The sequence below is a fragment of the Hippopotamus amphibius genome, chromosome 12 (assembly GCF_030028045.1).
Source record: "Hippopotamus amphibius kiboko isolate mHipAmp2 chromosome 12, mHipAmp2.hap2, whole genome shotgun sequence".
Classification (NCBI taxonomy): domain Eukaryota; kingdom Metazoa; phylum Chordata; class Mammalia; order Artiodactyla; family Hippopotamidae; genus Hippopotamus; species Hippopotamus amphibius.
Window position 1 is genome coordinate 81,178,715 of NC_080197.1, and position 54,822 is coordinate 81,233,536.

The 54,822-nt window shown below is 50.2% G+C and overlaps 1 protein-coding gene across 1 annotated transcript; it reads right to left on the reverse strand.

Moving 5' to 3' along the window:
• Positions 1-253: 253 nt before the first annotated feature.
• ADA2 (adenosine deaminase 2) lies at positions 254-28,467 on the reverse strand. The gene is made up of 10 exons (XM_057702851.1): positions 28,411-28,467; positions 23,306-23,626; positions 21,799-22,024; positions 20,465-20,675; positions 7,770-7,897; positions 6,351-6,441; positions 4,887-4,995; positions 2,428-2,585; positions 1,702-1,904; positions 254-1,497 (listed from the first exon to the last, which is right to left on the reverse strand). Exons 2-10 carry the CDS (start codon positions 23,616-23,618, stop codon positions 1,398-1,400), a joined length of 1,539 nt encoding a protein of 512 aa, XP_057558834.1. The 5' UTR covers positions 23,619-23,626; positions 28,411-28,467; the 3' UTR covers positions 254-1,397.
• Positions 28,468-54,822: the final 26,355 nt, after the last annotated feature.

Consider the following 54,822-nt stretch of genomic DNA (forward strand, 5'->3'; position numbering starts at 1 on the left):
GTATCAGCCTGTGGTTGAGGACCCTAGTCAGCAAGGCTGTCCCCGCACCAGGACCCAGGACCAGGGAGAGGGTTGGCTTCATTGCATCCCCTTGGGACTTGTAAGGACTTCTTTGGTTCTCCTTCACACCCTGTGGCCAAGTGAGGCCAGAGCCGGCCCTTCGCCTTCCTTCTCCCAGAGACCAGGCTGGGAGTCGGGATGCGACCCCAGCTCAACACAAACAAGGCATGTCTGTTCTTGCAACACAACGTTTATTGAGGGCTGACTGGGCGAGGGGTGTGGGCTGGGCCCTGGGCTTGCAGTGGACGTGAACCGGTCATTCATGCCTGTCTAGTGGGAGTTGACGGTCTGGGGGTAAGGAGGCCCCACAGATATAAATACGTGGTAATTACATGTCATGGTGGAGTCGGAGGAAAGAGCAAGGTGCCCCACGGGAGAAACCCCTCTGAGACGAGGACATGAAACAAAGCCTGAGGGTGAGAGGAGTCAGTCAGACACAAGTGGGGAGAACAGAGAGAGCTGGGGGGGCCCTGAGGCCGGGCAGAGCTTGGAGCAATGAGACCAGAGTCCAGTGCGGGATGGGACAGAGTGGGAAGGACCCTGATTCACAGGATGCTACACGCCCCGTAGGGACGGAGCTTTCCTAAATGTGCTGAGTTGTCACAGTGAAGAACCCTGGTTTAACTTGACTTTAAACAGTCATTACTCTGGGGGAAATGAGCTGGAAAGGGCAAAGAGAAGAGAGAGATCAGTTAGGGGCTCTTGTGAGTCAGGCCAGAGCGACAGAGGCTGGATGCCAGCCGCGTGGAGGGGAGGATGGGTGAGCCAGGGCACCTCCAGATGGAGGAACGGGGCAGCACAGACTCCTCTGACCGCCTCTGCGCCACGTGGACAGAGGTGCCAGTTACTGAGACAGCTGGGAGGGAGGCAGTGCTCAGAGCAGGTCTCCGAGGCTCCTGTGGGCCATCCGAGGGCATCCCAAGTTCGGGAACCATTAACAAGTACGTGGTTTCTGAAGGGAAGGTGTGGAAGAGACCGTGCAGGAGAAGAGTGTGGAATGGGGAGAGAAAAGAGAGAAGCCAAGACAGAAGCGCAGGGCTGAGCTGAGGGAAGCTCGTGGACCAGGGGCCCCAGGAGCCGTGGCCGGAGGGAGAGGAGGAACCGCGAGGGGTCCTGTCACTGAGGCCGAGAGAGAAGGACATTCCACGCGGTGCGCGGGGTCCACCGATGAGGGTTCTGAGAGATCAGGCCACGTGGAGGCTGCGGGTAACTTTCGCAGGGTCAGTGTGGTTCTGATGAAGAGACAGAGGTGACTTCCCTGGATTCTGGACCCGCTATGAGGAGGTGAGGTCGGCACGGAGGGAAGCAGAGGCGGAGGGTGACAGACAGCTGTCTCCTCACTGGGAGCCCCTGGCCAGCTCAACCACAAAGCTCTGCCACTTCCTATCCCAGGTTTCCATGGCTAACGTCTTCTCTGACTCCGACAGGGTGCTGTACCTGCAGGGGAGGGGCGCCTCTGTCAGTCTGGGGAGGGGCGGGAGGGGACCTCCGACGCTGGCAGGACACCATGTCCCCAGCCCAAGAGCAGTGACAGGATAAGAGACGATGTGGAGAAGCCCACAGATACCCTCCAGGACTCCGCCCAAACCTCGGAGCGGTCAACACGGGCGGTGACCAAAGAGGAGCACACGGCACACTCACCTGATGGAGTTCATGGCCAGCTGTTTGAGTGTCCTTAGGTCGGCCACCATCCCCCCAATGCCCATGAAGGCCTCGTAGAAATCATAGGATAAGCCCGTGGCCCCAAAAGTAGCAGGGTCATCAGAGCTGATCACTATGGGGTACCCAATGGCCATCAGGACGGCTGCAGGGTGGTTTCTCAGGTCAGACACCAGCATCAGAACCTGCCCAGCCGGAGACAGACATGCATCCATGAAGAGCCGTCACGAGGGAGGTGAGGCCGCGTGTGTAATCGGCGCCTCTCTCTCTATCCCCGTCATCACCGTTCTGAGCATCAGGACGACTCTGGGCAAAGTCCTGACGCGGGAAGTCAGTCCCCCCGCACTTCTTCGTTTTCTCCACAAGCACGTAGTCTCCCTTGGTCCTGCTCGGAGCAGCTGTCCTGAGCGCGAAGCCACAGGCAGCTGTGCAGCAGTGGGATCCCACACTCCGCTCTGTGTGCCCACCCCCCGCCCACCAGGGCCCCTTTAGCTTTCTCCACGGCTTTGCCCACAATCCCGCCCTGCTGGGAACTCTCATTACTATGAATGGTTTAGGCAAAGTCCACTCCCAAATAACTTCACAAACGGGAGTGCGAGAGTGGAGGGACACACAAAACAAGGGAGTTACAGAGAGATCACGCCGGAGAGAGGTGGTCGAGGCTGGCGGCTGAGAGTGCCCTGCACCGGCTCCATGGAGCCAGCGTACCTGGTTGGAGATGGGACAGACTTCGATGGGGATGTCCTTCTTCCAGGCCTCAGTCAAGACGGCCGGGTGTTTGCTCAAAGCAAACCCGTGGCCAATCCTGGTCGAGTTCAGTATCAGGGCGTCCAGAAGGTTTCTGTCTACAGAAGTACCCTGCAAGTCTGGGGATAAAGGGTGGGGTCTTCAATAGGATGGATGGGACCCACAGACCATCCGCTGGTGAAGGCCCCAGACTCCCGACTCCCAGAGCAGGAAAAGGCAGAGAACTGAACGTTAGCACAAACACGCACATGCACACGTGTTTTCCGTGTGACAGTGCTAAAGAGGGGTACGGCCTGCCTGTAGGTATGTATGTATGTATGTACGTATGTAACAGGTGAGGAATTTGAAACTCACACAGGCTTTATAAACTCAAGGACGATCCTCACGTAGGAAGCAGAAAACTGGGTTTCAAGCCTTGGTCTACCAGACCCACGGTCCATATTCTTTCTTTCCATTTTATGTTTGTTTCCAGAGCTGTTTTCTGGGAATTTTATGTTCAGGATCTTTACAACAATGTGCTACAGACTCTGTCACTATGACGATTTGTACGTACTTACTTTAATTTCTATCTTTGGGACTTCCCTGGCGGTCCAGTGATTAAGACTCCGTGCGTCCACTGCAGGGGCACGGGTTCGATCCCTGGTCGGGGAACCAAGATCCCGCGTGCCGCATGGTGCGGCCAAAAAATAATAATAAGATGAAATGAAATGAAATGAAATAAAAATTTCTATCTTTAACAGAACTCTTGGGGTAACCCAGGGCAGGAGAGAGGAGCCGGCAGGAACAAGCTGCCCTGCGGCATCTCCCCGCTGGCAGGGCCTCGTTAGAGGCGGAGGGCAGCTCTGACTCCACCAGCCTCCCCGCCAGCCTCCTGACGCTGCCCTGCGGTCGGGGTGGGGTGGGAGTGGGGGGGTGATTGGGGGTTGCTGGGAACTTCTGCAACGTCCCCCTCACCAGTACCGGAAGGTGCCCTGGAAGAAACAGCTCCTCTCTGGTGTCCCTGGATGTGGTCAAGCCTGGATGTAACTTCCCTGTCTGTGACCAAATGGGGCGAAATCCCAGACCCAGGAGGACATCAGAGGTTGCTTATTGCGGGAGATCACAGAAGACCTAATTGTGAGACCTACTAACTGCGGAGTGGGCCTCGTGCCTGGACGCCAAAAGCGTCCTAACTGATCCACAATGAAGTATGAAAATTCCACTTTTCTGTTGGGAATGAAACCCAAGAATTCCCATTGCTGGTGACAGGTGCTTCAGGTGGATTTTTCACTAGTTTCCTAACTACCACGTTCTTTTCAAAGATTTTTTTCTTTCTTTTAATTTAAGTAAGGGTATTAAATACCCAAGACCTGGCAAAATCCTCTCCTAGGACCATGAGTCTTGGAACTGAGATGATTTCACAGATTTTCTCAATGAAACCACACGGCCTTGAAGGCTAAACCCCCACCCCCGCCCTGACCATCCCCACTTCCCCATTCTGCACAAACAGTTCTTTAAATCTCATAGGACAGCTTTGATCTAAATTGGATCTAAATGCACTTGAAATGTCAGGAAAAAGAGATTAATGCACAGGAACCGTTCCTCTGAGAGATGGTAAGAGACACCAACGTTTCAGCCTGCCTGAAATCCCAGCTGCCACAGCTTTGCCCTTGGCTCCTTGGTCTTCTCTGAGGGCAGAAGCCTAAGGTGCTCTGAGGGGTGCCAGGTGGGATGCAGCAGGTCTGAGCCCCCCAAATCTTCCCTGGGATCTGACATCGCAGCTGTGACCTGCTGCTGCTTCTGCTGAGGGTTTACACGTGTTAAGGCCTGGAATATCTGGAGGCTGAGTGATGACCAGTGAGCTGCTGGACTGAACTTTGAGGAGCAGGGACGTGGCTGGGCGGATGGCATTTCAGAAACAAGGGCAGCCAGGCTCCTTGAGCTGGGTGGGGGTCAGGGTCCCCCCTTCAGCCTGGTGGGTGTGGACAGTGCTTCCCAGATGCGGAGCTGGCCTGATGGTCCCTCTTCCCCCCACATCCCAGTGTGTGACTTTACAGGTAAGTCAACCTCGAAAGCACAGTTCATGCCTTATAAAATGGAGATCATCAGAAAGTGTTCCCAGCTCCTTTACCGTGGACCAATTACCCTGTTTGGTTGGAGCCTTGGGCTCCTCATCTGTAAATGGAGGCAAAGTGCCGTCCTGGCAGGACCAGGTGAGAACTATGGATAATGTATGTGAGGGGCAGCTGCCCCAGCATCACTGTCCTTCATTCTCCAGGTGCTGCTGTCAGGGCAGACGCGATAATGTATATGAAATGGACAAGCGCCGTGAGACGACTCAGGACTGTCAGTCCACTGCCCAGTGTCCCGTCCGTGCCCTCGGAGGTGGCGAGGGCCCCCTGCCCGTCACCTTCTCTGTCACCAGTGGGGTCCAGGCTCACCCGTCTCTCCAGCGTGGAAGAAGTAAGGCAGCTTAACTCCCTGTGAGGCTGGAATCGTCAAAGCCTCCTTGTAGTAGTACAGGGGGTGGCCTGTGTCCTCGCGCCCCACCTGCAGGACAGAGGGGGGACGTGGAGGCGCCTGCTGGGTCCCTGCCTCAGCTTGCTGGTGTGCCCTGCAACCCTGTACCTGCCAGCACTGCTGAGGCCTTGGTCACATGGCCTTTTGAGAAAGACCAGTAGCAGGACTGGGAAAGAAAAAGAGGGCATTGTTGTCCCGAAATAACTCCCCCCTTATTCGGAGACTGTACCTCAACCCTCTCAGCATTTGCGTCGTGTCCTGCACGCGGCCTTCCCAGACCCAAGCTCCTCACAGGAGAGAGACTCAGAGAGACACAGAGACAGAGACAGAGAGGGCAGGAGAGCCTGAGCCTTGGACCAGGGTGGGGAGGACTCTGGCCATTGCCCTCTAGGGTCCCCAGGCCTGGCAGCTCCCAGCAGAGTCCCACAGCTGCAATTAAGCTGAGAGCAATTGCACCAAAGTCCTGCTCTTCAAAGGAAGCCCCGCCCCTGGGCCTGGGCAGCTGGGGGTCCAGGAGTGCGGGAGCCTTGGGAGAGAAAGCGGGGAGGGGGCGGTGACACTCTCGTGACAATGCGAGCTGAGTGTTCAGTGCGGCAGGAAGGAGCGCAGACCCCAGGAGATGTGGGGCTCCAAGTGGACCCCTTGAACAACTCCAGCCTGGCTCGCCAGGAGGACTGGTGCCCCCGAGACCCATAGGGACCGGTTGGGAAGTGCCACTGGATGCTGCCCTTTGGCCCCGCACAGAGGGAAAAGAGGTGGGAGAAGCTGGATCCTTGGAGCAGCCCCCAGGGACCCCAGGAGGACATCCTGTCCAAGGAAAACAATCCCTTGACATCCGCTCCCGGGGGCCTGGTGGGTCTGAAAGCAGGAGCTTCAGCAGGTCTCAGGTAAAATATGCAGATTCTGGAAGGCGGTCAGGGATGCATTTCGCCGGTTAGATTAATTTGGCTTCTTAATGAGATTAAGGACTTGTCACCTGGAAGTATGGCCCAGCTGTTGTTTGGTGGGGGTTGGGGGGGTGGGTAAGAGGTGGCAGCACCACGCAGGGATGTGCAGCTTCAGAAACAGCTGGGAGCAAAGGCGGGGAGGGGCCGCTTCTGAATCCTGGACGGTGCGCCCAGGCCCAGCCCGCCTCGTTTCCAGACACCTCCACCCCTGGGCTGCGGTTTGAAGAGCCAGGGGTCATGGGCACTGCGGCCAGAGCAGGGCAGAGGCCGGGGAGTGGGGGAAGGCCCCTAATCCTGGGGGGCCTTCCTTGTTCCGGAGCTTCCCCTTCTAGCCTTTTTCTGAACTTTCCTGCTCTCCCTTCACCCCCAGGCCCCAAGGGAGGGTTCTCAGTGCTGTCACCCAGCTCTTCCCAGAGGGCTTCGGGCCGGGCCCATTACCAGGTCAAACCCTGCCACCATCCCAGGGAACTTGGCTCGAAGGTCCATGGCTCTCTGGACAGATTTCTTGATGAAGCGTACATCTTTGAATCTGCGAGACAGAGAGAAGCATGGACATTGGCACTTCGGGGCCGATGGGGTGAGCACCCAGAGCGCCAGTCTGGCCTCGTCCAGCGCACCCAGCCGCCCTTCCCGAACCCTCAGCATGGCTGCCAGGTGACCCCACCCCATCCAGGCTGTGGAGCCCCCTCACGTGCTACATCACAGAGAAGTTCTGCCCAAATCCATCCCTGTCGAGGACTCCAGCTGGCTCCAGAGGGAAAGCCAGTGGGGTCCGGCACCCACAGGGTAAGTTTTATTTGTCTGCATTTGGATGACGCAAAGTGGCCGTGACCAAAACTTGCCCCGCACCCCTGAGAGGATGGTCCTGGAAGTGTCCAGCTCTCCTCTCTCTGGGCACCTGTGAAATGCCATAGGCCACCCAGTCCCTGCCGGGGCAGCTGGACCTAGGCCCCGGTTCCATCAGCAAGACCTGGGCACTGCAGAAACCACACAACCAAGCCGCCTTTTCTCCCCCGCAAGTCTCTCCCTTCCAGCTAGGCCAGGGATGAGGCAAGAGTGTCAACACGGAAGCACCAAGAGAAAAGGTGCACGTTCATGACGGGACAGAGGCATGGGCCCACATGTTCCGATCCCTGGCTCCGTGGGCCCCACACCCGCCCGTCCCTCCCCTGTACCCGGAGCACGTGCACTGCAGCCCCACCCTTGCACTCCTGTCACCGCACCCCCAGGGCGCCTCCACCTTCCACCACTGCCAGCTCCACCCTGGCCCACCAGCTCCAGCGGCCCTGGGCCTCCCCAGGAAGGGAGGAGGCTCCTGGGGGATCTGACTGCCCTCCCGCCTCCCACAGCGAGGGTGCTGAGCAGGTGGGGGGCTGCCCCTCCCACGCCCTCCAGCTGAACATGGCACAGACGGTCCACACTGCCTGCTCCCTGACACCAGGGAGACCCTTCCTCGGTAGAATCAGGAGACTTCAGCTGTAGGCTTTCTGCACTTGCTTGGGGGGAGGATGGGTCTTTCTTCACAGCTCCCGGAGTCTCCACACAGAGGTGGCTGCCACAAGGCAGAACCCGGCCGAAGAGTGAAACAAAAAACATTCAGGCAAAAACACTAAACCTATAACGGATCACCCAGGCCAGTGTGGGTCACAGCCTGGAATTATCTGCAACGTTGCCACAGTTGTTCGTTCCAGCCAGGTCATGATTTCAGAGTGGATTCTGCACTCACACTGTACCACACAGAACCCACGGCGCTTGGGCCCCTGGGGCTCTCTGGCCCCAGACCCTCAGCCCCTCCTCACCCCTTTCTCCTTCCCATACCCTCCCACCTCCTGCAGCCTCAGCCATGCCCATTCTCACCTGTGATCCGTATAAATGAGTTTGATTCCAATAAACCCAGGATGCTCTTTTGCAAAATTACGAGCCACTTCTTCATAGGTCCTCACCGACCACTCTGGGCCATAGACTGTCCCGTTCATTTCATACACCTGCAAAGGAAGCATGATCCCAACCAGACGTCAGAGGTGAGCAGAGCAGAACTCCAGTCCTGATGGCCAACAATCCCCAAAACCAGGTTGGACTCTGATTTCCTTTTTCAGTGCCTTTGACGGCCTCTGAGGTTGACCAGAGGTCCCAGCCCTGAATGGGATAATGCTCTTTGGTGCCACAAGGCTGGGATGTCTGCCTCTCATTCAGGGCTGGGTCCTGCCACCTAGAACAGCGCCCGGCACATGGTTTGTGCTCCGTAAGTATTTGTGCAACGCATGAAGAACAGGCCAGCTGAGGACAGGACGCAAGCCAGAAAGGGTGGTCCGAGGACCCACTCCATCTCCCCTCTCTCCCACCTCCAGGCAGGGGACCCCTAGAGGTGGCCAAGCCACTACGGACACCAAGCGTGACATGGTCGGGGGCAGAGTGGGAAGAGCCAGGGATGCGCAGTAGGTGAGACAAAGGGAAAAACGTGGTGGGGAAGAGCTTGTCCATCTCTGGGGATCCTGAAGGGTATCAGGATGTGCTACCCCCACATATGCCACTTTTGCATAAGGATTCCTTTGAGCTGAAGGCAGTTAAGAAGCACAGAGGCAGACAGAGATCTGTGCCCTCCTGTCTGCCTCAGAGGAGGACACATATTTCTGTCTGGGAAGGCGCCCCCTTCCAGCTGCCACTCCAGAAGGAGAACCACCGTGAACACCAGAGACAGGAACTGGGCTCCAAGCTGGATCTGAACAGACGAACCCGATTACCATAACCCGTCTCCTACCAGCTCCCCCATATACTGACCTCCCCACGATTTACTGCCCCTGGAAGTCCAAACCCTTTTCCTTGGTCTTATTGCTTCTCCACAATCTACTGCTGTTTGCTAAAATACTGTAGTGTATAAGAACCTGGTCCTCCCGCTTCTTTGGGTCTTCACTTTTCTCTGAAGGTCTCCACGCACATAAACATTAAACATTAACATCAAGTAAAATTTCTATGCCTTTTCTTCTGTTAATGTGGCTTTGGTCAGTTTGATTTGCACACCCCCAAAAAGAGAACATAAGAAGGTAAAGGAAAACTTACTTTCTTCCTTTCCTACTGACCAAGGATTTCTAAAAGGAACCCTTCTCCTGGTACTGATCAAGGCAGTCTGTTAAAATCTTCAAATCTTTGATGCTGTACTCCAGCATTTCTCAAAGGACAGTCAGGGAGCCCCAAGGGTCCCCTAGACTTTTGCAAAGTCTACAAATTCTAAACTCTCTTTGTAAAGATTTTGAGATGTTGTCCTTTCCACTCTCATTCTCTCAGAGTGAACAGAATTTTCCAGAAGTGCATCATATGTGACAATGTTGCGCTGACAAATAATAGATGGCATAATTGTGTAGGCTTGTGTTTTGAAAACTTCTCAGTTTTAGTTTCTTTTCTTTTTTTTTTATAAATTTATCTATCTATTTATTTATTTATTGGCTGTGTTGGGTCTTCATTGCTGCGCGAGGGCTTTCTCTAGCTGTGGAGAGTGGGGGCTACTCTTCGTTGTGGTGAGTGGGCTTTTCATTGCAGTGGTTTCTCTTGTTGCGGTGTACGAGCTCTAGGCACGTGGGCTTCAGTAGCTGTGCTCGCAGATTCTAGAGCGCAGGCTCAGTAGTTGTGGCAGGCAGATTCTTAACCACTGTGCCACCAGGCAAGGCCCTCACTTTTAGTTTCTAATACCGGTTATATTATACAGGATATAGTAGATATATTCCACATAAACAAAAGGGTTTTAGGATCCTCAAAAATTTTTGAGGGTAAAAGCTTGAGAACCATTGTATTAACAACCCAAAATTATTACTTGAGGTCATCGTGGCATTACCTAGCTGGTTTGAGAGGGAAGGACAGATTTCTGCCCCATGACTTGACTGCTCTGTCATTATTGAGTCATGGGCCCAGATACCCCAACCGGATTGCAAACCCATGAGGGTGGGGTCCATGTACCTTGACCTTCCCACCTCCCCTCCTACAGGACCAGAGGAGCAGCTCCGCAAACAAGCTTTAATGAAGAAGAGTGCTGTCTACTTGCAGCTTTTTTTTGTTTTGGTTCCCCAACTAGAAATCAAAACTGCACCCCCTGTAGTGGACGCGTGGAGTCTTAACCACTAGGCCTCCAGGGAAGTCCCTACTTGCAGCTTTAAAAGTACTAAGACAGGGAATTCCCTGGTGGTGCACTGGTTAAGAATCCGCCTGCCAATGCAGAGGACACAGATTTGAGCCCTGGTCCGGGAAGATCCCACGTGCCACGGAGCAACTAAGCCCATGCACCGCAACTACTGAGCCTGTGTGCCACAACTACTGAAACCCACACACCTAGAGCCAGAGCTGTGCAACAAGAGAAGCCACTGCACTAAGAAGCCCACGCAGAGCAATGAAGAGTAGCCCCCACTCTCCACAACTAAAGTCCGCAAGCAGCAATGAAGACCCAATGCAACCTAAATAAATAAATTAATTAATTAATTAAATTTTTTTTAAAAAGTACTAAGACAGGACCTACTGTATAGCACAGGGAACTATACTCAATATCTTGTAATAACCTATAATGGAAAAGAATCTGATTAAGAATAGCTACATATATGTATAACTGAATCACTTTGCTGTGCATCTGACACTAATACAACATTGTAAATCAACTATACTTCAATTAAAAAAAAAAGTACTGGGACTTCCCTGGCGGTCCAATGTTTAGGACTCTGAGCTTCCACTGCAGGATTCCATCCCTGGTTGGGGAACTAAGGTCCTGCATGCTGCACGGCACGGCCAAAAAACAAAACAAAACAAAACAAAAAACAAAACAAAACAAAACTAACTAAGCTCCAGGCGGCATGTTTTAGGGGATGGATGAATAGATGGATGTTGGAGGGGCGGGGGGGCAGTGCTCACAGAACAGAAGGAGACGAAAGAAACTTAAATACATAGGTCCAGCACACGACATTCTGCCTAAAGAAAGATCCCTGGCTGGTTAATCAAGTCTGCATGGATACACAAAAGGTGCCACGGAGGCCTGAGAGGGCTACACAGCGGTGGTTCCCACTCATGGATTCTGTCCGAGGGGAAGCTGGGGTCCCTGCCCCTGGGGTTCCACTCCCACTGCTAGTTACCACGGCACAGAGAGCCTCGAGCGCAGACATTGAAGCCTCATCCAGGACGTTTCCTGGCTCCTAGTGCCCCAGTAAGTCACCCCTGGGGCTGCCCAGGCCCTGAGCTCCTGCCCCTCTGGCCTCCGGCCTCTGCCTAATAAACTGCAGCCTTGATGGGAGCACCAAGGTCAGAATCTGACTGCTCAAGGGCCCCCCCTCACCTTTCCAGGGTGAGACCTGCAGCCTCTCACAGCCACACAGCTGGTACGATTAGAACAGGCTCTGAAGCCAGGCCTCGAAGGAAAGTTCTCAGCTGGTTTGGGGTCCTGGTTGGCCTTCTGGGTTCAGGCTCCAGTGAGATACAATTTATTCCAAATCAATCATACCTCAGAGGGTTGTTGCAAGGATCAAATGAGTTAATATTTGTAAAGCACTTAGAAATGATAACTAGGTCATCTGGTAGTTCTATTTTTAGTTTTGTAAGGAATCTCTATACTGTTCTCCATATGACCCAGCAATCCCACTACTGGGCATATACCCAGAGAAAACCACAATTCAAAGAGACACATGCACCCCAATGTTCATTGCAGCAGTTTACAATGGCTAGGACATGGAAGCAACCTAAATGTCTGTCGACAGATGAATGGATACAGAAGGTGTGGTACATATATACAATGGAATATTACTCAGCCATAAAAAGGAATGAAATTGGGTCATTTATAGAGACATGGAGCGACCTAGCGTGTCATACAGAGTAAAGTAAGTGAGAAAGAGAAAAACAAATATCATATATTAACGCGTATATGTGGAATCTAGAAAAATGGTACAGATGAATCTATTTGCAGGGCAGGAATAGAGATTCAGACATAGAGAAAGGACATGTGGACACAGTGGGGGCGACAGGGAGAGTGGGACTGACATACATACACTACCATGTGTAAAATAGATAGCTAGAGGGAATCTACTATAAAGCACAGGAAGCTCAGCTTGGTGCTCTGTGATGACCTAGACGGGTGGGATTGGGGGGTGGGGTGGGGAAGGAGGTCCAAGAGGGAGGAGATATATGTATACATATACTAATTCACTTCATTGTGCAGCAGAATCTAATACAACATTGTAAAGCAACTATACCCCAATAAAATAAAATTTAAAAATGATACCGAGTAATACAATGTTAGTAGCAACCTGTCACCAGATGCAGAAAAACAACTCAAATCTGCAGTAGTCCTAGGAATAGGAGTTACCATCTAAGAATGTAACAACCTGTAAGTACAAGAAGGGGTCTGTCATTCATCTAAGACTCAGTGGTACAAAAAGCGGCTATGTCCCTATAATAAGCCCTCCTGAATTAAAAGCACATTGGACTCAGGACTTCCCTGGTGGTGCAGTGGTTAAGAACCCACCTGCCAATGCAGGGGACATGGGTTCGATCCCTGGTCTGGGAAGATCCTACAGGCCGCAGAGCAACTAAGCCCGTGCGCCACTACTACTGAGCCTGTGCTCTAGAGCCCTCGAGCCACAACTACTGAAGTCCATAAGCCTAGAGCCCATGCTCCACAACAACAGAAGCCATTATTAAAAGGAGCCTGCGCACTGCAGTGAAGAGTAGCCCAGCTCACTGCAACTAGAGAAAGGCTGCACAGCAACGAAGACACAATGCAGCCAATGAATAAATAAATTAATAAATTAACAAAAACACACATTGGACTCAATTTAGGTTATCTAAAGTCTTACAGTTGACTTGAGGCAGTGTAAACTTGTGGGGAAGCTATTCAAACGACATGCTACTTTCATACACTAATATAAGATTACAAATTCCCATTGTCTATGATATTATGGAATTAAAGAATTTAAAGCTGAAGGAACCGAGAGGACATTTGGGACCAGAGTTGCTTAAGATCACTCAGTTAGTCTGTATCAGCCCAGAAAGCAGCACTGAGAAGCTCTAATTCCCAATACAACCAGCTTTCACTTCTAAAGCTGAGTCACTCAACAAGCATGAACTGAGCTTCTACTATGTGCAAGGCATGTGCCGAGAGCTTTCCATCAATCTCATTTAATCCTCAAAACTGCACTGTTAGGTAGGTCTCATTTTACACATGAGGATTTTGAGGCTTTAAAAGGGTAAGAAACTCAGTCCTGCTTCCTCGCTGGAGCAGGGGGTGGGGGTCGGCAGGAGAGTTTACTTTGAGGCACCGTGTGGGGGGGTGGGGAGGGCAATGTCTCAAAGTCTCCAGTCACCCTGGGAGGAGAAAATGCCGGGGTCCCACCCCGGATTAATTAAATCAGATTCTCTGGGGGTAGAATCTAGTTTTTTAAACTCGCCCAGGTGATTCTCATGTATAATATACCTCTAGGCTGAAGATCTACCGTTTTTGTCGGTTTCACAGCCTTGTTAAGAGCACACACACAGTGTCATGTAATAGGAAAGTGGTGCCGCCAACTACGTGAAACACGGGTCACCAGAGCAAAAAGCCAGGTGGGCTTTCCAATGAAGGATTCTGCTAAGAATCCAGGACAAAACCCTGGGGGTGGGTAGGGGGAGCACTAGGACCGCTGGTTACACAAGTGACAGCATCCAAGAAGCCGTCTGGGAACAACCATCCCGGGCTCCCTTGGCCCCTGACGGGATCCCCCGCCACCACCCCCCCAAGACCGCCCACGGGTAAGTGCCAGCTGGGCGAGCTCCTGCGCTTAATCCCCTGGGAGCTCCTCTCGGAAGGCTGGCCCGACCCAGTCTGAGCCCCCCATTCCGGCCGTGGGGGCGGGGATGGGGCCCAGGAGCTCAGACCCGCCTAGCAACTGTTGCTAAGGGCGAGTGGCCTTTGTGATGGAGCATTAGTGACATAATAGGAGGCTGGGCCGAGGGATAGTCCATCGACACCATCCCTGGCCCTGAATTAGCCCCCAGACAAGGAGGGGGAGGCAGAGGGCTCAGCGAGAATTCCAGGGCAGACGCTCAGGCAAGGACCCTGGACTGCGAGGGCCCTTTGTTCCAGGGTCAGACCAGAACAAACGGGCAAATCCCAGCCCCCTCGGCCTCCACCCCAGCCCAAATCCCAGCCGCTTCCACCTTCTAGGAATCCTGGCTGGGCGCCGGAGTGGGTGAGGAGAAAGGCGAGCTGGGCAGGTCCCCAGGGCAGACCCCGGAGCCAAGTGTCCCCAAGGGGCGTGGCAAGAGGAGGAGGGGGAGAGGAAGCCACGGTCCAGCCTTTCTCCTCCCTCCATCTAATCCCTTACAACTTCCCCAAATACCTCCCCAGGGACTCAAACCCTCTCTCCACACCTCTCTCCCACCTCTCGCCTCCCGCTAAGGATCCCAAGGCCCCTCCCCAAGTGGAGGCCTCCCTTCCACTCCCCACTCTGCCAAAGCTGCCAGGATGTGCCCACAGGAAGCGACTCCCCCATGCCGGAAGCCCCTTGGGGAGCTCCTTTTGAGATGCGTGTGGCCCCACAAGGCTCAAAGCCCAGCACCCCAGCCTCTGTCCCGTCCCTACTTAACTGCCTACATGGCCTGGGTCAGGCTCTTCGACCTTTCCCAGCCTCAGTTTACACATCGATAAAGTGCAGGTTGTAAGGGTCAAATGAGATGGTGCAGATAAAGTGCTTTGAAAATCAGGCCCTCGGCAGCAGAACCACGGGGTGGAGGGTGTGTGGGGGTGGGGCTAGTTAACTTGGCAGCTTCCTGGGCCCCCCAGAATTTGGGATCCTGGGAGGTCAGGGTCCAAACAGCACCTCCAAATTAGTCCCATGTACACCCACCACCCCTAAGGTCATTATCACCCCTGGAGCCTCTTGCAGGACTCCGGCGGGTCTGAATTGACTCACAGTCTAGCGGCGACACCAGGGCTGATATACACCCGGGTGCTGGGAATAGATGGGGATTCAAGGGGAGGAAGCCAGTCCCAGGAAGGTGGCAGGGGGAGGGGGGGTGGAGGTGGGGCTTAAGCCACGCTCCAGAGGAGGATGGGCTTAGGGGGCGGGGCCCAGGCTGAGAGAAGGAAGGCATTTCAGGCCCAAGGAGGGGAAGGATTGTTCTGGGAGATGCACTGTTCTCCACCCTACACGGGCCAGCCCAGGGCCAGCTCGCCTCTTTCCGAAATTCTTCCGTAAGTAGACGGTGCACTGGACCCTCTCTTTTCTTTTGAAAGGATCGTTTGTACCCAGGACTTACTGACTCTGCTCTCAAGGCTGACGAAGGCTCCCCTGGGGGCCGAGGTCAGGCCCACTCCCACATCCCAAGAATCAGAAACAGGAAGGCAAGTCTGTGCTCCGTGTTAAACGAGCGAACAAACACCAGACTGGAGGTGTCCACCCTCACCTGGGCCGGCCTCGGGGAGGCACTAACATATGCAAGGAGAAGGAGGTCCGTCCAGGGTGCACCGGGGAGTAGGGACCTGCCAGGTGGGGGCAGGGGCTCCTGACTCAAGACGGGAGTGACGGACAGGGGCCCCCAACCCTTCACGTCAAGCTAGGGCAGTATATTCAGTTTAGGGATCCGACCCGGGATTGAAACAGTTATCCGACTCTGAATGCAAAAATATCAGATAGTTTGGCTTCAGGAGATTTGCCTTCAACCAAAGGCAATAGTAATAAAAATAAACAAATGGGACCTAATCAAATTTACAAGCTTTTGCACAGCAAAAGGAAACCATTAAAAAAAAACAAAAAAACCCTACAGAATTGGAGAAAATATTTGCAAATGATGCGACCAACGAGGGCTTAATCTCCAAAGTATACACACAGCTCATACAACTCAACAGCAAACAAAACAAAACAAAACAACCCAATCAAAAAATGGGCAGAAGATCTTAATAGGCATTTCTCCAAAGAAGACATCACAGATGGAACTTACCTGGTGGTGCAGTGGTTAAGAATCTACCTGCCAAGGCAGGGGACACGGGTTCAATCCCTGGTCCGGGAAGATCCCACATGCCTCGGAGCGACGAAGCCCGTGCACCACAGCTGCTGAGCCTGCACTCTAGAGCCTGTGAACCACAACTACTGAGCCCCTGTGCTGCAACTACTGAAGCCTGCACACCTAGAGCCCGTGCTCTGCAACAGAAGTCACTGCAATGAGAAGCCCTTGCACGGCAACCAAGAGTAGGCCCCACTCACAACAACTTAGAGAAAGCCTGTGCGCAGCAACAAAGACCCAACACAGCCAACTAATTAATTAATTAATTAATTAAAAAAAAAGACATACAGATGGCAAGTAGGCATATGAAAAGATGCTCATCATCACTAATTATTAGAGAAATGCAAATCAAAACTACAATGATGTACTATCTCACACCAGTCAGAATGGCCATCATGAAAAAGTCTACAAATAAATGCTGGAGAGGGTGTGGAGTAAGGGAACCCTCCTACATTGTTGGTGGGAATTTAAATTGGTGCAGCCACTATGGAAAACAGCATGGAGGTTCCTCAGAAAACTAAAAATAGAGTTACCATGTGATCCAGCAGTCCCACTCCTGGGCATATACCCAGACAAAACTACAATTCAAAAAGATACATGCACCCCTATGTTCATAGCAGCACTATTCACAATAGCCAAAACATGGAAACAATCTAAATGTCCATTGACAGATGAATGGATAAAGAAGTTGTGGTACATACATACTATGGAATATTACTCAGCCATAAAGAGAACAAAATACTGCCATTTGTAGCAACATGGTACAACTAGAGATTATCATACTAAGTGAAGTAAGTCAGAAAGAGAAAGACATACCATTTGAAGTCACTTACGTGTGGAATCTAAAATATGACACAAATGAACCTATCTACGAAACAGAAACAGACTCACAGATATAGAAATCAGACTTGTGTTTGCCATCAGGGAAGGAAGGAGGGAGAGGAATGGATCAGGAATTTGGGGTTGGTAGATGCAAACTATTACATTTAGAATGGATAAACAATAAGGGCCTACTGTAGAGCACAGGGAACTATATCCAATCTCCTGGGATAAACCATAATGAAAAAGAATATAAAAATAAGAATGTATATATGTGTAAAGTGGAGTCACTGTGTTGTACAGCAGATATTGGCACAACATTGTAAATCTATATTTCAATTAAAAAAAAAATTTGCCTTCAAGAGAGAATTTACCTATCAGTAAGCATACGTGTCTGGTCTAATGGAATTTGATAGTTGATAATTTTCTCTGAAAACTGCATTCTGACTTTCTTGTGTATACACCTGTCTCTTATGACTTTGGTCAATGTGTGTCAGTTCCCTGGAGCCCTTTTACTCCTGGGTGTACAAACAGTAAAATATCTGAGCCTATAAAGACCATGGAATATGGTAACAAAACCAAAATACTGCTATCCTTGAAGTCAGTCACCAAGGCCTTGGCACACTCAATAATTTGGATGAATGGACAGACCAGTTTGGATACTGTCAGAGAAGTGCTCCCGGCTGGACATCACATCCGTTCTCATCAAACACTCCTCAAACATTCCAGCCTTTATAACCTTGTCTACCCTCACACCCGAAGTCAGCTCCACTAGTGGTTTAGGTGCCACAGCTCCTGGGATCCCTGCATCCAGGAGTCGGGGGAACTTCCCTCCACCCTCCTTTGCAAAAGGCCTTGGGTACCCAGTGCAGGGTCCAGCCCAGGGACTCAGCCCTAGGTCAGTCTTCAACTCGGTTAATCAGCCTGACTGCTGCCCCTGGCGACTGTGGGTTGGCTTACTAGGTGTCATCTCTGCGTCCTGGCCTTTAAGTTTCTCCAAACTGGGGTAAAGAGAGAAGACTTGTTTGGGCCCTTTCATGTCGTGGGGTCCCTTTGGCCCACCCAACCTTAGATAGTGCTGTACCAAAACCTTTGTTTCAATTCCACCAAAGCCCATTGTATTTGTCCCATTTCTTAATAATCGTCTGAAGATTCCCACCTTGCTGGAACCAGCCCTGTGACTCCTCTTAACAGCCCTTTACAAATGTCCACCTTGTTTGAAAGAGTCCCGTGACTTCTCCCTTCTTCCCACTCCCTTGTTAATTAATGGACCATTTTTATCAGCATCTGTAAGACCCATGAGGTGAAGAAGCTGGGACACAAAATTCCGTATGGCTTCCCAAACCACTTTGTTTCTTTGAGTTGAGGTTACATTTTTTTGTACCCACCTTTTGGTCTTAACATTGGTACCAATAAGACAGGTGCTTACAACGAGGGGTCTCTAAAACATTTACCAGTTTATAAGTTTTTCCAGTTCAAAGTATCTATGCTCTGGGCTTTGACAGTAGGATCTTAACACCAGCTCACACCAATGAGGCTTTTCGTGGCTTAACCATGAACAAAAGAGGTGTTGCAGGAGAGTGTGAAGGACACAGCCTCACAAGATCCAGAAGGTTTGCTCCCAAGGAACGTCTAAGGAAGCAAAGGTGGCGGTGAAGGCTGAGATGACAGAGGCCCCTTGTGGATCGGGACCCCTTGTGACAATAACCCCTGCCCGGCACGGCTGGACAAAGATGCCGGTTGCAAGTCCAGTTGTGGCCTGTGCTTCCAACCAGCAGCGACAACTCGGAACCCCAGTCTATCCCATTGGCCGCCAAATGCCCTCATGCCGGCACCTTCTGGATGGCAGGACCAGAGCAAGTTTTCTCACTGGTCCTGAGGCCAAACTCTCTTGACATAGAACAAGAAAAAAGGAAAACCAATCAGACCAATGGTTTTCCTCCTTATGACACAAAAGACAGAGACAAAGAAAAACATCAACCATCTCTAGGAAGAAAAGGATTAAGAAGCCTAGAGCTCTCTACCAAATTCACAGACCCAAGAGGCCCGAAGGCCCAGGGACTAGCTCCACAAATATTTTCCCCTGCTTATCTAATTTTAAAAAGAAAAAGGACGCTCACCACTCCTATTTCCAAAAGCACCTGCAGGCAGAGATCTCTGCAGGCAGAGAGACTGACGGGATAAGGGTTCTCACCTGCTGCCCAGATTTCTGAGCTGCAGGAGCCTGGGGCCAGTGGTGTCCAGCTAGTAAAGTTGAATCCAGCTGCCTAGGCCAACTGGCCAACTGTTGGGGTTGAGAGGAGATATTTCCCTCTACCCTTCTAGGTTTTTCTGGCTGGTCTAAGAATTAAACTGACATGAGACCGATTAGCAAGAGAAAATCAAGCAAAAGTTTAATAACAGCTCTACGTGGGAGAAAGACGGAGCCACTCCCTCAAAGGGCTGAAGCCCTCACCTCAAATATCATCTTCAGCTCAAGACAAAAGAGGATGTCGGGGGTAGGGGTTTGGGACTTCAAAGGGGAGGAAGGCAATTCACAGGGTGATAAAAAGCAAGTGTTTGGTAAACGTGTTTGCTGGGCAGGCAGGGACAATGGGACAGAGAGGACTCTGGTCTCCAGGCCCTGAAGAGTCTCTGCCACCACACCCGGCTGTATCCTCTGCAGCGTCTCTGGTTGTGGCTCTAGTCTGAGAACAGGCCCTTTATCTAGGTTCTCTTAGGCACTTAGAGGGGAGGTCAAAGGCTCTTCCTGAGTCTTTTGGGCCTTGACTGCTTCCGCTCGAAATAATCCACGTGCCAAAGTGACATTTTGAGGGGCGAGCAAGCTCCCCTACAGTGCGATGCACAGTCACACTCTTGTGAGCCCCCCAAGGAGAGCAGTCAGTGCTTCGGTCACTCCCTCAACCTCCCCAGTCCCTGCCTCCCCGCAAAAGTCCTTGGGAAAGTCTTCCTCCAAGTCCCACCAGCAGGATCCTCTCTTGGCAGAACTTGACCCACCCAGGCTCCTCATGGGACGCCTCCCCCAGCCTGGAGCCCAACCCTGCCCCAGCTCAGGTCTGCAGAGCTGAGGTCAGCCTGTCTCATGTACCTGAGACCCCGTCACCCTTTGCTTCTGGCCAACATGCAAGGTCCTAGGGAGCGATCTTTGAATATTTTGACGCTTTGGGATACTTTTGGACTCTTCCTAATCTTTTCCATTTCTTTCTCTTTGACTTTCCTCCTCAGAGTCAAATCAAATATCTCTCTTGCACATAGAAGAACTCGTGCTCCACAGAGAAAGCCCCCAAGGACTCCCCAGCCCCTACTCTACATGCAATAAGACCCATTTATCAGATGAAAGGCTCAGCAGGCCTCGCACCAGGGGCATTGTCCCATGGGACTCACGGCAGCACATGTTGATAGGAAAGGAGACAGTCAAGGATGGTCTGGGTGCAAAGCACTGCCCAGAGTCCAGGGTAGGTGCCCAGGCACAGCTGGCACCATGTGTCTGGGGGGAGCTGGATTGTGGGATTGCGAGGGAAGGGAGGTGATGGGCAGTGAGGGGCATGTGCACGGTTTTGCAGGGCCAGCCCAGGGCTCCTTGCCCAGGTGGCCCCCGGAAAGGCACCAGGTCCCTTGGGGTTGAAGCCAGCCCTTGGTCCTGTGCTGCACTAGGATGGGGAGCCCATGAAGCCCTACAGGGTGAGAGCTGAGAGTCCAGCCCAAGCAGAAGAGAGTAGAGACAGACTCACTGGGCACAGCATGACTCTGAGCTCCAGGTAGAGCACGTTGTCCTGGTAGAACTCCTCCAGGCCCTTGGAGATGTAGTCTCGGAACACTGGGGCGTAGCACACAAGGCCCGAAATTGCGTAGAAGGTGCTCTCGAACTTGGCCCAGACCACGTCTTGGTTTGTGTAAGTCACCTGGGGGTTCTCGGTCATCAGAGTGAAATTTCTCAGCAGGCTGTCAGGGCACAAAGGGTTGGGGGAGACGTGCTGCAGGCCATCACCTCTGGGCCCTGCAGGACTCCTGCCCGGGCTCCCTGACGGATGCCCCCACCCTGGGACCTGCATGTGCTCCCCAGGAGACACCTGGAAGGATGCTCCCTCCAGCCAGGCTCTCCTGTTCCCCTCAGCCTCTTAGCCAGGCTGACCCCACTGAATGACATCCCAGACCAAGCTCTCCTTAGAGGGTGCTAGGCACTGAATTGTGTCCCCAAAATTCATACATTGAAACCTTAATTGCCAGTGTGACTGTGTTTGGAGATGGGGCCTTTCAGGAGGTAATTAGAGGTCGTAAGGGTGGAGCCCTGACCCAATAGGGCTGGTGTCCGAGACCCCAGGGGTACGTGCACAGCAAGAAGGCGGCCATCTGCCAGCCCAGGAGAGAGGCCTTGGAGAAGCCTGCCCACACCTTGATCTTGGACTTCCAGCTTCCGGAACTGTGAGAAGATACATTTCTATTCTTTAAGCCACCCCATCTGTGGTGTTCCCTTGTGGTGGCCCCAGCAAACTCTTGCCCAGGGTCTGATGGAAGTAACTGTGGGCTGGGCAGTACAGGACACAGGCTACTTCCCTGATTAGCCATTTACCAGCTGTGTGCCCTTGGGCAACCTCCTTAACCAGGCTGAGCTGCATTTTCTTACTCATAAAGGAAATACCTCAAGAAAGCCCTCTGTAGATGGTTCTATGATTAGAATAGTTATTATAATGTTTCTATACAGTTTGTTAGGAAGCTGCCCTATCATGTTTCCAGGCTGTTTCATCCACCCTGGACACTCTTGGCTCCAAAAGCTGGGAATCCCCTGGTCTCTGGCCTTACTGAGGGTCCAGACACATCCTGTTTGGTGTGGCAGCAGTGGTGCTGATCAAATCGGGTTTTAAACTTACCAGGAACTTGCTGTGGATGGCAAAGGTATTGAATGCAGTGGTGAAGCAAAGGATCCCTTAAAGTTAAGAGAAAAAGCCTCCCTCCTAACTTTTTAAGGCCAGGTGTTTCTAGAAGGATCTGTCCCACGGGGACACAGCATGCCACCGCCCCCCACCTGTGCAGCTATGAGACAAGTTCTTCCCAAACCAACACCCACCTGTTGTCAAACTCAGTGATGTTCTGAAGCCCCTTTCGAAACTTCTCCAACAAAACCCACTCCGAACATTCTGTTGTGTTCCGGGCTGGGGGAGTCAGGTATGCAAATTTGAACAGCGTGATCCCCTTTGGGGTGAGGCAGAAATAACAGTGGGGCCTGTAGGTGACATTTTTCACCAGCCACTCCATGCTGACGATGCTGAAGTCGTGGACGTGTAAGGCAGCGCCTGGCGGGGGAGGGGTTGGAGGGGTGAGGCGAGGGCTGGGGGCTGAGAGCACAGGGTCCTCGAATCCCCCATCCTGCTCCCATCACCCCACCCACTGCCTGCCTGCTCCCTGCTTCCCACCAGCGTCCTGCAGCTTCTGGCTTTCTTCAGGCCTCACATCAACTCGAGGCTAAGTGTCCACCTTCTCTGCTCTCCTGCTGCGTCTGAGCACCTGGCCTGGACACTGGCCCTTGGCAGGTGTCCTGCTGTGTGAACTCTGGTGTGTCCCCTCCCTAAAGAGGGAGGCTACCTTACCAACCTCACGGTTTTTACATTTTTTAACCTTTGTAATCTAAAAAAAAAAGAAAGAAAGAAAAGGAAAAACGAAAAACAAAAAACTCTGCAAGTTACGTGGGCAGGATCATGATTATTTTACTGTTCACTGTGACGTGTTTATACAGTAGTGTCACCTGCAAATTGGCCCCTGCCGTCTACCTCTACAAAGATTAAATCATGAGCTGCTGCAGCTGCGGACCTTCAACACCCCCTGAAAGGAGTTCAGGGTGGAGAGCAGGAATGAGACCCTCTGTGCTCTGGGAAAAACTAGCAGAACTGGTCTTCAAATAGATATTTTCAGAAGATTTTATGAGCGGAATTCTTGCATCTCCTCATATCTAGAAAAGCACTAAAATCCTTCATGGTGACGTCTGCTTCTGGTGACCGGCAGAATCTTCTGCAAAAATATAGGCTTGGCTGCACGTACTCCCCCTTCACCAAAATCACATAAATACTAACCTCCCCTCTACCTCTTTGGAGCAGTTTCTCAGCTATCTGGAATGCCATCTCCCGGGCTATAGTCCTCATTTTGCCCCAAATAAAACTTAACTCACAGCTCTCATGTTGTGCATTTTTTTTCCCAATGAACAGTAGCAATGAACTACTAGAAATGTGTTTATCCAGGACTCATCCTATTTGGTAACATAGGCCCTGGAGAGGCTAGAAGAACATATGATGGGAGGGACAGGGTTCTTACAGGGGACAACTTCCAGACCCACCAGGGATGCCCAGTGACACCCAGGCCCCCTCCCTGCAGTCTGTCTGAGGCCGAGTCCCCCCCGGAGCCAGGATTTTGGTTTCCAGGGTGGAGGCAGCCACGTGGAGCCCCCGTCCCGAGTCAACCAGCGAGGACGGGGGCGCAGGCCCCCAGTGGAGTCTGTACTCCACTCAGAACAGAAACTACCAGCTCCAGTTTAGTTCCTCCAAGTCCCCAGGACCCTGGAACCGTCCCCTCCAGACGCCTACCTTTTGGCATCTTCTTCAGGATGTTAAACACTGCGCTTTTCTCAATGAGGCTCTTGGCCTGGAAGAAGTGCATGCTGGGTGGGCTGCTCCCTGTCCTCAGGGCCTCCCGCATCTCCGCCTCCTTGAGGGCCCCCAGCTTCTGGTTGGCCAGCTCCTCCTCCTGCGCCAGCACCAGCTGCCCCCCAACCCGCATCATCTTTTCTGTCGTCAAGAGCCGGTTTCGTGCTTCATCTCCGGACGCGGCCAAGCGGAAGGAAGACATGGTCACGGCCAGCAGCAGGGCGGGCAGGGCTGACCACCCTGACGTTGACATTGGGATGCCTGGAAGAGGAAATCATTCAGCTGGAGACTCAGGAGGGAGGCGGGAAGCTGTAGATTTAAGGGCTGATCTCGGACGTGCCTCCTCCCATCCTATTCTCAGATTACCAGGAGGCAGCATGCAGAAGATGCTTCTCCGAGACCCCCAGAGAAGAGACCTCTGGCTACAGACAAAGGGGGTTTCCCCACATAAAATTTCATCATGAGGCCTCCCAGACGGCTTGTCCTCCACAAGCCCTGCTCGCACGCAGAGGAAGACACCGTAATCGGATTTTTAGTGTTTCCCTTTTAAATGTAACCAGAGAGGAGAGTATCACGAGGCTTATGAAGAAAGCCTCCAACATGACAAAGGAACTTAAAAAATAACAGAGAAGGAACTAACACAGGAAACGAAAGAAAGTCCAGAAGAACCATAATTAATATCCTTGCACAGATGAGAAAAGATGTGTCCATAAAACAGAAACAGGTGTGGTGTAAAAAATAAAGCAAGAACGAGCTTTTAGAAATAAAAAACAAAAATGTTGAACTTTAAAACATTGACTAGCAACATTAAAAGATGGAACTGAAGAGAAGCTTTTAGAAAGCAAGAGAAAAATAGGAGAGAAGAAAATGAGAAGAATATTGGTTCAGGAAACATAACACCCAAATAACAGACATTTCAGAAGGAAAAAGAAAAAAATAGATGAGAGAAGAAAGAGAAATAAATAAGAAATTGTCCCAGAGCTGAAGACCTGCCCCATGTTGGCAAGACTTTCCGAGCACCCAGCACAGTCACTCAACAGTGACACGTGATCTTGACTTTTCAGAATATTAGCATTAAAAATTCTGGAAGCTTCCAGAGAGCAGCTGGCTCAGGAGGGCAGTGAGCAGGGATTTGAGGGAAGAAGGAAGGAACTGCCCTGGTTGGGTCTGCAGGTGGTCGCTGACCTGGGCTGACTGTTGGAAGCACATTTAGGAATTGTTTCTACATACATAAGAGTATGATACTTTCTACCAGAAAGAATTGAAACTGTAAATGGGGAGACCCCAGGCCCAGCCCCAAATGAGCACATCTTGGCAAGACTTAGGGCAAATCACTTCATGACTGGGGATCTTTTTCCTCACCTGCAGAAAGGGTGAATTGGACAAGATCAGTGGTTCTCGAAGTGTGATATATGTGTCATCCTTGTTCAGGTGGCATAAAAAAAACTTAAAGCATTTAATTTAAAGAAAAATGTTAAGTAAATTGAGGTGCAGGGATATGACAAAAATGGAAAGTCTCTTTTTCATCCTCAGGACACATGGTCCAAAATCCCTTCCAGGGCTGGTTCTCAATTTTTCTAGGTATTTATTCAATGATTATATCAGACTCCAGGAGGGGATTTTCAGAAGGAACCCGATGACCATTCACTAGGATGGCATCGTGGCAGGGCTGGACCCCGAGTCCGAGAGCTGGGCTTTCAGGCAATCCCTGCCGCTTCATCAGGTTCTCAGCTCTCTCCTTGGATGACAGTGTTCGTCGAAGCAAAAATCTCCAGGACAGTGATGCACGTCCCCACCCCCCGCAGGTCACAGAGCCATCTACTGCCACCACATCCTCCACCAAGGGGCCCGCCCCTTGTCCCCTCTCCCCGTGACATTTAACAGGGGCCACTACCCCCAAACCTCCCACTCTGTCCTCTCCAAGGACCCTGTGGTGCCAGCACCTGGGGGCTCCTCCCTGCCGGCCGGACATAAGTGTGTCCAGCACTGGTCAGGAGCAGCCAGGCTGTGCGGGAGGAGAGGCATCCTATCCACACGCTCACTTCCTCTCCCTCCTCTGGGGCCTGGCTCTTTTGCTTTTAAAAGAAGGAGCATAAAAACTCTACAAAAATAGCTCGTTTACAGACGAAGAAGAAAGGAACTTGTGATCTGTGAGCCTGAGTCACGTCCCTGGGCTTCAGCAGGTGGTGCAGCCAGGTTGGCCTGCCCCAACCTCACCCCGGGAGCCACCCCACGGGCGATCCCCCTGCCCAGGTGAGTCACGAGCGCCCCCAGCCACCTACACGCCCCCAGCCACCTTACACGCCCCCAGCCACCTACACGCCTCGGCCTTGGGCCCCACCCGGGGGACCCCAGTTACCTCGGGGCAGCTCCAGAAACTGTGACTGTGGGCTCCGTTCCCCAAGCGGCCCGATGGAAGCCCAGGCTCATGGCTGTTTCACTTCCCCGCGGGTTTCACTTCCCTGCAGCCCAGGGAGGAGGGGTGGCCTGCAAGCGCATGTTTCTATGTGTGTGTGAGCATCCGTGTGTGTGCTTGTGCATTTGTGGGGGTTACACACACGTGTGTGTCTGTGTCTGTGTGAGTCTATGTGCAGGTGTGTTGTGCTCATTTGTTGGGGGTGTGAGTTGCTGTGCACTGTCTTGTGTGGCCAACATAGTTCTGGACCACACAGACCACCAGGAGGCACTCGAACCTGCTCATGAACTTTGGGAAATGTCCTCCTCCTCAAAATGCAGGGTGAAGTGTGGGCCAACCCACTGGACAGCAGGTAAACTAGATATAAAAAAGGATAGATGTTTGAGACTTCCCTACCTTCCATTGGTTAGGTCTTAATGGTTTCACTGCCAAGGGCCCAGGTTCAATCTCTGGTCAGGGAACTAAGATCCCAAAAGCCTCACAGCGTGGCCAAAAAGAAAAAGAAAAAAAGTAGCTATGGGACATCCCTGGTGGCGCAGTGGTTAAGAATCCATCTGCCAACCAGGGGACAAGGGTTGGAGCCCTATTCCGGGAAGATCACACATGCCTTGGAGTAACTAAGCCCATGCGCCACAACTACTGACCTTGCGTGCTGCAACTACTGAAGCCCATGAGCCTAGAGCCAGTGCTCTGCAACAAGAGAAGCCACTGCAATGAGAAGCTGCACACTGAAACAAAGAGTAGCCCCCGCTTGCCACAACTAGAGAAAGCCCGCATGCATCAATGAAGACCCAATGCAGCCATAAATAAATAAATAAATAAAAAGTTGATAAATCACGAAATGGAAGCATAACTTTAAAAAAATAAAGGTAGCTGTTTTAAGGAGAATCAGGGATGTGGGGAAGGACAGTGGAGGATAGGGTGGCTGGCAGGCGGAGGGGCCTGGGGAGGCCAAGGGAGGTGGGAAGGGTAACCCCTCCAGGAGGGAGGGTGGAGTGGACACAGCACTGATGCCCAGAGGCTGCGCTCAGGCCGAGCTGCTTTGCACTGGGCTGGCCACTCACAGCGGTGTGACCTCAGCCGTGTCAGTTAAAAGCACTGTACTTCAGTTTCCTGGGCTGAAAGTAGATATTATAGAAGCAGAACTGCACAGGGTGCTGTAGGGGTCAGTGGGGAAGGCCTGCAAAAGGCCCAGTGCCCAGCAAGTTCCCAGCAATATAAGCACCACTGTTATTGGAGTAACTCTTGTGACACAGCCCCAGGCCAACCTAATGGCGACACCACATCGGCTGCCTCAGTGACCTGCGTCACACACATGGTCCACATGCTTGCCCTGCTCCCTCCCATCTGAGCCCTCCCCCCACTTCCCACAATGCCCCCTGCCTCAAATCACCCACAAAGCCACTTTGCGGCTCCTAATCGGCTGAAAATTCCAGGCCCCTTGTCAACACTCCAAAAAGTAAAAAGGCCATCACTTACTAAGCAAGAAGAAATTCTAAAGGGACAATATACAGGAATTAGAAACTCCCTCATTATAAGTTCAAGATTAATTTTTAAAAGTCAGAGGAATCAGGAACTTCCCTGATGGCCCAGTGGTTAGGACTCCACACTTCCACTGCAGGGGACACAGGTTTGATCCCTGGTCAGGGAACTAAGAACCTACATGCAGCACAGCATGACAAAAAAAAAAACTAAGAGGAATTAAAAGGAACAGGGAGGTAGTAAAGAAAAACAACATTGGGGACTTCCTAGATGGCGCAGCAGTTAAGAATCCACCTGCCAACGCAGGGGACATGGATTCGGTCTCTGCTGCACGAAGATCCCATATGCCGAAGAGCAACTATGCCTGTGCGCCACAACTATTGAGCCTGTGTTCCGCAACTACTGAAGCCCACGTGCCTAGAGCAACTATTGAAAGCCTGCAACACAGCCAATAAATAAATAAGTAAATTTATTTAAAAAAAAAAGCATTGATTAAGGCAGAAAGTAAGGACTTTCCTGGTGGCGAAGTGGTTAAGAATCCACCTGCCAATGCAGGGGACACAGGTTGGAGCCCTAGTCCAGGAAGATCCCACATGCCTAGAAGCAATCCCACATGCCTCGAAGCAACTAAGCCCGTGTGCCCCAACTACTGAGCCTGCGCTTAGAGCCCAGGAGCAGCAACTACTGAAGCCTGGGAGCCTAGAGCCCGTGCTCCGAAACCAGAGAAGCCACCGCACTGAGAAGCCCACGCACCTCCATGAAGAGTAGCTGCTCACCACAACTAGAGAAATCCTGAGTGCAGTAACAAAGACCCAACGCAGCCAAAAAAAAAAGAAAAAAAAAAAAAAGCAGAAGGTAAGAGGGCAGACCACCAACTTCGAACAGAAATCATCTGAAGAATTTAAAAATACCAGATCAGAGCTGAAGATAAACCTTGTCTTTCCAAAAGCTTTGGTTAAAAGTAGGAGCTAATTTTCATATCTCAAAAGCTTGGCTCTGGGGCCCACACTGGCCAGGGTGGGGGGTGTGGTTTCAAGCAGCTGGGCTGCAGAGAATCTACCTGGGCCCTGGGCCCGGCGGGAGGGGGAAGGGGCGGAGGACCCAGGTGGGCGAGGCGGAAACAGAGGGGCTGGCAAGGTTCATGTACCTGACACAGAGTCAGAAACGAGGAAGCCCAGCAGGGTCAGGGCCTGGAGGCTGAGCAGAGGCTCTGCAAAGCAGCAGGTCCAGGATGGCTGTGTAGGCCAACCACTCGGCCTTTTATAGCTACAGTCACTTCTGAGGTAGCTCGGCCGCGGGGCGTGGCACAGTCCAGCAGACGAGGTGTGGCCTGTGACCACAGCTCCAGCACGGTGACGTGGTGAGACTGTGCCAACCACAGCTGTGCCAAGTGCAGGGACTATAAAATGTAGAAGAGGACCCTGGTTCCATTCTTTCCTGAAGACGACCATCAGAAGCTGAATTCAGCTCCTGTTCAAATCAGAGTCTCCACAAAAGGGAACCAAAGCACCCATCAGGGACTACAAAACCATACCTGCAAGGAATGAAACCCAAAGGGACACATGGGTCATGACCCCTGCTGATTTAAAAAAAAAAAAAAAAAAAAGCACAACGTGAGAGTTGTGAGTTAAGTTTTATTTGGGGCAAAATGAGGACAATAGCTGGGGAGACAGCATTTCAGATAGCTCTGAGAAACTGCTCCAAAGAGGTAAGGGGGGAGGTCAGTGTATATGGGACTTGGTGAAGGGGGAGTACATGCAGTCCAGCACATATTTTTTGCAGAAGGTTTCTGCTAGTCTAGCGAAAGTTACTGCTAGTCACGGGGAGCAGACGTCACCATGAAGAATTTCAGTGCATTTCTGGATGTGAGCAGATACAAGAATTGGGCTCATAAAATCAGCTCCTGAAAATATCTATCTGAAGACCTGTTCTGCCAGTTTTTCCCAGAGCACAGAGCCTCCTTTCTGCTCTCCACCCTGAACTCCTTTCAGGGGGTTTCAAAGGCCAGCAGCTGCAGGAGCTCATGATTTAATCGTTGCAAAGGTAGATGGCTTGTGCCAATGGCAAGTGCCATTTAGTAGTTGGCAGGGCCCCGTTATGGTCATACATTCGACAGTGGTTTGGGAGGCATTTCATGATCACTTTGACCCATGGTGCTAGGAAGGCTCATTCCCAGATCTGGCGAAGATGTTGCTAATAGGCCGCTCACTGTGCTATTACTGGACTAGGCCTTATGAACAGTAACCAAAGGTCCCTAGACCATCTGTCTTACTAGTCTGTTATGGTCCAGGATAAAAAAAATTCCCTCTTATTTCATCTTCCCATATTAGAGTTACACTATTACAATCACTGATTGCATACAGAGCTATATATTTGATCAACTGCTTCAGGTCACCCAGTCATTATTTTTGTTGGAGGCTCAGTCACACATTTGGTAATACAAGAAACAATAATCTTGTGAAACAGGGAAAATACAAATAACATAGCCAATAAGAATAATGGAGTTATAAGTAAATATTTAAGCCAAGCGCTTCCCACACCAAACCAGTTTTCTAAGAGATCGTCAAGACCAGAGAGTGGGTCACTTAAGGCAGAAATCTGATTTTTCATTCAATGTGTTACATTAGAGGATTCATCAGGTATGAAAACACAGCATTCAGTTTGAATTATGGCACAGGTACCTCCCTAAGGTGCTATAAGGATGTCAAAGGCCATGTGGTTTTGTAGCACTGTTTTTCTCAACATAGAGACCTCAGAATTCAGTACACTAATAGCCTGGTTATTATCATTCAAAGCCTGTTGAGTGGATTTTGTTAAGGCTTCAATATGGCCAGTTACATTCTCCAATCCTACTGAAGGTGCAAAAATAGCTGCTAAATGGTTATATCAGTGGAATATAGATCTCTTGACCCATCGGGCTCATACCAATGGTTGATTGGCTGGGGTCATCTCTAAATTTTCATGTATGTGACCTTGACTCCAAGGGAATCCCAAGGTGCATCTTCCTATCCATCCTGGTGGAAGCCAGGGCCATAAATTAGTACCACAAATCCACTTGAGTCAGGAAAACGTTGTAAATGATCATACGAATCAGGTCCAGGACCTTGGGCTACCTGTCTACTTCTGATGTCATCTTCTTCTCGTCCTAGTGTGACTGTAGTTTCTCTTCTGTTTGAGCATTGTTTTAAGGTGATTTTGAGGTCAGCCATCCTCTTTATAGGTCAGGCCTGTGTAGGGGCCCTTTGTAAGTGGGAATTAATCCAAGAGTCAATTCCCTTCAGTTTCAGTACACATGAGCTAGTTAAGAGTACCTGATAAGGGTCTTTCCGTCTAGGTTGGAGATAGCCCTTTAAATGATGTATTTTCCCATATACATAATCCTCTGGTTGCAGGTCGTAGAGCATCCATCCTTTGCAGATCTTCAACCAAAGATGGATTACTGAGATAAGCTTCAGAAACAAAATTAGAGTGTCCTTTTAATAATTCAATTAAAATTTACATTAATATAATGTAATAACAAGGAACTATCCAGGAAATGAGTCTTAGTAAATACAGACCTCCATTAACAAAAGTGGGATTTAATATTCATTAAAACATAATCTTTTTTTCCCTAAAATTACTCTCATTTCTACCAAATATAACCAAATTAAGACTAATTTGTTGCAAAACAAATGATTTATATAACTAAAATTGATATACTTTTTTGCTTTGCTGAAACTTTTATAGGGAGTCTCAGACTGAACTTTTAAAAGACCTCTCATAGCTAAGAAAGTCACATTAAGGGCTTATCACAGGTTTTGCCTAACAGATCTAGGTGAATTCCTCCCTTTTCAAGATCCCCAAAATACCTTGAGATTTCAGTACCTGTTAGTGCAGTAGCGTTCCTAATTTATCTGATACAGCTGTTGGCAACCTAAGAGATTCCAGTCTCCGGCGGGATCAGATACAGAGAAAATGTAGATATTTCAACTATGCTTCCAAAGGTATAATTTACCAAACTACTGTAAGGCATAATGAATTTGAGGGGAAGATTTTCCTTATACCTGGAAAACAGAGATTTAAACCAGTAATTTTTCAGGTAGAAACCATAAAAATGATGACCATATTCACCACTTCATTCAATCCTATACAACTAATCCTTTTTGTTAACAGTTTATGAAGCCATCAGATTTCTCATTAGAATTCTTTACTTTCTTACCCAGTTCAACATTATGGCCTGAAAGTCAGAAACTTATATTTATGCAAAAGTCCTTTCTATAAATCTTCTTGAAGAGGAAGCATTTTTTGCAAAGTCATCAGAATAAAGCCATAACTGTATATAATGACATGTCTTAACAAGGTGCATTTAAGATCTGATTGTAATGTAATCGACAAAGAAACCTGGTTACTGATGTGACATGCAACACTTTAAGATAATAACTAGAATTATGACCGATAACCTTTTACCAGGACATATCAGAATTTGAGGAATTCCATATAGTTTCTAGAATATCTATATTAATAAAATTTACATAAAATATAACCTAAGAAGATTTATTACTCATTTGACAATACTTCCCATGTAATTTAACATACTGAATGAACCTAATTAGCTTAATATCTCTCTTTGGGTTCTTTCAGGGGCCCTTTGAATCATCCCAAAGTTAGCTAGAGGTCAAAAGGATTTCATTAGAATTTGATTTAGGAAGTTTTGTTAAAAAAATATCAAAAGGGTCTAGAACACTCAGTCAAATAAGATCATAGTAGGTCATTGTGAAACAATAGTTATTCACTTAGCCAAAGTGACAATAAAAGAATTCAAAGACAAACACAGAACAGATCACTTAAAAGGTAAAGAACTTAAAACCTGTTATCAAAGGCAGTTCAACATTTTATGAAAACTTGCCCTTTCAACAGAGAGAAAAGCCAAACTAAGGTTTTGCACCAGCTTAGTTTTTAAATTCATTTGCTCAGTTAAATCTATTCTAAACTTAGTCTGCCTTGACCTTGCACAAAACTCTACTTTTAGGGGTCCACTTTCCACAAACCTTTCATCACTTTCTGTATCCATCACTTTATTTTTTTCAATGCTGAAGCAACCAGCTCTTAAAGCAGACTTATTTTCTTTTCCCTAATAAAAATGCAATATCATTCCTCATACCTTCTTTACTGAAAACACACATCTTATTTTCCTACTGTATACTAAAATGTTTCCTTTATTATTTCTATTAACTTTAATTGCATGTTTAAATGAGAATCCTCAGCTCTTAAAACCTTAATTTCTTGTGAAAACTAAGAAGTTATTATGAACTTTCCTTTACATTAACATTCTGTAGATTGGTGAGCATAAATACCAGTGATAATTTCTAAAAACATCTGCTTTCTTATAGAGACTATCTCAGAATGGCACTGAACATATTCATTAATAGTCCTAAATATTTTTAGTTTCTCTATATGAGAAGGCCAATGTTCAGTAATTAATGTTTCAGTATCTTATTTTATTTGGGAATGACCTAGCTACTCAATAAACTTCTACCTCTTAATTTAGCACAACTCTAGAATTTCAAGTTACCAGAATCTGGAGAGACTATTTTAGATAGATAGTCCTAAAGCATAATTATACTTAATAGAGTTTATTTAAAAGCTCTTATCTTATTAACATTTTCTTTCCTCAAAGATTCCTTCACATCAAGTTACTTTCCTTGCTGATAAATTTGCAACAGATACAAAAAGATTTTAACTTATATTAAACCTAGGCACAATAAAAGTATTATACTTGATGAGTCTAAAGACATGTCTATATTAATTAGATCAACAAACAAACATTAATACTAGGTACTAATTTATTTATTTATTTTTAAAATATTTATTTCTTTATTTTATTTATTGGCTGCGTTGGGTCTTCGTCACTGCACACGGGCTTTCTCTAGTTGCTGCGAGTGGGGGCTACTCTTCATTGTGGTATGCAGGCTCCTCATTGTAGTGGCTTCTCTTGTTGTGGAGCACAGCCCCTAGGCATGTGGGCTTCAATAGTTGTGGCACATGGGCTCAATAGTTGTGGCTCACGGGCTCTAGAGCACAGGCTCAATAGTTGTGGCACATGGGCTTAGTTGCTCCGTGGCATGTGGAATCTTCCCAGAGCAGAGCTCGAACCCATGTCCCCTGCATTGGCAGGCGGATTCTTTACCACTGCACCACCTAGGAAGTCCCCAGGTACTAATTTAATACTGAATATTTCCCAGTTCACGTGAACATGAAATTAATTCTGACCAGTTACCTTTTGTATTTTTTGAGAATTTATATAAGCACTTAATTTGCTCTAATCCAGTTAAGTAGAGCCACCTACAAATTAATTCTGATAATACCATTCAAAGATAAAAACAAAGATAATGCACACATAAACGTATAGACAGACACAACAAGAGATCTCACAGCTTCATTTTCTAAACTTAGGCATGAGTCAGATATCACAATATAAAACTCACTAGTTGTGTATAACAGTTAGAATAAGTTAAACTTTAAAAGAATTTTTTTCCTGTCCTTTTTTTCCCCTCAGTCTCAGGAATTAGAGATGACCTAGATAAGTGATTCTGAGAGCTCTGGTCTCAAAGGAAAGAAAATCAGGTTCACCTAGTAGGTCTTGTCCCCTCAGGGGTCAGAATTCTGAAGAGATTTCTTTTTTGTCCTTCAGGATAGCTTTCCCTACCAGTAGGGAATTAAACAGGGGTCAATTAACCTTCGACTATCATTGAGTACTTAATTGGAGCAATTGAAGGTTCATAATTTTTGTAGATACCCCCTTTTCTTTCTTTTTTATGGTCTTGAAAAGTTGATCAGTCAATGTAACAAGGGTGTTTGTATGTAAATGGACCAACCTAGATTGTGACCAGAGTAGTTAAATCCTCATCTAAGCCTTCTGAAAAGGCAGAGTTAAGCAAAGGATCATTTTGGTGGTTAGAGAATGATTCAGGTGTCAAGCCAGAATGTTGCATAAAAGTTTTTTAACCCTTTCATAATAGTCAAGAATTGATTCATCCAGTGTTTCCTTGCACTGTTGAATCTCTGTCCAGTCTACAGTTTTTGAGAAAAGTTCTGGGATAGGTTCAAGTAATTTCTGGGCTAATTCCTTGCATTCAATGCGAGCCTGTGGACTGTGTGATTTAAAATCAATTAAGGGGTGTTTCCATCCTGCTTTCTTTATCCAGTCCCTTGCTTTGCTTTCAGAAACTAACAGCTGTATTTACTGATATAGATCTGAAAACCCAGGCTTGTAGGTCTGGATGGTTACCTCAAATTCCTTAGTAAAACCCAATGGATCCTGACTTGAATCAGGAAATTCCATAGCCAAGGCTCTAAGTTCTGCTGGGATCCAGGGTGTGCACATAAGCACTGAGGACGGTTCACGTCTCCCTCTAATAGGTTTCTCCTTAAAGAGAGCTATAATCACTTCTGATTTCTTTTTCTTCTTCTTCTTCTTCTTCTTTTTTTTTTTTTTTCTTTACTGGGGTAGAGGGAGCAGCAGAAGACAGAAGAGTTGGAAGACAAAAAGAGATAGCGTCTGGGCCAGGCAATTCAGAAAGAAAAGGATACGTGGGAGGAGCAGAGGGAGAGACAGAGTCAGAGACAGAGTGCTGGCAGCCTTTTTTAGTTCTGCTATAGTTTCAAGCAATTTCTCATTGGTTTCCTACAAAGAAGTTACTCTATCATTTCCTCTTTTAGATGCTTCTAGGTACCAATCAAAGTAAGCATTCTATTCAGTCTGCTTGATCTTATGGCCAGCTTTTTCTAACTATGCACACAACATTAGTGATTTTGGAATATCGGAAGAACCCCAATTTGGCCATTTTAGGTTGAGATCGCCTTTAGTATCATTTCCCCAGTTGATTAGATACTTGCAAATATAAACCTGGCTGAGGTGTTAGTCAGAGCTGGGGTCCTGACGCCCCTTGTTTCTGTGTCTGAGAGATTCTACTTCCCATTTTAAAGTTGAACTTGTCAGGGATAAAGTTTGCTAGTGAAATTGTGTGGTGGGCCAGCATGCTACTTGTGAGCTTGACTCCTGGGCGTCACCCCAGAGTCAGCTCAGCCCTTGGTTTCTTCCTTCGGAGGTCTAAGACCACCGCAGGTTCTGGGATCACCGAATGGCCAATTCTTATCTGCAACCCCTGGACGAGCAAGTGTTGTAATTAATGGGTGGGTTTTCCTATGGGACCACTGCACAGTATGAGGACTCTGTCTCCACCACTCCCGTAAATTTCTCAGCTGCCTGAGAAAGCCATAACAGGCCAGGAGGAGTATTGTCCCTTTTCTTCAGGACAAACGCTCTCAAGTATTATCTTCACTTTTATTTTGACAAATTCTATTAAGGCAGTTGAATTGAGGAAAAGTGTCAGATCAGCCTCTTACCTAACTACTCAGAGGAGACCACACAGTCTCCTACAAGTGAGCAAACCCTGGTGTATTTCAACCAGGCCCCCTAGTATCTTTCAACTAGGTGAGTAGTTCTCTCATATCTTTCAACTGGGCACTGGGGGGTGGGCAGGTACCTGTTATACACCACCAAATAAAACTTAGGATCCTCAACCAATACAGGAGGTCCAAGAACCAGGAGAGACTTACCCAAATTTGTCTGGAATCTCCAAGGTAGCAGATGGGTGCAAGCGGCCTTTGCTAGTACCAAGGCTCCAGTTCCTCATGGAGTTCAGGCAAAGGAGAGAAGTCCACTCTGGGTCCCTCATCCATGGTCGCTGTAACAGCCAACTTAAGAAAAAAAAAAAGCACAACGTGAGATTTGTGAGTTAAGTTTTATTTGGGGCTAAATGAGGACTATAGCCTGGGAGACAGCATTTCAGATAGCGCTGAGAAACTGCTCCAAAGAGGTAAGGGAAGCGGTCAGTATTCATGTCATTTGGTGAAGGGGCCATGCGTGCAGTCAAGTGCATATTTTTTGCAGAAGGTTCTGCTAGTCTAGTGAAAGTTACTGCTAGTCATGGGGAGCAGACATCACCATGGAGGATTTTACTGCTGTTCTGGATACGAGGAGATTCAAGCATTGGGCTCATAATTCATCTCCTGAAAATATCAAACTATCCGAAGACCTGTGCTGCCAATTTTTCCCAGAGCACAGAGGGCCTCATTTCTTCTCTCCACCCTGAACTCCTTTCAGGGGGTGTTGAAAATCAGCAGCTGCAGTGGCTCATAATTTAATCCTTGTAGAGATAGATGGCAAGTACCATTTAGTAGTTGACACTCCAAAACTAGAGACAGGAGAGCTTTTCAGGATTCAGGGTGGTCTCCAGCTGCACAAATAGGTGAGAGGTCTTTTCATTAAAACATTTCTGGGGGCTTCCTAGGTGGCGCAGTGGATGGGAATCCACCTGTCAGTGCAGGGAATGTGGGTTCGGTCCCTGCTCCAGGAAGATCCCACATGCCATGGAGCACGGAGCAACTAAGCCCGTGCGCCACAACTGTTGAGCCTGCACTTTAGAGCCCATGAGCCACGGCTATTGAGCCCATGTGCTGCAACTGCTGAAGCCCACGCCCCTGGGGCCCGTGCTCCGCAACGGGAGGGGCCAGAGCAGTGAGGAGCCCGCGCACCACGGTTAAGAGTAGCCCCTGCTCACTGCAACTAGAGAGGGCCCATGTGCATCAACGAAGACCCCACACAGACAATAAATTAATTAATTAATTTTAAAAAAATTTCTTTTCCCCCCAATACCATGAATTATATGCTGTTGCTATAGTCATCCCACAGCAGCATATAGGTTGAGGTTTTAACATGATGGATATACCACTTTTATACATGATAATAAGGTCTGTGACCCCCAGAGTTAAGAAAATGGAAATAATAATAGGTAAAGCTTATTGAGAATTATATATATGCACTCATTGACTCCTTGCAGCCTCCTGGACAGGTGAGTAAACGGAGCACCTGGAGGCTGGGTGACCTGCCCACAGTCGTGCGGACGTGCCCCTGGAAGGCTCCCCTGTTTCTTCTCTGGCAGCGAGGTCTTCAGGCATCAGGGCAACTTCCCCTAGCACAGGTGAGACACCAAGCAGAAAAGATCAGGCACAAGACGAGTTTTCCAGATATGGGAGCTTGTGTTTTTAACGACGACAGTATTTTTAGGAAGCAGAAAAGTTAGTATTTCCACAGAACTATTGTGTGGTTTTGAAAAAAATCTGAACATTCCTGAGACTTAATGGCTATCTGCAAAGAGGGGAGAGTCACAGGTGCCTCCTACTAAGCGTTTTACCAAATCAGTTTGTGTGTTTGCAACATGACACAGGTGGAAGTATTTTTAAAACCGTAAAGTAACTATGCGATTATGCAGGGTAAGTAATGTTTCTTGCACAAGTTTTTCTAAAGTGTGTTTTGTTTTGTTCTGTTTTATTTTGGTTTGGTTTTGGCTTCGTAGATTGTGCCGAACATAATTAGACCTTTTATGCCATGTCAGGGTCACGCTCAAGGAGCCTTTATTTTATCCTAATGTAGTAGCTGCTGAGGTGTGTACACGCTCAGCCACGTTCTCAGTGGCTCTGCCCGTACACACACTTTATATCAATATGACTTTCTGTCCCTCCCCACGCAGTTAACCTGCTCTTTCTTTTTCTTTTTTCTTTTTTTCCTCTGTGCCACACAGCTTGCAGAGTCTCAAGGACTGAACCCTGGCCAGGACAGTGAAAGCGCTGCCTCCTAACCACTAGGCAACTAGGGAACTCCCCAACCTGCTCCTTCTGGACAGTCTTTTTCCAAAACCCTCCCCTCTGAAGTGTCTCTTCTTGTTGACTGTGGACTGAGGGACCAGACGACAAAATCTGCAAGGCACGTGGGTCCCCAGCGAGAGTCCTCCAAGCCGGGCATCTTCCTAAGCACACAGACTGATTTCCAGTTAACAGTGGCAGACTGAGCCCAAGAATTAATATCGGCTCCCCTCCAAAATCCCACAAAATGACAGCGGAAGAGGTGTGTGTGTGTTTTTTAATGCATGTATCCACAAGGATGGATAAGACAGGAATGGAGAAAAGAGCAAAATATTTTTCGAACAAGTGCTAATAATTTGAAAGTCTCAAAAAAGCAGAATCTTCAACCAGCAGTGAGGGAGGCTAGTGACCTTGCTGCCCTGACAGCAGGGGTGGAGGTGGGTCCCCAACAGGAGGAACTCAGGAAGGATTGAAAGCTTTTCAAAGACAAACAGCCAAGCAAGCTTGACCGTTTAAAAACAAAAACACACACACACACACAAAATCGAGAGCCGCAGACATCCTTCCTGCTCTCAGCAGAGCACTACAAGTTTGTTTGCAGAGAAGGTAGCAACTTATGGCCTAGTTAGGGTACCCCACTAAAAATGAGGACATTGTTGAAATTTTGTATTTTGAGAACTGAGTCTTCTGAGCTTTTCTGCTGCTTGTCTCCCAGCCGTCAGCAAGCAGCTCATGCCCTCAGCCTAGAAAAGAAAAGCCCAGAGAAAAGCCCCAAGATCCCGCACTGGTTTGCCAGACGGCTTCACAGCAGCAGGTGTGAACAGCAGCCTCCTTCCATGAGCACCGGCCTCAGGGCCAGGCTGGATTCCGTTCCCATCCACCTTCCGTGGACACTGAGTGTCCCTTCGGCCCATCCTCCTGCCTCCACTCTCCAGCTCACTCTTGGCAAGCCCCGTGTTTGGCCTTTATACACTTTGTAATGTTTTTGTTCCATTCTTATTTTTCTATTCCTGTTTTTTTTGGGGGGGTGGGGGAGCAGTATTTCCTTATTATACCTGTGCTACCTGCAAGGCTGCGCTGTGGTCCCTCCCTCTGGCTGATACGGGGCTCATCACCAATCATGCCACCTTCAGTTCTGAATCCAAAGACAAGAAGCGGCCTCGGGTGAGATCATGCACGTTTTGGGTGGTGTGGTCTCTGCAGACGTGGGGACCTGAGCCTCCTGGGGGTGGGGGACACATCTCTGTCTGCCAACAGGGCTTCAGGGGTGCGCCGCTCTCCTGGGCTGTCCTCCAGCAGTGGGGAGGGAAAGGGCTGCTCCCAGGACACCAAGGCCTCCTTGGCTGAACACCTGTCAATGAGGAGTCCTCTTTGGCCCATGAAGCTCTTCCAGCATTTTCTTTCCTTTGGGGGAGAGACTTTCGTAAAGCAGAGCAGATCCTGACACTTCTCTTCTAAAAACCCTCTGGAAGTCCCTGTGGGTCTTCACTGGCCTTACCACTCACTCATAGTCTCCCTAGAGTCCTCCTGAATTCCAGGCCATGCCCCAGACGAGCCAGGCTAGACCAGACCTCAGGCCTTGGCGCAAGTTCCCAGGGCCTGAGAGTTTCCCCCTGCTCCTTTAGACCAACTCCTGCTTTCCAATCTCAGCTCAGGCTTTTACTCTCAGAGGTGGTGACCCCTCCCCCAGGACAAAGACCAGGGATCGGGGGGCCCCTCAGGTGCTCAGCCCCTGGGTTTAGGGCTCACTCACCACAGTGAAACATCCCGGGGACCTTGTGTGCAAGAAGGATGCACCTCCTTTGAGTCCAGAGACCATCCACAGAGCCCTGTTCCCCTCGCACTGAACGCCCGTCAACACCTGTTCAGTGGACAGTGAGTGGGTGAGAGAAGCACAGGGTTTCCTCACCAATTCCAGGAGACTTGGGAATAGGGGGTCAGGACCCTGCACTGACAGGGCTTTGTTACTCTGACTTCAGCAGGTCTTTTATCCCTGAAGTGCATCTCCTCTCCCCATCCTGTCTCTACCTCCTCTTTAACCCCCAAGCTCCATCCTCAGCCTCCCTCCTCTGCCCTCATCGCTCCATCCTCCTCTCCCATCTCCAGACCCGGCGCTTTCTCCCCCAGCCTTGGGGATACTGTGCCCCCCACAGGGACCTGCTCTTAGAGGACAGTGCCAGCTCCTCTGCTCCCAGGGCCCCAAGTGGAAGGACGGCCTCCAGGGGCCGCAGCTCCCCCTAAGCGGAGGCATTGGCCAGGACTGGCAGACCCACACTGTGTCCTGGGGGCTCCTATCCTGATGCCCACACCCTCTCCTAACTCCGTTCCAAAGTTTCAAAGACAGAACCTGAGGTCTGTTGCAGGAAAACCACCTGTGGACAGTGACACAGGGGAAGTTCCCAAATGAGACTGCATTTCTTGAGGCCAGTTCAAGTGCAGGAGGGCAGAGATGGGGAATAGGGCTGTCTCTGCCTCAAAGCAAAACCCAGACAGGGCTTAGAACAGATCTACAATGATGACCTACTTCCCAAAGCCTACCAAAGAGCCCGCAGTGTTTGCCCAGCCTCTCAGTCAGGGGACTAGGTGGGCTCTGGATCAGGGCGTGGGGGTTGTGCAGCCAGCGTGCACCGCCCTGGCCACCCCCAACTGGCCAAGCACCTGCATTAGCATCTGGAATTGTCGCATAGGTATGCCAGAGCAGGAGCCTGGGCAACGCTTCTTTTCCCTCAACACAAATGGGGAGATTTGGGGTGACTCCACCCCTCAAACACGGAGCCTAGCGAGGTCTGTGTTAAAATGCAAATGAAGGGGTCTTAAATATTTTTAAAGTTGTAATGCCAGAAACAGGTTGTCCTGGGGCCACAAGGATTACCTTTTAAATGCAAATGACAGTAATGAATCTCTAAGTGCAGTTATTGTCAGGGTGATGAGCTGATGCAAGCTGAGGGAAAGGACCAGCTGGGTGGGCCAGCACTTTATTAAAAGAAAAAAAAGAAAGAAAGAAAAAGAAAAAGAAACCACCAGGGCAGAGAAGAAAAAGACCGAAAGGGGACGCAAGAGCCCTGGAGAGGTGATAAAAAGTTCCCGGGGCAAGCCAGGGCGTCAGCCGAGGACCGGATTCCTGGGGTCAGTAACTCAGGGTGACAAGGAGGATATTTATTCCACCAGAAAACCCGGGGTCGTCTGGGACAGAAATGAGCCTAGAGCTGCTAGCTCGACCGAGTGCAGGAATTCAAATCAAACAGGGGCACCGCGGGCGCCCTCCCCGCCAGAGCCTCCCGCCCACGTCCCCCTCCTCGGTCCAAGAATGTGCTTGATGTGGGCTCCTGACTGCAGGGATTCTGAGTGGAATTTATTTTGACGTTCCCAGCATCCGGGCAGCTGAGTGCTCACTGATGAAGCGATGACCGCCCTTTGCCTCTGCTTTCCTTCTGTCCAACAATTCGTTCACCAAACCCATGCCGAGATCTGCTCCGCGCCGGCTCTGTGCTGGAGCAGTCCTGCCCTCGGGAAGTTTGCTGTCTGTAGGGAGACACAGGCGTGGATAAGTCATTCATGAGTTACACGTGTGGAAAGAATTGCATTTAGGGTCTGGAGGGGTGAGAACAGCGTGGGAGGGAGACTCACCCAGGGCAGGGGAGCAGGGCAGTGTCCACAGCGGGTAACATGGGTGACATTTTAAATGAGACGGCGGGGGCAGGGGGTGGCGTGGAGGTGGCAGAGGGAGGAGAAGCATCGGTGCCTGGGGGGGGAGGGGGTGCAGGTCGTGTGTGGAGGGCCTGGGGGAGAATAAGGAAAGGTGGGAAGGATGGAGGCTGAAAAGAGGGAGCCTGGCCCCAGACTGTACGCGGCCCTTTCTGGGCGCTGGGACCACAGGCGCTCAGGCTGAGGAGCTGTGATGGGATTGCAGGTCCTGGGTGCCTGACCCCGTCGCTGTCCCCGCCCCACGCCACGCTGGCTGGGAAGCAGCCCTCGGCCTCCCTGAGGACACCATCTGCATGAAGCACAGTGTCCCCTGCTCCCCTGGGGTCCCCAGTGGTGACAGTAGAGTTGTGTCACCAGAGGGTCTGGAGAAAGGGGTGGAGCGGCTCCCCCACCAGGAGGCTGCAGGGGACTTTGGTCTTTTCTATGTGATGAGGCCAAGGGCCAAGAGCCTGGTGGGGTGGGGTGGACAGGAAGGACCTCTGACCAGAGGCTGATGTGGGCGCCCCACTGGGGGCTGAGCTGATCCCTTTAGATGAAGAGGGATCAGCCCGTGAACCTTCTCCAGGCAACTGAAGAAAACTTGGAAACACAGAGAAGGGACCGGGCAGAAGCTGTCAGAGGAGGTAAGCCTTTGGGTCAGAGCAGGGACAGCACCGGGTCAGGGGGGAGTTGGGACTAGCTGAGCTGAGGCTTCCTCCTGGGGCTGGAGACCGGGCGGCCTGGCGGGCCAGGGCTGCGCAGGAGGTCGAGGTCTTGCAGAAAAGCCAAGAACATTTTCTGAGGCGTTGAGTCCGTCTCCCAGTCCAGCCATGACTCAGCTTCACAAATACTCAGCTGAAGCCTCCATTCCTGGAAGAGACTGTCACCGAGCCAATTGGTCACTAGCGTTAGGGACATTAGAACTGGAAAGGTATCCGGGGCCACAGGCAAGAAGTGACACCATGTGAAGCTGGTCACTGGTGGCCTTTGATCACACGGCCGAATGCTGGAAAGGAGAAACAAGCCATTGATAGAGACAGGGGAATGATAGACCATGGAGGGGGTGCTGTGCTTTATCGCGACAGGAAGACCTTCTTTCTCTGTGCAAACTTCATTTAAATTAAAAGAAAGAGCAGGGTGCAGAAGTGTGTATTGGACCACCCCAGTATAAAAAAGGAAGAAGAGATGGACCTAGAGATTGTCATACCGAGTGAAGAAAATCAGAAAGAGAAAGACAAATATTATATGATGTCACTTATAGGTGGAATCTAAAAAAAGGTACAAATGAACGTATCTACAAAACAGAAATAGAGTCACAGATATAGAAAACAAACTTATAGTTACCAAGGGGGATAGGTGGGGGAGGGATAAATTGGGAGACTGGGACTGACATATACACACCATTACATATGAAATAGATAACTAATAAGGACCTACTGTATAGCACAGAGAACTCTACTCAATACTCTGTAATGACCTGTATGGGAAAAGAATCTAAAAAAGAGTGGATATATGCATATGTGGAACTGATTCATTTTGCTTTATACCTGAAACTAACAGAACACTGTAAATCAACTATACTCCAATAAAAATTGGAAAAAAAAAAAAAGGAAGAAGAAAGAATAGTACATACCCATGACTGTGTTTACAAAAAGCACCTCTGGGAGAATGCACACGAAGCTGGCGGCTGTGGTTAGTAGCAGAGTGGCACGGGATCACAGGTGGGAAAGACAGGGTGTGGGGGCAGACTTTTTTCTGGAAACATTTTCACGTTATTCTGACTCTTTTCAACCACATGACTTATTTGTGGGGTGCAGACCGGCTCCCTATAGATGTCCATGTCCTAATCCTTGGAACTGTGACTATTCCTGTGTCCTACAGCAAAGAGGACTCTGTAGATGTCATTAAGGTCACGGCAGGCCACATGTCCTTGGAAGTGTGATTCTGCAGTTACAGGCCTGCCTAGAAAACAATTCCGGATTGTGAACATGGCCACCTCGTGAGCCAAGGATGTCTGTGATGATTACTGCAGAATATTTTTAAAAACCTGAAAGGAGTTTGTGTGTTCAGTTCAGATCCTACGCAGTTGGGAAAGTTGGACAAGTATGACACACAGCTGACCCTGGGAAACAGGAACTCAGGTGAGCAAACAGCCTTCCCAGGTGCCTGGAGGAGGAAAAGGAAGAACAGTCCAACAGACACAGGACAGCGCTCTGGGGGTTAAATCACAGGGAGTCTGTCCACCACTGGCCGGGGGCCCAGGCCTCTGCTGGCTCTAGTCAACAACAGGCGCTTGTCCAAACAGGCTGACCAGCCTCTGCTGTTGCCATTTGGTCTCTGCCTGGTTGTGTCTCCCTGTCTTTCCCCAGGAATTGTTTGGACTCATGCCTCCATGGGGTACCCCCATCTCCGTGACTCACCCCCATCTCCGAGGCACAGCTTCGTGGCTGGTACCCAGGAGCTGGCCCAGCTGAGGATGGGGACAGCTAGACGGCGTGGGTCAGCTGCCTGGCACCGTCCACCTGTGCAGAGACCCGCGCCCTGGGAGGACGTTCCTAGGAGCCCCATCAGCCACAGTGCACAGTGGGCCTTGCACTTCCTTACAATGTGAGGTGACACTTGGTGGCACTTGGGTGTGATGCGGGGGCAGAGCCTGAGCGAGTGGGAAGGGCGTGGGTGGCCCAGATCAGGTGTGGGAGGACTCCTGATGGAGACACACACCCTTTTTTTGTCTGCAGGGAGCATCAGAAGGAGTCAACCCAAGACACAGCTGGACTGCAGCCCCTTGGGGAACTCCACCCGTGGGCACGTGACACCCACGGGGGATTTCCAGAAGCTGGGGCACTGAATCTGTGATAGGAGACACTTCCTTCTGGGGTCTCAACTTCTCTCTCTGTATGAGCTTGCTGGCACTGCCGTAAGGGATAGCACAGACTAGGAGTTAAACAATAGAAATGTGTTCTCTCCCAGTTCTGGAGGCTCAAAGGCCAAGATCAAGGTATCTGCAGTTCGGTTCCTTTTGAGGCCTCCCTCCTTAGCTTGGAGATGGCCGTCTTCTCGCTGTGCCCTCATGTGGCCCCCTGGTCTCTCTGTGTCCAAATTTCCTATTCTTGTAAGGACAGCAGCCAGATTGGATCAGGACCCACCCTGACAGCCTCATTTACCCCTGATCCCCTCTGCACAGGCCTGTCTCCAAGTACAGTCTCATTCTGAGGTCCTGGGGTTAGAGCTTCAGCATATGAATTTGGGGACATGATTCAGCCTGTAACACTACCTGGAATTCTAACACCAAACAGTTTCACTAGTTGAAGGACATGCCTGCGACCAGAAGGCAGCAGTGTGTAGACCAAATGTGGAGTGAACCACCCAAAAGACCTTCAAGAAGAGCTGTCTTGTCCTCTGTTAACAGTAAAGGGTCCCCCGCCACATGGTGAAGCCTGGCCCCTGCGGCAGGGCGGACGTGTCCGGTCTGAGCAGGAGGGGGTTCCTGATGGTGGAGGGTCAGTCACCCTGGACCCCAGGCCTGAGGGAGCTCGTAATTCTTGCTGGGGGCCTGGACAAACTCCTATGAAACAACAGGAAACTCCAGGCCCTGTGTAACCTGGTTCTACGACTGCTGGAATTCAGAAGAAGGAGGGTCCATGAGGCTGCGGCTGAAGCATCCAGGGGTCTTGAGCCAGTGCTCCTGCTACAGATCTTTCTGTTCACAACCGTGAAAGCCAGTCAGAAAGCCTCAGTTACACAGATGCTCAAGATCTCAGAGTTTCATTTCAACTTTCTAAAATCTCAAGACTACTGTGGGTCTTGCTCTGCTCACGAACACCTCCCCCCCCACCCCCAGTCTGTGAACTGACACTTTCCACCCCTAAAGGTGGATAAGAAAACCTACCCCCCACCACCACGCCCAGTCTGCAGGCATCCCTGAGCTCACCCGACTGCTGGTCCTAGAGCCCAGCTTGTTTAGTGGCCTGGGGCTCCTTCCTGGCTGCACTGGCCTCGGCCCATGGGATGTGGGCAGAGGGGAAGGAGGAGCCTATAGAATTAAGGAAGCACAAACGGAATCAGAGAGACAGGAGGAGAACATGGGGAACTGAGGACAGAACAGATGGTCTGACACACACTTCTCTCTGCCCTGTGTTTTCACGGCCAGGGGTCCAGCCTGGACTGACACCCCCCACTCCCATCCCCTCAACCCCGTGCGCGCCCCACTCCACACTGTCCTCTGAAAGCCCCTGTGTTCACCCCCAGTCACACGGCCCCTTCTGGACTCCCAGGTGTCCTGCGGGGCCCCTCGCCAGAGGTGAGAGCCCCCTCTCTGTGCCCATGAGTCCAGGGCAGCTGCCTGGCCTTGGTGGTGGCCAAGGTGCCTCCATTTCAGGTGACTGCCTGACGCAAGGAAATTAGAATTTACCTTCATTGAGAAAGTAAGTGGGGGGTCCCAGGGCCCTTTCAGGGGCCCTGTTGGTGGAGGGAGCAGAGATCAGCAGGGCAAAATCAGACCAGGGTGGGGAGTGCAGGCTTCCCGGCCTGGGAATACCCAGGGCCATGCTTGCTGCTGGCGTGGGGGGTGGGGGGTAGGGGTGGGTGAGAGGCGGTGAGGTCACAGCCTTGGCATGTAGCATGTGACATCCCCTGTGTCTCTGTGACTCCAGGCGCACCCGCAGCTCTGCAGAAGTGCTGTTTCAGCAGGAATCTGGCTTTAACAGAAACAGAGGATGTCCATCAACCCCCTTTGAATTTCTAAGGAAAAGGAGAGTCAATCTGAGCTTTCTAGGAACTCTGACTTCAGCTGATGCCCTCCCTCAGCCCTGCCTGCTGCGTCCACGGCCTCTCGAAGCTCCACATCTAAGCCTCTTTGTGCTAAAGTGTGGGCTGAAAATTTTGGGGCCCTGTGGACCCCTAGGGTGTGGGGGAGCCCCCTCCTGAGGCACCCTGGAGCTTAGCGATGGAGTTCCGCACCCAATGGTGGGCAGAGGAAGGGGGTACCCTCCACCCCAGCCCCTGCGTAGTGAGAATGCCCAGTGATAACTGTGTAGTTAATCCCCGAGGGCCTCCCTGTGCCAGATGCCCTATGTGTATCATCTCATTTAATCCTCCAGGAGCTGCTACTGCTGTTCCCATAGCAGAGATGAGGGAACTGACGTGACTGGCCCAAGGTCACTGGGTGAACACGCCCAAGGTCACAGCGCTGGTCAAAGGAGGGGGAAGTGAACCCAGGTGACCCCATGGCCCTCTGGTCACCCCCAGCCTGTCCTGTCTCCCCCATTGACGGATGTCAGCTCTGAGGAGCTGGTGGACAACCTGCAACGTCCCCCTTAGCAACCAGGGAAGGTCGTCCTGATCCACTGTCAAGAGCGCCCAAGACAGGTGGGTGCAAACCCGAAACCAGTGCAGCAAAGGCCTTGGGAAGAATATTCCAGTCCACAGGCAGCAGACCTACAGCCCGCAGGCCAAAGTTTTTTCATACTTTATGGAGGCATATTGACATATAGAATTCATCCATTTCAAGTCCAGAATTCAACGATTTTTAGTAAATTTACAAAGTCAGGTTGTGCGATAATTACCGTTCATGCATCCGAGAACGTCTCCATCACCCCAGCAACGTATCCCAAGCCCGTTCACCTGCCGGTCAAAATCTGACCCACAGATGTTGTATTTGGTCTAACATATTTTAAATATTTTTTAAAGAATTTTTTAGATTTTGTAAAAGAGACAATTTCATGTAACATTTTAAAATTTTAACTTCTCTTGAAAGATTAGAAGATTGGGCAAAATTGGACCCTCCTGCATACACTGCAAAACCAGCTTCCCCTCTCAGACAAGCACGTCCCCCCCCAGTTCCTCACAGAAACAGTGAGGAGGCCCTCCTGGGGCCACAGCCCAACACCTGGCTCCAGGCTCGCGGCAGCCGGCACAGCCGTTGCGACTGCTCTGCTGTCACAGAGTCAGTTCTTGGTTTTCACCAGAAAGGAGCCAATTTTTTCACTTGGGCGACCTTCCCTGAAAGCAAAGCCGCTTCACAGTTCGGGTTTGTCCCTTCTCTTGCTCTCTTTGGGGTTTGCTCTCTGCACACAGGGGGCCTCTCTCAAGGCTCCAGAGACCTCGTGACAGTGGTCAGGGGAAGACTCTCCTTAGTTACTACCGTAGACCTTGCTGGCCCTCCACCAACACCTGCTTTGCTCCTTTTGTTTTGTCCAGAATGTAATACTTTCAGGGGAGGTGGGCCCAGCCCCGAGGGGTGAAATGTGATTGATCGGAGCTATGCTGGGGGACCCGTGTTCTTGAACAGTGATTGGCTTGGAGCAGGCGTGTGACCTGCTCTGGGAAGAGCACAGGGGGACACGGACTTTGGCTGGGGCTCTCGGAGCAGACCTCCCCCCACCCCCACCTTTGTTATCTTTGCTTCTTGTCACAATGGTGTGTAACACTGGGCACTGCAGCAGCCATCTTGGGGTCATGGGGGCAGAGCCCAGAGGACCACAGGGAAGCTGGGACAGAGCCCTGAGGGTGTGGAGCTGCCTGCCTGTCCAGAGGCCTCCTTCTGGACTTCCTGTCTTGAGATTAGATGCCTCATTGTTCAGGCCACTCCTAGGAACTTGTTCTGTTATTCAAAACCAAAATCATCCCAGCTGGAGTGTAACATTCTCATCCCAACTGTGTGGCCGACACCAGGATGCCTCCTGGTTCCCACCCTTTGCTCAATTTGTTACCCATATTTTAGGGTGGGTTTTTCATGTATAAAGCTACACTCAACCATTTCATGTTTGAATATTTATTTGTTTTTTGTTTTTTTGATAAATTTATTTATTTATTTATTTATTTATTTATTGGCTGCATTGGGTCTTTGTTGCTGCACAAGGGCTTTCTCTAGCTGCTGCGAGCTGGGGCTACTTTTCGTTGTAGAGCACAGGCTCCTCATTGTAGTGACTTTTCTCTTGTTGTGGCGCACAGTCCCTAGGTGCGTGGGCTTCGATAGTTGTGGCTCACGGGCTCTAGAGCACAGGCTCAATAGTTGCGGCACACAGGCTTAGTTGCTCCGTGACATGTGGAATCTTCCCAGAGCAGGGCTCAAACCCCTGTCCCCTGCATTGGCAGGCGGATTCTTAACCACTCCACCACCTAGGAAGTCCTGTTTATTTGTTTTTAAATCTCAAGAGATGAGTCTTCCCTCATCTTAACTCCAGAGTTTCTGCATAAACAATATGCCCTAAAACCTGGATTACATAAGGCTGTGGGATTAACCAAGGACTCAAACAGCAAAAGGCACGGAAACTGCCATAGCAGGTATAGCCCCAGCAGCAACAAATGAGAGGAGAGATGGTTGCCCCTGAAGACACGTGACATGGTTTTGTGTGCAGCCAGTCTCCACCCACTGGCTTCTCCTAGTTAGAGAATTAAGAGTCCCTTATGTTGGGGAGGCTCCAGCTGCTCCAAGCCTCACTTGCCCCAACACCTGGGGGAGAAGGGGACAGCCGCTCGCACTGGCCCTGGCCCGTCGCTGTGCCTGCAGCTCTCTCCACACACGAGCTCCCATCTGCTGGGCACCCCCATGTGCCGGTGTCTCTTGTCCATCGGGGCTAATCCCTGAAACTCCTCTGTTAAGTAAAATGATTATGGCACCCATTTCACAGACAGGGAAACCAAAGCTCAAGGAGCTCGAGTTACTTGCCTGAGACCAAAGAGCTGAAAACCTGCAGTGCTGGGTCTGACTGTCTCCATGTTGGTCCTTTTTCCTTGCATCCCTGCACTCAGATCCAGATAAGCGCCCTGGACGGGCCTTGGGTGGGAGCTCAGGGCTCTCTGGACGGCTGCTTTCTGGCAATGGGCCCTTTGCACCAGAGCCCTAAGCCTGAGAGCAATTCTTAGGCCCCCAGTTGGTAAAGGAAAACCCTTCTGCCCTGGCACAGGTGCTGAGATTTGTCATAGGAACCTGCCGAGGGGAGGCCAGGCTGCTCCCAGCCCACATCTGCCTCCTTCTTGCCTGTCCCCCCACCCGAGACAGCCCCCGGATGACGCCCCCCCCCCCCCCCCCCAGTGACGCCCGTCCCCGCCATGACTCCCTGTTAGTAACGGAACCAGAGGCAACACCTAGGACGTGTTCTTGCCAAGAAGCATTCATCAGAATCTAATCAGGCCTTTGAGCTCTAACTTTCAGTTTAAAAATATACAGATAAAGGAACAAGTAAAATAGCACAACAGGGACATAATTAGACAAATTCACAACATGGAATTTTTAAAATCAATTTTTATTGGAGTATAGTTGCTTTACAGTGTTGTTCGTTTCTGATGTACAGCAAAGTGAATCAGCTATATGTATACATATATCCCCTCTTTTTTAGATTTCCTTCCCATTTAGGCCACCACAGAGCATCGAATAGAGTTCCCTGTGCTATACAGTAGGTTTTTAGTAGTTATGTATTTTATACAGTAGCGTGTATACGTCAATCCCAATCCCAGTTCATCCCAGCCCCACCCTCCACAACGTGGAATGTTATGTAAGTTAATCTATCTGTCTCTTTAAGAGTCAAAGACACAATAAAAGGAGACACGATTGTTCTGGATTTAAATAGATTTGAGGGAAATGATAACAAAATGCAATGCCTGATTCTTGATGTCAAGAAACCAGCTTCAAAAAATATTTGGGGCAAGTGGGGAAACTTGAATAGGGCCTTGTTATTAGATTAAATTCATTATTTTGTTAGAGATGAGGATGGTATTGTGATTATACAGGTGACTATCCTTACTTTTTGGGGATGTATTTGAAGGAGAAAAGTCACTGTGTTTGCAGTTTACTTTAAAGGGATTCAGAGGCATACAGATGATAGGCAGGTAGGTAAACAGGTAGATAATAGCTCGGTAGAGAGAGCAAGCAAACATGGCAACACGTCAACCACTGTGGATCTGGGTGGTGGATATATGAATACTCATTGCTCTATTATTTGTACTCTTCTGTGTTTCAAATATAATAAAAATAGGGGAAAAAACCTTTTCATGGGACTTCCCTGGTGGCGCAGTGGTTGGGAATCTGCCTGCCAATATAGGGGACACGGGTTTGATCCCTGCTCCAGGAAGATCCCACGTGCCTCAAAACAGCTAAGCCCGTGTGCCACAACTACTGAGCCCATGTGCCACAACTACTGAAGCCGTGTGCCCTAGAGCCCGTGCTCCACAACAAGAGAAGCCACTGCAATGAGAAGCCTGCGCTCCACAGCAAAGAGTAGCCCCCACTCGCTGCAACTAGAGAAAGCCCCCGTGCAGCAACAAGAGCCAACACAGCCTAAATAAATAAATAAAATTTAAAAAACAAAAACAAAAAACAGAGGTAACTAATATTCTGTAAAAAAACAAACAAAAAAACAAACCTTTTCATAATGAAAAGTTTACAAACTGAATGAAGATGACTGTAGGATGTAACTGGAGGCTGGGGCCCCTGTTGGTCCTGTTTTGCCCACCTGGTCCCCTCTCTTGCCGTTTCAGCCTGGACCCTTTGTGGCTTGAATGAGCTTGCAGACTGGGAGCCCCACACCCAGACCAGGGAGCACTGGCTCTGGGGCTGGACGACAAAGGCATCTTGAAGATGAAGGGAAAGGCAGCCCCTGTGGCAGCAATGGGGTTTGGGGAGGCAGACGAGCCAGGCGAGGTTCTCCTCCTCAAGAAGCTTACAGTCTCCAAGCGTATCCTTCAAGTCTGTGTTTTGGGCCCACATCTTCTCCCATATGAGTCATGCTTTAATTTTGTCAAGTTCCATAGTGTTGTTCTCTGGTGTTTATGGAGCTGGTGCTAAATCTATTAATTGACCTGGGGAATGTCAACCTCATTTTCCATCTTTACAGCCAGGAATGACTTTCTGCTCTGGTAAATGGTTTTAACTTGGGCCCAGCCTTGCTGCTGATCATCTCACTGTGCTGTTCCTTCTTTCCAGCTTTGTTGAGACACAGCTCATGCAAACCAGTGTGTAAGTTTAAGGTGTACCACGTGTTGATTGATGCGTTTCCAGCTGACTGTGCCCTTACCTCTGTTCCTCTTCATGCTGGGGGAGATGCCCTGGCGCCACCAAAAACTGGGTATTTGAGCATAAGTTTCCTCATCTCCTCGTTAAAATGGAGATTCCAACAGTACCTCTCTCATAAAAGAAGCCAATAAGATAATCTAGGTAAAATATCTGCCAAAATGCATGGTACGTATAGGAGGTACTTAGCAGACAGTAGTCGGTGTGATTACTGTTATGATTGCAAATGCACTTCTACTTGAATAAAATTCTCATTGCCAGGTTTCCTTCTTTTTTTTTTTTTTAATTTATTTTATTGGGAATTCCCTGGCAGCCAGTGGTTCAGACTCCATGATCTCACTGCTAAGGGCCCAGGTTCAATCCCTGGTTGGGGAACGAAGATCCCACAAGCCATATGGCACAGCACAAAATAATAAAATAAAATTAACAGGGACTTCCCTGGTAGTCCAGTGGTAAAGGATCCGCCTTCCAATGCAGGGGACACAGGATTGATCCCTGGTCAGCGAACTAAGATCCCACACGCTGTGGGGCAACTAAGCCTGCACACCACAACAAGAGAGCCCACATGCCGCAACAAAAGATCCCACATGCCTCAGCGAAGATCCCTCGTGCCACAACTAAGACCCGACACAGCCAAAATAAAGAAAGAAAATAATAAATAAATACTAAAAAAACTTTATTTTATTGAAGTATAGTTGATCCAGTTTTCTTAAATATGAGGAAGAAATTCCACCACCACCTTTGAAATACATTCATCAGTCCATGTAATGATTTCTTTTCCCATGTTCTCCGAGGTTGTGGGGAGAGATGGGGGACACAGGACAGAAGTGTCCTCCGAGGGTTTCCAGCTCACCCAGGACTAGGTTGTGTCTGTAATCCTTTGGGTCCAGCAACGTCAGTCTCAGAGTAAGTGCTCAGGAAACAAGGGAAAGCCATCTGATGCCCAAGAGCCCTGGCCTTACTTCTATCAATCAGAGCTCAGAGGAGATGCCTGGAGGGGGGAGGGTTGTGGTGGAGGGGCCCTTGTTCCATAGAAATCACAGGAAATGCTCGAGAAGATGGTACCCTGGCACTTCTGCCCTTTGGAGCCCCTGATCCATAAGAGGGAAACTTGCAGAGCTCCCTCATGATCAAGTTTTAACTGGGGCTTCAGCCGGAGCGTCTGGGTTCAGGGAAACAGGCAGTCATCTGAGCTGGCTGTGTTACCAGCATCATTAAGCAGTGATTTTATGGGGCTACCTGGTCTCTGGAGGAGGAAATGGGCTATAGACAAAGAAATTAGCATTCTAAAAGGAGAAAATCTGTAAAGCAGAAAAGGACCCAGAGATCAGAGCCCTGAATCCTGCCTTTTAAGCAGGATGCCCAGAGAGGGGAAGTGTCTGCCCCGACCACCTAACTTGTTAGCAGCAAAGCAAGTGCTAAGCTGGAGCCAGGCCTTCTGATCCACATTCCTAGTGCTCCCACTCCTGCAGCCTCTCCCAGGACAGGACTCTGCCCTCACCGCCAGACTGGCTCCTCTTCCCCAGATCTCTGTGCCTTTTCTCCTTCCCGTGCATGGGCACCACGCAGCTCAGAGGGGACTTTTGTCCAGAGCAGCAAGCTGCGACCTGTGGGCATCCTGGCCTCGGGCTGCATCAGGGATGACGCCAAAGGCCTCTGCAATTCTCAAGCTGTCCCCAGTCACCAGGCCCAGTGCCCCAGAAGCAGACCCTCTGTCAACAGAGGTGCCCTGACTTTGTGCTGGAGAGGGAGGCATCAGACTCTCCTCTGGGAGAGGAGAGAGTTCCAGCAGTGTCCTCACTTAAGCAAACAAACAGCAAGAAGGAAATAATCAGGCGGAGAAAGAGTCAAGGGGAAAAAACAAGCAAACTCTGGAAATTGCACTGTGATTACAGCCTGGCTGCATCACAGACTCTGCTGAGAGAGATGGTGTGTTTACTACCCTGGTCCAAAGGCATCAGAACCATTAGGCTGCAGCCTCCAAACAATCTAGCAGGCAAATGAGACCCAAGCCCCTGGGGAAGGGGACCAGTGGGTAAGGTTGTCCGGGTCTGGGGCAGTCAAAGAGGCAAGCTACGGGGGCCCTGGGGAGAGGAGAGCAGGGTTGGAGCAGCTATCCTCTTCCCATGGGGGGACAATTGTCACGGGTTTGGTCGAGCTGATGGCAAGCCCAGGACCTCGCGGGTGTGGCCCCCAAGGACTTGCCAGCTCACACCGGGGACACGGCGGACGGAGGCCCAGGAACACTGCTGTGCGTTTGCACCAGCGCTAACCCGGGGTAGGGTGCTGCCCACGACAACACTGCACCCAGCGTGGACACTGCACCCGGTGTGGACACTGCACCTGGTGTGGACGCTGCACCCGGCGTGGACGGCATTGTGGGTGTTTGCACAGCGGAGACAAGCATATGGACCCCAAAGAAGCCCTTCTGAGTAGCGGGAGGGAGGGCGACCCCCTTCCAATCTCTCTCTGGTGGTTTTGCTTTGGTGTCAGAACCTGTGGCCCAGGCAGAAGGAACGCAGGCCCTGCGTGGGGCTTTTTCTGCTCCCAGCTGCTTCTGTCTCTCTCAGCCTCCAGGACACAAACAGCTGAGCAGATAAACAAGTCAGCAGCTGCTCCTCCTCCCCCGACACCAACACCACAGTCTCCAAGCCCCACCCCCTCTGGCCTGCGTCCTCCCACAGCCACACTCCCCGCAGTGGCAGCTGCAGCCCACCACCCCCTTTTCATGGCCGAGGAGGAGCCCTGCGCCCCTCCCCCAGCCACTTCCAGGAAAACAGTTGTGTAGCTCCTGGTCCCTGAGGAACACAAGGCTGCCAGGCCCAGGAAAGCTGTGAGGAAAGGGTCCATCTGCACACAGCCTGAAGGGCCCCCCCACAGCCGGACCGCAGGCAGGGTGCCCCAGGGTGGGGGGGACACCTGGAAGCCAAGGCCCAGGAGAAACCCCGAGTAAAGGCCACCGTTCTGATAGCGTGTACAAGCGCGCAAACTCACACACACACACACTCAGGGACACACTCTCAGACACACGGTCTCATTAACAAAATAAACGTTGTCACAACAGACTCAGGGCTGGTCTGTGTAACGAGCCCCCAGTGCCCAAGGCTGCACCCCTGAAGCCCTGTCCTGGGAGACTGGCGGGAGCGGGGGTGGGGGTGCTGGGGGTGGGGACCCCCCAGAGAC

What these genes read in the sequence shown, in the direction of transcription:
- ADA2 (XM_057702851.1), bottom strand. Translation starts at nt 23,618, where the DNA reads ATGTCAACGTCAGGGTGGTCAGCCCTGCCCGCCCTGCTGCTGGCCGTG. An exon ending in CCTGAAGAAGATGCCAAAAG is followed by an intron (nt 22,025 to 23,305) that starts GTAGGCGTCTGG and finishes CTCCCCCGCCAG; the next exon opens with GCGCTGCCTTACACGTCCAC. An exon ending in TCAGAGTCATGCTGTGCCCA is followed by an intron (nt 7,898 to 20,464) that starts GTGAGTCTGTCT and finishes CTTCCTTTGCAG; the next exon opens with GTGTATGAAATGAACGGGAC.